The 72,089-nt window shown below is 44.5% G+C and overlaps 1 protein-coding gene across 1 annotated transcript; it reads right to left on the bottom strand.

Annotated features, from left to right (window-relative positions):
• Nucleotides 1-23,531: 23,531 nt before the first annotated feature.
• Nucleotides 23,532-50,443, bottom strand: KLF9 (KLF transcription factor 9). Its single transcript, XM_037061682.1, has 3 exons — nt 49,185-50,443; nt 24,184-27,952; nt 23,532-23,969 (listed from the first exon to the last, which is right to left on the bottom strand). The coding sequence occupies exons 1-2, from the start codon at nt 49,687-49,689 to the stop codon at nt 27,723-27,725; spliced, it is 735 nt and encodes a 244-aa protein (XP_036917577.1). The 5' UTR covers nt 49,690-50,443; the 3' UTR covers nt 23,532-23,969; nt 24,184-27,722.
• Nucleotides 50,444-72,089: the final 21,646 nt, after the last annotated feature.

Below are 72,089 nucleotides of genomic sequence, written 5' to 3'. Positions count from 1 at the left end.
GTGCAAGGTGGAGGGGAATGAAGAGGGGAAATGGTACAACTGTAATAGCATAATCAATAAAATATATTTTTTTAAAAAGGAAACCAGAAGAGCTATGGCAACCAATCCTACAAGTTATCCAATAAAAATCTGAATAATAAAAATAATAATAAATATATTGCCAAGAGAAATAAAGAAGACCTAAATAAATGGAGATATGCCTTGTTTGTAACTGGGAAACTCATTACTGTTATTAGTTCTCACAAACTGATCTCGAGATTCAGCAAAACCCAATCAAAATCCTAGCATGCATTTTTTGAAAATTGACAAGCTGATTCTAAAATTCATATGGAAATTCAAAAGACTTTGAGAATATTCAAAACAACTTTGAAAAACAAAATGGGGGCTAACACTAGCAGATTTCAGAAATTATAAAGTTAATGTGCTATTGGCATAAAAACAGATAAATAAATCAATGGAACAGAATAAAGTGTCCAGAAATAGACATACACATATAAACAAGTAATTTCAACAAGACTGCCAAGACAATTCAGTGGAGAAATGATTGCCATTTCATCTGAAACAACTGGCTATCCATATCCAAATAAAACAAAAAAACTTTAATCCATCTTTTACAACATACCAAAAATTAACTCAAAATGAATCATAGACCTAAATGTAAAACCCCAAACCATAAAACTTCTAGCAGGAAATGGGAAAATTTTGTGACATTGAGCTAGGCAAAGAAATTATTAAATTTAACACTAAATGCACAATTCGTCAAATAACATTGTTCAATTAGACTTCATCAAAATTTTAGACTTCTCCTTGAAAGATACTGGTAAGAAAATATAAAATAAAAATACAAGCCACAGATTGGTAAAACATACTTTCAGAGCATATACCCAATAAAGAACTTGCACTCAGGACAGAGTACTCTCAAAACTCATATGTTAGAAAGTAACCGAATTTTTTAAATAGGCAAAAAATTTCAACAGAAAATTCACCAAACGACATATGTAAATTACAAAAAAGAACAATTTAAGAAGCACTAAATATCCTTAGTCTTTAGGGAAATGCAGATGAAGCCCAGAATGTAATACCACTACATACTAAAATGGCTAAATTTAAAAGGATATTTAGTCCCAAGTGTTGACAAGGACACAAAGGAACTGGAACTCTCCTACAAGGCTGGTGGGAATGTAGAATGATACAACCACTTTGGGAAAACAGTTTGCCAGTTTCTTAAATAGTTAAACATACGCACCACATAATACAGCTATTCTACCCTTACACATTTAGCTAAGAAAACTGAAAGCATATGTTCATGACAAGATTTTTGTTTTATTGCTGTTGGTTTTGACTTATCTTTTCTTAGTAATAGTTTGTAGGAGTCCCCATAAGACTGTTTTGATATAGAGTAAGCAAAACCAATATCTAAAAACCTTCTGGAAAATAACCTCTCTTTTAAAATGAAAAAGGAACCATTTGTCATCATAATAGAAGGAGGAGAACAGTCTCTCAGGTAACCGTAACCCAACTTGTTATGAAGTTCCAGCCAGTCTAGTCTTCCCAGCCTAAAACAGGGAAGTGGAATGCCCATTAAATGAACTGGTTAGCATTGCATCACCTATTATTTTTTGTCTTTTTATTCTAATATGGAAAGGTAACTCTACTCGGTATGAAACTGAATTCCTTTTTAAAAAGTAAGCAGGAAGTCTTCCAAATCCACAGATCCTAGGTGCAGAGATTCTGTTCATTATCTGTTGCCCAGCCTCAGCTACAGCTTCCAAATGGTTGGGGAGCCTGTAGACACCTGGCTGCACAGTGTTTGGATCCTGGTACAAGGAGAACCCAGAGGAGGGGTTTGGAGAGGACTGAGCATCACAGAGGTAAACAAACCACTCAGAGGACAGCACGCAGCACGCTACAGCTTGCTCTCACGGACTTGGCTATTCGCCTGTTCTTTACATTTCTCTAAATTGTGGTACACACTGACTCTTTTCATTTTGAGATATTCTTTTTGTGCTCCTCAATTCCAGTCAATTGTGGCTCTTCAGAAAGTAATTGTTGAGAAATTTAAACTGAGAATATGGAAGCAGCCTATGAGCAACATGGAGTAGTATAAACTGTTGAAAGCTGGGATTGGGCTGAAGGCATAAGTTTTGTACAGGGTGGGGCAAAAGTAGGTTTATGGTTGTGAGTATGCAAAACAGAGTTTAGGCTTGTATTATTTCTTATTAGTTATTGTATTATATTGTCCTTAGGAACAACTGTCAACCTGCTTTCGCCCTGCCCTGCAAATCTCCCCAAAGCACAATGCCGGTCTTTGAGACCATCTTGGAACAGACATTGAAAGTAAAAAGAAACAAAACAAAAAAAAAACAAAAAAAAACAAAAAACAATAAAAAATGGTAATTGAAGTGATTCTGTTAAGTGGGGGCATTTGGATAAATGCATTCTTTCCATTTATTGACCACCTCCCTCTCCTTTATATAAGTCAAAAGATTATGGTCATAAAAACTGCCTTAGTTAGAGCATTATCATTTAACATTTAAAGAACACCTCATTTCTAATGCTGTCTTATTGTTAAGTGCTTTTTATTTTGCCAAAGCAACTTCCTATCTCTTTCTCACAGGTTTTGATTATACAAGCGATCTTAACATTTTACACATGTACATACAATTTCCCCCACCACCTGGCCAAGAGATGCTCCACAAACATTGCGTATTTTAACACTCTGTACATATGGCCGTTATTTCCCCCTCTTCTGTTTTTTTTTATTCTCAAATATATTTCATATTCTGGCTTCATTCTTCTGATTCATACACATTTGTAGACTTCCACACATTTGTATTGTTCCCAAGATCCCTTGTTTTTCCTCTGTCCTCCCCCTTGAAAACACCCATTAATGAGTAGCAGAAGAAAGCACCTTGGTCCAGGACAGCCTGGAGGCTTTGAAGCCTGGACTGGGGATGCTGGCTTCAATGCCTCCATCAGACCAGGGACATAACACCTGTTTCTATTTCAGCCTCTGTCAACCACAGATAGTAATGGTCCCTGCCTTGCAGGTTTGTTGTGGGGATTAAATGAGAAAAAAAAATGCTCCAGAGCCTCCCCCACACTTCCCTTTTTTGCCAAGTAGTCAAAATCTTTTTATATGAGTATGTTAATCCCAACACTGGCTGGCGTGCCAGGCCCTGTGTTCCCTAGGTTGCATGCATCACACAGCATTTCACCGCTACAACTGCTCTCTCAGTCCTGGCATCACCGTCAGCGTGCAGAGCAGACAACTAAGGCTTAGAGGTGCTGCCACCTACTCACTCCAGTCACACACGGAGTACGTGAAGTGAACGCCCACCATCTTGCTTCAGAGCCTGAGCTCCGGAATTCTGTCTTCCTGTGAACCCCTGTATCTGTCCTCCATAGCCTTCTTTTGGAGAGATTACATTTTCCTCCTTGCTCTTTTTTTAGATACATTTTCTAATTTTGATTTTATATTGGTCTTATCACTGCAAACATTTTGTTAAGCAAAATGGATAGGAATAAAAAAAGGGGATATACTAAAAAGGGGATATACTAAAATCCCCTTTTTTGTACAAAACCTTGCCCATAAATTCCTTTTTTTCCTTCAAGTTCAAATTCAGTAGCTACTTTCTGACACTGCAGCCATCTTGCTTGCAAATCCATCAACTCCTTAGGCCACCTTTGGGATTGTCCGACATTCTTAATTCCTTTTGTCATCTTTCTCATGCCTTTTTCACACGGTGTCTGTTGGGTATCTTTTCTCCAGAGTAGTTCTCCCTCCTTACCAATCTTAAAATACAGGGCAGTGGAAATCCAGAATTTTGTTCATGTTTGACTTTTGAGGCTTTTAAGCCTCTTGCCCTCATGCGCCACATCTTGAGCACTCCTGCCTTTGACGGTGGCAGGAGGCGCAAACCTCAGGAGCCCCTGCAAAAGCCCTCTCCCTGGGCTCACCCCAGACCACAGTGAAACCCATAGCAGTCTTCTCTCCTTGCTCCCTGGAACCATTTTGGATTAGCTTGGGAGGCCTGTCCTCATCTCCTCAGAAGAACCTCTTTTATGCAATAACCTCTGCATGCCTTTTGGTGTGGGGGTTGTCAGTAGTCCTGAACATCTGAATCGAATTTGGGGTGAAGGGCCCATCCTGTCCCCGCAGTGTCCACAGCGCCATGTATCAAAGGAAGTCTTGTTTTCCTGGCTCTCGTGAGTTGCTGCCTTATAAAAACTCCACGGCACCTGGAAGTTGCTTGGCCCGCCTCACCACTGTTCCAATGCTGCCTTCTAAATTTCCCTTGAGGTCAGTGTATATCCTGATTTTTTATTTTCCTTGCTTTCTTAGTATAAACCAAAATTCTCACCAGCCCATACCTTGCTTGTACTTCTTTAATATTACTCACATTACTATAGTTCCCCTTTCTTTTGAGTTTATGACTTTCTATTTTTGTTGCCTCTTGCTCTGGTCTCTGCAGTGAACTCTTCATTCAATTCAACAAGCAATCCTGAACACCTGCGGCGTGTTGTAGAGGAGTAGACAGATTTGCTGGGAAATGATGTGTCTCGTCATGGTCTTGCAACTTTTCAGCCAGTAATGACCCTTCTACCTTAACAAACCATGGTGACACATTTGCAGTGAAGGCGACAAGCACGGGCCTGTCTCCGAGATATTGCAGGTTTGGCTGCAGACACCACGATAAAATGAGTCTCACGATAAAGTGAGTTGTAAGGCTTTTGGCTGGTGGAGGGTCTTGGCTTCAATTTGTAAAAAACACAATATCTGTGAAGTGCGATAAAGTGAAACGCAATAAAATGAGGTATGCCTGTACTGCCTGTAATTATTGAAATGTTTGTTTTAATAGCAATGTATCTTCAACTGAAAAGGTGACACGTTTGCAGAACACAGAGTGCAGACAGCAGTGCCTCCCTCCTACCTTGGACCTCCGCCTCCCCCCAGGGGCAGTCATTTTAACACTTTCACATATGTGTGAAACATGTATAAGTATGGATATTTTATATGTATGTACTTATGTGTATATGTATGCACACACATATATACACATAAACATATACTTTAAAATTATATTTTTATATATAATTATATATACATTTTAAAGGAAAAAACCCTCAAAATAGAAATGTTATATGCATGTGAGCATGAGAGTCAGAGACCTCATCTGCCATCAGTTGTGTCTCCAGTGCCCAGGCCAGACCAGGCATTTAGAGGGTGCTCAGGAAACAATTGTTCAATGAATAATATTGTTCTCAAAATATATCTTGGGAGGCATCCCATATCACACGTATGTTCCAGCTCATTCTTCTTAGCAAATTTTATTTATTTATTTAAATATTTTATTTACTTATTTTTACACAGGGGAACAGAGGGAGAGAGGGAAACATCACTGTGTGGTTGCCTCTCAAGTGCCTCCACCAGAGACCTGTCCTGCAACCCAGGCATGCGCCCTGACTGGGAATCGAATCGGCGACCCTTTGGTTCATAGCCCGCACTCAATCCACTGAGCTACACCAGCCAGGGCACCCCAAAAGACTTTTCATTAATGAAAAATTGCAATGCTGTTTAACTTATAATGAGCTAAATCTCACAGTCTAACAAAAAGTATGAAATCAGAGAGTCAGAAAATCTCTTTACTGTGTTATTTGAGAAACAGTTTTTTCTTCAGCTTTGTGATAGAAACTATTACCAGCTCGGTGGCAGAATTCTCAGTTGAATGTTGTGAAAAGATTTCAATCTAGAATGGAGCTGGAGGACATGAACTGGAGAATCTCAGTCGTGCACCCTCAGAACTACGCGTAAAAACTGAGAGGCTCATTTCTGTAAACGCCTGATATGCAGAACATGGAGACTTATCTCCTGACCAGTGAACACCCACCAAGAATTTCTGCCCATCCTGAAGCAAACAAACTTAAGTGCCCAGACTGTGGCTGGACCTCCGCCCTCTTTGCGCTCCCTGCCCACACATACAGCCTGCCCCCAATCCTCAGTGGACTCACCTGCAGCTCGCGATGGCATGTGTACCCAGAATTGCAATTCCTCCACCATTCCCAAATAATCTCAATGTCTGGTCATTTGGGCCTGCCTCAGTTTACCTCTTTGTTTAAGCTGACAGAGTTATAGAGGCCAAATTCAAACTAGCTTTTTTGAAATAGGAAATTCATCAGCACACGTACCTGGGAAGCGTAGGGTACGTGTGTACTCAGGGTTCAGGTACAGCTGTAGTCACAGGTACAGCTGTAATCACAGGGTTCACATACTCCTGGGACTCGCTCTCCTTCCACATCTGAACCTTTCTCCCAGTCTATGCTACCCTTTTCCCCTGTGCACACAGTTCTTTCCTGTAGTCAGGAAGGATGGCCTCTTGCAGTCCCAGACTCACACAGCCCAATTAAGCAAATAGAGCAGACAAAATGCTTCTGTTTCCTAACATCGGTTGGGCCAGTCTGCGTATCTGGGAGAGGCAAGGCAGGGGAGCTCTCGAGGGATGGGGTTGAGGCGCACCACACGAAGATAAGGAACAGTTAAGGAACTCAGAGCCTAGTGGAAAGGCAGGAATAAACAAATCAATATAATTTTACAATGTTGTGTGCTATAGGAGCCCAGAAGAATGAGTGAGCAAATCTTTGCTTTAAAAACTAACTCAGCCTTCCATGGTTAATATCAATGTTGCATCATCTGAATAAATGCATAAAATCCTTCGACCTTTAGATGCCATTTCTCTGAAGTGCAATGTTCATATTTCCTCGTGAAAACCTCACCAGTTCACCAAGCTTCTTACCCCCATTTCCCCTCCCCTTAATCATCCCCTCATGTTGAGAAAATAAAACGTTTGTTCCAACTTTTAAATGAGCAATGTTTTCTAATTAGTCTACTTCCCCAAATGTGTTGAGCTTATTTTTCGTTGTTCCTCCCCACATGATCATCATTAATATTTCATGTAGTATTTTGGCTGGGGGAGGGGGATAAGGCAAAAGCATCCGGGAAATTAAATAAACGCCTGTTTCAAAAGCCAACTTCAGGCAGCCTGGTTCTGAAATGCCCTTTGCAATACCTATAAAATCTCAGATATTTAAATTGGAGGGCACTTAAAAAGTAAATATTTAAATGCTGAGACATTCCTTCACAGGATTCTGAAGAGGAAGAAACTACAAATGAGAAAACTTGATAATAAAAATAAACACAACTGAAACGCGCAGGAAGGTTGGCTCATGTAGGCGCATTCCTTGGAGGCCATTTGGCGTTTCCATGGGTGGTGAGAGCAGAGAAAGATTTTTAAGGATGCCCAAAGCTGATATCCTAATACCAGCACAGAAATATAGCAGGTGATTGGAGGCCTTTAAAAAGTGACTTTGATTTCTATAGAAAAGCATTTTTAGCCATTATCAGAGTTAGTTAGAAACACTAAATTGCACTCCAAATGCCAATCTCAAAACTGAAAGATAAACAAGTCATTTAAAATGTACTTATCAGCGGCTCCTTTAAACATGGGGGAAGTTAGCTGGAATCTTGAAAAGCATAAACAGTGATGAAATTACTAAACTTGTTCTAGAAAATAATAAAAGCTTGGAGAAGCTGTAAACAACACTTCCTCTGTGGGAGAGCCTTGCCTATTGTATTTCTATTTTGGTTTGTCACACGTATTTCAATGTGCAAAAGCGGAAAGCATCTGGCCTGGGCCAGGGTCTCAAATCTGCTGGAGCATCAAGGGAAAGCCCCCGATGGAGACAGATGTTGAGACAGAAGGGGCTGAAGGGGAGTTAGAAGGGCTGGTGCCCTGCTGCTCAGGAAAGCGGGGAAGTTCTGCAAACACTTCATGATTCACAGGTAGTAAGGTTGCAAAGGAGATATAAGACCCCAAGGTTTCTCCTAGGATTACAGAGAGCTAGCAAACTCTAAAACTGGGTAAATATGGTTCTTTGGAGCTACATCAGAAGTGTCACAGGTGGGCACAGGTAACCAGGTGCTTGGTGATTGGGACAAAGAATTGAACCGAACACCCAGAGTTTATAGCAGAGAACATGGGAGCAGGCCAACTCCAAGCAGAGAGTGACCTCATGGGCTGGAGGGATTCTATTCTTATAGGATGATTCTTCCTGGCTAGTTGTGGCAGGCTTTTACTGCACATGTAAAACAGTTGTATTACTTTAAAGCTTCTGCACATGTGGTCTCCCGTGATTTTCCTGACTGGCCACCAGAGAAGGGGTCACACAATGTTACCGAATAGACCCCTCCTTCTCCAGGGGACCCCCTATACTAGGTTCGCCTTGCCCACCACCAGGGAATTATAGCCCTCCATGTCAGAGACTGGTGAAAAGAAAAGGTGTTATTTATTCAAAAGTTATTCAGACTTAAGACTAATGACTTAACGTCTTCATTAAAATCCCAAAGTCCCTTAAAACACCCACAAACACACACAGTCCTTCCTTCCCCCCTTCGCCTGGTCCCAGGTACCGTATCTCAGGAAAAGAAATAGAAGTCCGTGGCTCGGGCAGCTCCGGGTTCTTCCCAGTAATCCGTGCTCGGCTAGTAGGCCTCCTGAAGTTCCCAGCACCATCAACTCTGTCACCAGGGTCTCCAGTTCTTAATCCAAACCCACAAGACACCTTCTCCTGGCCCACCAGCAAGAGTGCTTTCACCCCTTTCCTTCCCGCAGCACCCCTCCTTCATTCTTCCAAACTGCTAAGAGAGAGCTCTGCATCACTGCTACTTCTTGCTCTCCAGCTTCCTAAGCTGTGTGGCAAAGAAAGACCCAAAGCCGTGTGGTTCTTCTTGTCATGGCTGCTTCACCTGGATTTAAATCCCAGAGCCAGTCTTCCTCTGCAGGCCCCATTTCCGACTCCTCCCCCAGTCGGCAACACTTGCTAGCATTCCCATATTTTTCCAGGTTTTCTGGGCTGCCACAGTAAGTCCAGGCAGGCATGGCCCTGAGGTATGGAGCCAATCATCTCCAAGCTCTCATGCAGGCTCTGTAACCAGGGGGAGTTGCCTCCCAGTTATATCATGGGATGAAGTCACTCCCTTCTCCCTGGCTCAGAGCATGATCACAGCTATTTAACATATCTATGAAACCAGTTAAAAGTTATAGATATGTTAAATGACTGTTCTAGAGGTTAGCTGCAAAACAGTTGTTATGCAAAAGAACTCTCAATGGCCTGGCTGCATGTGTCCCATCCCCCAGTTCAGACTTGTGGGTGTGAGGACATCCCATATTTTTAATATTTTCTGGTCACCCTGAGTTCTGGACCCCATTACAAATCCTTCTTTTGGGGGATCCCTGGCTGCACCCGCTTACAGAAGCAAATCTGTGTGCTATGAGTCTCTAGCTGGTATGGTATTTCTGCCTGAGAGCAGAAAATTTTCTCTCAGAATAAGCAACACTAAGTTCAGTTTGGCATGATTATCATCATTCAAACAAAGGACCATGGCCCTTTCAATCCTGCTCTTGTGTGTACTGTTCTACTGTTGTGCGTAAGGAAGACTTTTACTTTTATAGGAAATGTGTAATGAAATGGGCAGTATCCTAGACTCCCCTTCCAATCATTTAGACCCAGTGTAGCCGTAACCCAAACTGGCCGGGTTGCCGGCAGGCAGTCACCATTCTCAGAGAAGAAAGGAGAAAAAGCAGACCCTCCTACAGAGGCTCTACCTGAGACACCCTCTGCCCCTGCTCTAGGGAGTCCCTTTTACAGCATTTAAACAGAAACTTGCCATTGGTGTCTGAACATCTGATCTACTGAGAAATGGAAAGGTGAAAGTGGTCATACTGTCCAAGAGCCCTCACCTCACAGAGGGGCCACAGGGTCCCCTTAAAGTAGCATCTTCTCAGATGCTTGGATAGAAGTCCTTAAAGATTGGGTTGGCCAAAAAATTCATTTAGTTTCTCTATAAAGTAAAAGACACATGTTTCATTTTTTACCAATAACTGTATTGATTTAAATATTTTGAGTACGTCAGCTCTCTCCCACAATTGGCTTTTCATGGATAGGGGCAAGGGTTGCTGCTAAATATCTTCCAATGTGTAAGATAGCCCCACAGGAAAAGATTACTTAGCAAAAAATGTCACTTTTAGGGAGCTATTTCAAGTGTCCTGGAAATGTAGCTCAGCCTCCACATGGAAAACCGGTGGGGAGTGAGTCGGTACACAGGACCACACTCATGGAGAGGTTCTCTTGTGGGGAATCAGGCCTGCATTGTACCTAGACTGCTGTGAGATTTGCTTTTGCTAAAACTCCCTCACCCTGAATTGAGGCAGAAAGTGCTTACTGTAACTTCCTAAAGTCTGTGCTAAACCTCCCAAGTATGGAGTGTAACTGGTTCAACCACTTTTTCCCTTGGTCTGTAACATCCTTCTGCTTGAAGTAATTAGCAACATTCTTTTCTTTGTTATCTGTAAAAGGTATTCCCCTGCAGTGAACCTGTGCATAGTAAATGAGGACTGTCCTCCAGGTAATATACCCAGAGAAGCAATAAATGCCTGTCCAGGAAGGGGCCAGGAGCCCTCACCCTCTTTCTCACTTAGAGAGTGGCCACGCCATTCTTTTTTCACCACAAGACTTCTGTTGTCTGTGTGTATTTGTCTTGCAGCCACAACACCCAGATCCTGCTGGCCTGGACCTGGGTCAGTCAGGAGTACCAAGAAACTTTGCAAACCACTTTTGACACATTTGATCAGTCACAGAGCCTTCTTCATACACTGCACAAATCTTTGTGTGTGTTTCAGTTGAACTTTTACCTTCCTTGAAATAATAAAGCATAATATGCTGAAAGTGTTGCTTATTTTCTTCCATCTTCAATATTAAAATGGCTGCATAAAAATCCACTGAATTTCATAAGTTCACTTTTAAATGCACACTGACCTGACAGCTGTTACAATACAATCTAACAAAATTGTTTCAAATGAACTTAAAGACAACTAAGCACTAGCAGAGCCATTGTACTGAAAGAAACTTAATGAACTTTTTGGCCAACTCAATAACAATGGAGGCCAACGGCAAAGGTAGTGTTCTAATACTGATCAAACATCAGTTGGAACCTATGAAAATGTAACAGAGTGTAGGCTTAATGGGGCATAGGACGGGAGGCTCTAGAATCCCCCACAAGCCTAAGGCCTGGGAAAAGCAGCTGCATGGGGACTGGGAGCTATTTTGCATATCAATAGCAGACTAGCCTCCTAGCCTGTGTGGAGCTAGGAAAATGTGCATGACTTTGACCCAGGATGTAACTGGTGGGCAGCTCCCCCCCCAGTTACGGGGCCTGTGCAAGAGTTTGGAGATGGTTCACTCCACCCCGAGGGGCCATGCCTGCCCAGACTAACTATGGCAGCCAAGGAAGGTAGAAAATATGAGAGTGCTGGCAGGTGTGGCCGATTGTGGGAGGAGTCAAAAATGGGGTTACAGAGGAGGTTCCAGGCTTGGATTTAATCTAAAACGCTGTCTACCATGAGGGATAGGGAACAATGTGAGACCATGCGAGAAGAAGAGGTGAAAGGACTCCTGCTGGCAGGCCATGAGGAGGTGCCACGTGGTATTAGATTAAGAACTGGAAACCCCTGCGACACAGCTGATGGTGCTGGGAACTGCGAAAGGCCTGCCCAGCCAAGCATGGATCCCTGGGAAGAACCGGAAGTCTAGCCAAGCTACACAAACTTGTATTTCTTCTCCTGAGATACAGTACCCTTGACTGGCCTGGTTTCAGGGGAGGCAGGACTGTGTGTGTGTGTGTTTGTGGGTGTTTTAAAGGGACTTTGGAATTTAACAGCAACATTGCACCATTACTCTAAACCTGTATAACTTTTGAATAAATAGTTCCTTTTCTTTTTACCAGAGTGTGGCACGGAGAGCCATAGTCCAAATATGGCAGTGGGCAAAAAGAGCCATTGTGAAAAATAAAAAAAACCCAGGGGAGGGGTCTTGTTTCTCTAACAATAACAACAAATCTAAAATGATTATTGTTTAAAAACAAAGAAGCAACCTAAAAGCTTACACCCACAAGCCAGGCTTGGCCACTAGTCCGGTGGCCCCTGACCCGCAGACAGGCGGCCTTAGCCATGCCAGGTTTGCTGACCTACACCTCTTCTGTACATCACTGAGGTTGAAGAGAAGGTTAGGAATAGAAACTTCCAAAGTTAAGCCTTCAAAAGGTACTTAATTTAATTTTTTAAAATGAGATCCAGTGAGCAACACCTCTCATATTTAAAGCTTGCCTTCTAGAGCTACTTTGATAAGAAACACTTTGGAGCTCCGGGCGCTGCGCTTTCCCCTGAGGAGCCGGAGTGAATATTTTAGGCACTGCAGGCCGTCCAGTGTCTGTCCCAAAGGCTCAGCTCTGTCACCGTGTGACAGCAGCAGCTGTCATAGACAGCAGGTAAGTGAGTGAGTGACAGTGTCCCAATAAAACTTTACTTACGAACATTGAAATTTGAATGTTGCATAAATTTCATATGTCTGGTATAATATTCTTTTTGCCTTCTTCACCCATTTAAGAATGTAGAGACCATTGTTTGCTTGTGGGACCTACAAAGACAGACTGTGGAGTAGGTTTGACCATGGGCCCCAGTTTGCTGACATAGATGCCAACAAGATGCCAACACCTGTGCCCTCCCACCCCCAGCTTCAAGCTCTTCCCATACACCAAGGCTGATGGAGGAAAACTGGACCCATGCACAGGGAGAAACAGGACTGTAACTACTGTTATTAACTGACGGCCCTATTAACACTGCAGGGGTAGGGGGGGTTGGAAAGACCAAATATTTATAAAAAACCTAGACTGTGCTATGTACTCACTGTGCTTAAATCTTACCGATTTACTCCTGATAATGCCATGGGATGTCGCATACACATACACTTTCATAGACAAGGAAACTGAGCAATTGTGTATGTCTTGCCTAGATCTGGTTCCCTGCATGGATTTCAACACAGGTCGGTCTTTTTAGAAAACCCTAATGTGGTATCTTGACCTGGAAAGGACTGAGTTTGACCTGGAAAGGACTGAGTTTGATAGTGATGGGTGGAGCAGAGGCTGCACTTGGAAGAGATGAAACCCCAAGTTCAGTGCCAGGGTGAACAGACATGGCCTTAATGAGGACACAGATAAGAGACGTGAAAATTCACTGCTCTGCTAGGCCCCCAGAGGCCGCCCCAAGTCAACCCAAACTGATTGCAGCATGTGCCCCCCAGGCCGGCCTGCCCTGGTGAGACAGCAGTCCAGAAGCAGATCACTAATAAATCTAACTTAATAAAAGCCAGACCACATAGCAAGTTAACCCTCAGGTGAGATCTAGAGGTTTAATGTTGCTGTTTTAAGGTGTGGTATTCAGATTAACTTCTGACATTTTCATTTTTCCCCTTTTTTAAAAATATTTTTTTCAAGATCTTATTTATTTATTTATTTTTAGGGAGGAAAGGAAGGAGAGAAGGAGAGAAACATCAATGTATGGTTGCCTCTTGTGAGTCCCCTGCTGGGAACTGGCCCGCAACCCAGGCATGTGCCCTGACTGGGACTTGAACCTCAGTCGTGTGGTTCGCAGGCCTGCACTCAATCCACTGAGCCACACCAGCCAGGGCACCCCTTTTCCAAATGTAATGCATATTCACTCTGTAGAAACTTGGGAAAAATATAGATAAGGAATAGAAATTAAAAATTGTCCATCAAAATAATCACGGTTAACATTTCTGAGTAACGGCCTTTAAATCCTTCGAGATTTACACATTTTCCTACACATTTTAAAGTGCGACTAGGCTATTCACACCACTTTTTGCACCAAATATATCATGAACATGTTTCTGTGCAATTTCCCGAAGTCTAATCTGCCACATGTAGCCCCCCAAACAAAGCCAAACCACCAGAGTCAAATAGCGTATGCAGCTCTGCACCGCCAGCCCCCCAGGTGCTGACAATGTAAAGGCCTGTGAGGAGCGCCCGCGGGAAAACCTGGCTCGCCTTGCTGGGGTGACTCGGCCAAACTTAGTCAACTGTGGAGTTTCTCTGTCAGGGGCGTCCAAACTTTTGGCGTCTCTGCACCACGCTGGAAGAAGAAGAGTGGTCTTGGGCCACACATTAAATACATTATGACATGTAATCACAAAAAAAATCTCGTAATATTTTAAGTGACTTTATCGTTTTGTGTTGAGCCATATTTACACCCATCCTGGGCGGCATGCCGCCCGTGGACCTCAGGCTGAACACCCCTGCTCACATAATATTTGGAAAACTAATGTTCTACAGCCTAGTTTTGGTGAAAACTGGTCCACATCATTTGTCATGGTTGCATAATATTCCATTGTTATTTAAACAATCCATTAGAACTGAACATTGGATTGTTTTCAAATTTTCATTATTATAAAAACATACCACCATGTAGATTTTTGCAACTAAATCTTTGCAGACATTCCTGATAATTTCTTGGATGTGCAATTGCTTTGTTAAGGATATGAACATTTTTAAGGTATTTTTTAAAGAAATGAATACAAACTGGTACTTTGAAAAACCATTGGCAGCACCTACTAAAACGCATACATGCAAACTCTATGTATTAGTGTTCTGTTGCTGTATAAAAAGTTACCACAAACTTAAAACCATTTTTAGCTTACAGTTCTGGAGGTCAGAAGTCTGACACAGCATGAGTGGGTCATCGGCTTGGGGTGTCACAAGGTGGAAACCCAAGAAGCAGGGAGTGTTGAGATCCCATTTAAGGTTCAGGGGAGAATCTCCGTCGTAGCTCATCTAGGTTGTTGGCAAAATTCAGGTCCTTGGGCTTCTAGGACAGAGGGCGCCTGTTTCCTTGCAGACTGTGAGCAGAGAGCCATGCCATGCTCAGGTCCTCGAGGCCACTCTCCAGTCCTTGCTGGGTGAGCAGGAGGATGACCACCGTATCACCAAGCCAGCAGCAATGCCGCAAGAGTATCTTACACTTCAGACCTGATTTCCTCTTCTGCTCCGAGCTTTTTTCTCTTGCTTTTAAAGCAGCTGGTGTCATCAGACCAGGCCCACCTGGATATCTCCCTAGCATGAGGGTGTGCAATCTTGGGGGCCATTTTTGGTATTCTTCCCACTTCCCCCTATGACTAAGTTCCAGTTTTAGATATATAACTGAGAGAAATGCGTGTGTGTGTGTGTGTGTGTGTGTGTATACCACAATAACAGGTGAAAGAACATTAATAGAAAAACTACTCATACTAGCCAAAATCTGGAGAAATTATTTAACAATGTTGGTGGTATATTCTTATAATTGAATACAGAAATGAGAATGAGCAAACTGCAACTACTTACGATGACGTGAATGAATCCCGCAACACAATGTGGCATAAGCAGGTAACAGTGTTCCATGGAAGCCAATGGAGGGCTACCTTCCCCGGCCCAGAGAGACCCACAGAGCTTCCTGGGGAAGGCAGAGCTCTCACTCCAAAGAAATGGTGCATAAAGAGGAGGGGAGGAGGAGAGCAGGACTGAATTTTAAATGAAAGTAATAACATGAGCAGAGTAATATATCTGACACAATTTTGAGCAGATGGGTATTATGAACAGATGGCCAAATCATGGGGAAAAGTATGCCTGGAGAATTTGCAGGGGTGCAGATGTGGAGAACCTCGCACACCATGTTACAATTGGCCCTGAAGCTGTAGATGACAGGAACACAGGAAGTCCTTGCAAAATGAAGGATGGGGACATTTTACCTTTGAGATCACTGGCACTGCAAAGTAGAGACAAAATTAAACGAGAAAAGTAAGTGAACTAGTTCAGGTGCTATTCGAGGAGCCCAGGTGAGAGATGGTCGGAGATGGAGTCAGCTGGAATGAAGAGGAGGAGGGAGAATAGAAGAAACGTGGAGGCCTTGTTGCCACCTCCTTCCCAAAATCTCTCCTTAAAGTCCTGAGAACACTTCCATTGTTTGTTTAATCCTTATACCCCAATTGTCTCCTAGAAAACATTGTCTCCATGTGCCAATCTGAATTCCCACTAATAATGTGCCCATCTCTCCTAATTCTTGACAAACTGGGTGCTTCATTTTTTAAAATCTTCACCAATTTCACAGGCAAATAAGTGTACCTCATTATTTTATATTGTGTTTCTGACTGGAAGTGTGGTGAACATTTTCTAAATGTTTATTTTTATAATCTATTTTATTGATTATGCCATTACAGTTGTCCCATTTCTCCCCCTTCATTCTCCTCCACCCTGCACACCCCATCCCACCCACATTCCCCCTCTTTAGTTTATGTCCACGTGTCATACGTTTTTTAGCTTCTACATTTCCCACACTACTCTTGTCCTCCCACTGTCTATTTTCTACCTACTGTCTATGCTACTTTTTCTCTGTACCTTCTTCCCCCTTCTCCTCCTCCCACTCCCCTGTTGCTGACCCTCCCTGTGTTCTCCATTTCTATGGTTCTATTCCTGATCTAGCTGTCCTCTTAGTTTGCTTTTGTTATAGGTGTGGTTGTTAATAACTGTGAGTTTGCTGTCCTTTCACTGTTCATATTTTTTATCTTCTTTTTCTTAGATAAGTCCCTTTAACATTTCATATAATAAGGGCTTGGTGATGATGAACTCCTGGAACTTGACCTTATCTGAGAAGCACTTTATCTGTCCTTCCATTCTAAATGAAAGCTTTGCTGGATAGAGCAATCTTGGCTGTAGGTCTTTGGATTTCATGACTTGGAATACTTCTTTCCAGCCCCTTCTTGCCTGGAAGGTCTCTTTTGAGAAATCCGCTGACAGTCTGATGGGTACTCCTTTGTAGGTGACTGTCCCCTTATCCCTTGCTGCTTCTAGGATTCTCTCCTTCATTTTAGTCTTGGCAAATGTAATTATGATGTGCCTTGGTGTGTTCCTTCTTGGGTCCAACTTCTTTGGCACTCTGTGAGCTTCCTGGATTTCCTGGAAGTCTATTTCCTTTGCCAGACGGGGGAAGTTCTCCTTTATTATTTGTTCAAATACGTTTTCCACTCATGGCTGTTTCTTTCCCCCTTCTGGTACCCCTATAATCTGGATGTTGGAACGTTTAAAGATGTCCTGGAGGTTCCTAAGCCTCTCCTCATTTTTTTGAATTCTCATTTCTTCATTCCATTCTGGTTGGATGTTTCGTTCTTCCTTCTGGTCCATTCCATTGATTTGAGTCCCAGTTTCCTTTCCATCGCTATTGGTTTCCTGGACATCTCCCTTCATTTCAATTAGTTTAGCCTTCATATGTTCCTCTAATTTGTGACTATAATCAACCAGTTCTGTGAGCATCCTGATAAACAGTGTCTTGAACTGTGCTTCTGAGAGGCTGGCAATTTCTCGGTCGCTTAGAGTTATTGGCTCTGGGACTTTGAGTTCTTCTTGCGCCACTTTTGGGCTGTTCGTGCCTGTTATGTAGCAGGATCAGAGCCCTAAGGTGTTCACTAGAGCAGGCAACTCAGTGGCTGGGTTGTGACGTTGTATGTGGGGGCGGGGTCAAAGAGGAACAATGGCATCCCGTCTGCTGCCTGCTGCCGCGGCCCCCACCGGTGCCGCAGCTGCCACTGTCACCGGGCCCACGTGTTTCGTCCCACTGCACGCGAGTGTGCCAACGCTGTCAGCCCTTGCCCCCTGGGGCCTGCATGGTCTGTCTCACTGTGCGCGAATGTGCGACCGCGGTCAGTCTGCCCCACACCCTGACTGGGTCCGGGCCACTTGCGAGTCTAGTCCGGGGGACCTGTCCTGCCCGACCCTGCTCTGCTGCTGGCTCCGCCCCTCTTACCGTCCCCGTAGAACGGTTTGTCGTTGTCAGACTGCCACATAATTCAATTTTCTGTTTTTGGCTGTGGCTTTGTTCTCCAAACCTTTATTGTACTCAAACTCTGATTATAATTTGTATTTTCTCTTTGATCTAATAAAGAGAGTATTTTAACTTCTGGTATTTTTACTATTTTAAAAATTATCCTTTTGTTTTCAACTGCTTACTTTATTGCCTGGTGGTCAGAAAATGTAGTCTATAATGTGTTACTTATAGTCTTATTAGATCCTATATTTTTGTATAGGTTTCATGAATATTTAAAAAGAATATGGGTATTATTAAAATTCAGTATCTTTTTTGAGTAAGACTGTGATTTTCATGAAATTCTCCTGCTGTTGCTGTTTTATTAATTTTTGCTTTATATATTTTGATGGAATGTAGGCACTGTTTTATCTACATCATGAATTGCACCTTCAAGGTAACCACCTTTTTACCCACTTTTTTCTCCCTTAAATTCTGTTTTTTTCTGATATCAATATAACTACTCCTGATATTTTTGTTGGCCTCTGCCTTGTTCATCTTTACCAGTCACTTTATTTAACCTTTGTCATTTCTTTTTTTAAAAAAAATATTTACTTATTTATTTTGTATTTTTGAGAGAGTGGAAGGGAGGGAGAAAGAGAGGAAGACAAACATTCACGTGTTAGAGAAACATCTATCTGTTGCCTCTTGTACGCCTCCAGCTGGGGACCTGGCCCGCAACCCAGGCGTCTGCCTTGCCTGGGACTCTAAACAGCGACCTTCAGTTTTGTGAGGGAGACAATCCACTGAGCCACACCAGTCAGTGCTAACCTTTGCCATTTTGTTTTAGGTGAACCCCTAGAGAACTGTATGCACAAACACACATATGTACCCTCTCGATTTAGTTTTTGATCCAAATTGAAAATCTAACTTTAAATAAGGAGGTTTAGGTGACACATGGATTCTATTTTCCTTCTATTTGTCTATTTTTCTTGTGTCTCTTTTCTTTTTCCTATCTTTCAAGTCTGTATATTGATCAAGGCTACTATTTTTTTCTACAAACTACGCAAGAATGCAAGAATTGACTGTACTTCCTTTTTATGTTTCTTCACTGCCGTGTTACTCCTCCCCCTACAGATGGTTATATCCACCTTTTAAAAAAAATTTAATGGTTGACACTACTACAGATGTCTCCCATTTCTCCACTACCCTTTTCCCCTTTTCCCACTCTTAATGTAATGATGAAATCACCTCAGATTTCTAAATACAGTGGACACTTTTCAGCACTAGGTGTTCTCACACCCCTCAGGCATTCAAAACAATTGACTACTCTGCCTTCCCCACAGCCCCTTACTTTATGACACTAAACTTTTCTACAGCTTTTGTCTTATTATTCCTTCTTATTTTTTCAATTATAGCTGACATACCATATTATATTAGTTTTAATGTATACCCCATATACTGCTTTTCTTTTGCTGCTTTTAAGATTCTCTCTTTGTCTTTAAACTTTGCATTTTTATTATGATGTATGTTGGTGTAGGCCTCTTGTTTTCATCTTGTTTGGGACTCTCTGCATTTCCTGAACTTGTATGCCTACTTTCTTCACCAGCTTAGGAGTGTTCTCTGTCATTATATTTCCAAATAAGTTTCCAATTCCTTTTTCTCTCTCTTCTCCTTCTAGCACCCCTGTGATGTAAATTCTGGAGTGCTTGAAATTGTCCCAAAGGCTCCTTACACTATCCTCACATTTTTTTTCTTTACTATTCTGATTGGGCATTTTTGCTTCCATATACTCCAAATCACTGTTTTGATTCTCAGCTTCACCTACTCTACTGTTGATTCCCTGTAAATTATTCATTTCAGTTAGTGTGTTTTTCATTTCTGACTGGTTCTTTTTTACGGTTTCCATGTCCCTTTCTTTGCTGATGAAGTCCTAAATTCATCTATTCTTCACCTAAGTTCATTAAGCAACCCTAATAACCAATGTTTTGAACTCCACATCTAGTAGATTGCTTGTCTCCATTTTGTTTAGTTCTTTTTCTGGAGTTTCATTCTGTTCTTTCATGTTTCTTTGTCTCTTCATTTTGGCAGCCTCCCTGTGCTTGGTTCTATGCATTAGGTAGAGATTCTACATCTTCTATGCTTGATAGAGTAGTCTAATATAGCAGGTGTCCTGTAGGGTCCAGTGGCACAGCCTCCTCTTTCACCTCAGCTGGACACTCCAGGTGTGCCCCCCACCCCATGTAGGCTGTGTACGCCTCCTGTTGTGGTTGAGGCTTGATTACTATTGCCATGTCAGTGGGAGGAAATTACCCCTAGGCCAATCAGCAGCAAGAGAATCATCACAGAGGATCAACTATGCGAGGGCCCACTCCATGAATCAGGACTTACTTCACTGGGGGTCTGGTGCCCACTGAGCCCACCCCTTGAGGGTATAACTTGTGGAGGTAATTGGGTGGTGCTTCCACATGGGCTGAAGCCATCCACTGGGTGCGCTAGCTCTGGGGCCTCCCAGAAGATGCCAAGGTCAGTCATCACCTTTGTTCTGCCCAGGGCCACCCAGCATGACCTATAAAGTAACCTGCAATAACCAGTAAAGTAAAGTAAAGTAAAGTAAAGTAAAGTAAAGTAAAGTAAAGTAAAGTAAAGTAACCAGCCAACCTGCAGATGGCTGCTACTTGTATTAGGCCTGGGGCCAGCTAGCAAGAGGTAATGGGGCCTGCGGATACCAGATGCTTCTTTTTTAGGGATTCAGGGAAGTCTAAAACATGAGCCAAGACAGGCCATTAAGATGGAAAAGCCACTGGAAAGAACTTGGATGAGCCCACAAGTTGTGGTGGGGTCTCAGGGAATCACCAGGGCAGGTGGAACAATGATAGCTAGGTTGATGGAGACTCAGATAAGGTGCCTGCCTGCCAGCTGTGTTGGCAAGGAGGTGGTGCTCAACAAAGGAACAATGGCTTCTGCCAACACTTCTGCCTGAAAGCTGTCCCTCCAGCTCTCCCCCTCACATGATAGTTTAGTTCCTCCTCATATGTCACTGGTGCTTTTCAAGCTGCTGCCCCAGTGCTGGAACTCAGAGGGAGGGAGTCCAAGTTCACGCATAGGCCCTTTAAGTGAAATGGCTGGGTCTCGAGAAGCCCTCTGTCACACCCAGCTACACTCCCTACTGGTTTTCACAACCAGTATTGGGAACCTCTCTTCCTGGCACTGGAACCCTGGGTTGGGGGTCCTGATGTAGGGCTGTGATGCCTCACTCATCAAGGACAACCCCCACAGCCGATATTCCTCCTGATTTTTATTCTCCAAATGTGGGTGTGGGATCAGCCCATTCTGCATCCCCTCCCCTCCCACCAGGAGGTTTCTTTATATCTTTAGTTGGGAGTCTTCCATTCAGCTCAATATCAGGTGGTTCTGAATGATGGTTGTGATGTAGCTTAGTTGTAACTTTAATGTGGACGTGGGAGGATGAGTACCATACTTACATACTGACCATCTTGACTGGAAGACTTCTCTTATTTCTTCAGCTACATTTCTGTCTCTTCCTCCTCTTTTCTCCCTTCCTCTCCTCTCCCCCTCCTCCTCTTCTCTATATTCTAACCCTGGTGATACCCACTTCTGTGGCTTCAGTTACTACCAGATACAACTGGACTTCCAAATCGCTAGTCCAGACCAGTTTTTTTCTGCTCAAAATTAACATACACAATTGTTTTCTTGACATTTTCCTGTGACATCTGACAGGCACGTCAACCTCAACACACTCGAAATGAGTCCATGATTTTCCTTCACGCCAGCCCTCTCCTATCCTGCACAGCAAACTGTAGTAACAAAGACGTGTTTTCTGCTCTTGCCCCTGATGTCTTTACATCAACACATCCACACAATTCTGTCTTCAATGTAGTTTTGGAACTATTTGCTCCTTTCTACCTCCACTGCTAACAACTTGGTCCAAGTGACCACCATCTTTTGCCTGGGAAAACACAGCCATTTCCCTGCTAGTCTCCCAACTTCTGCTCTTGCTCTTCTACAATCTATTTTACACCCAGCACCCAGAGCTTGCTGAAATATACAAGTAGGTGAGGTCTGTCCAGAAAGTACCCAGCCATGTGCTATGAACAACAGAAACCTTTACTGAAGAGGATACAAGAGACATTGTACATAGGACAAGGATGCCTCAGTCCGCTTCAAAGTAGGCACCTTGGTACCTCACACAGTTCTCCCAGTGTCTCTACCACTGTTCAAAACACTCTACAAAATCCTTTGTTGGAATCACCATCAGTTGCCCTGTTATATTTCTCTGAATCTCATCGACAGTCTGAAATCTCTTCCCTTTCAAAGGTGATTTAGTTTTGGGAAAATCCAGAATTTGCAGGGTGCCAAATCTGGGCTGAGATTTGGGGTGCTGAGTTACCTGGGTAATGTGATGTTTCACCCAAAACTCTGCACAAGATGTGATGCACGAGCGGGTACATTGTCATAGGAAGCTGCCAATCACCAATTGCCTCATAGCTGCAGCTGTTTTTGTTGTACGGCATCTGTTACCTGACAAAGAACATTGCAATAGCACTCCTTATTAATTGTTTGGCCTGGAGGGGCATACAAGTGATGGACGACACCTTTCCAATAAAAAAAACCAGTTAACATGGTATTAGTCTGGCTGCAGCTTTGCTTTATCTTCTTCAGGCATGGAGAACCAGGTGACTTTCACTGGGACGACTTGGCCTTCGTTTCCAGGTCACAACCATAGACTCACCATTCATCTCATTATGACCTTCTTGAGGAAATGTGGTTCCTTGGTAGTGGTTTAAATCAAGTCATCTACAATTACAGCACAATGTTCCTTCTGCTCTGGGAGGAGAAGCTGCAGAATGAATTTTGCCACTACATGTTTCACGCCAAGATCCTGCATCAAAATCTTGGACACACTAGTTTTTAGAGTCTCCAGATCAGCTTCTAGTTCTCACATAGTCAGTCACTGATCTTTGTTGATTGCAGCCCATACATGTCCAGCATTCCCAGGTGTTCTCCTTGTTGCAGGCCTTCCAAAACATGGATCACTTTGAACAAATTCTGGACACTCTTTGAAAGTGTTTGTGCCACACTTCCATTTGCACCGCACTCATTGCATCGTCCCTGAAAGCTTTTTGAATCATCTAAATAGTTTCTAAGGTGGAATGTTCAATGTTTGTAACACAAAATTTGATGCAGATTCATAGCTCTATTCACTCAGTCACCTTCAATGTGATGGCCACACAGTACACATGCTCACTCAACAGCATCTACTGCCCTCACTGACTAGTACAGTAAAGTCATCATTGTTCTCAAATGTGCATTCCAGGCCACTCTCCTTGGCTGCCAGGTTACAGTGGTGTCATGAAAACTGTCGTCGTTATATTAACAATGGTTGGACTTTTTCTGGACAGACCATGTATGATACCAGGTCCTTGGGGTCTGGCCTGTGCCAACCACCCCAGCTTTCCCACCCTTCCTGTCCTGTTTATATTCCAGCTACCACGCTTTCCTTCAGTCCCTCTGAAACCCTGGCTAAATTCCTGCCAAACTCCTCATACTGACTCTCCTCGCTTCCTCCATGTCTTTGCAGGCCTGCTTCCTTCGTTTCCCAGATCAGAGGTTCAAGTCCCACCAGGGGAACTCAATCTAAAGTCCCCTTTTCCCAGTACCCTAGACACCTGACTCCATTTTCATCATAATGCTCATCCCTATAATTATATAATTTACTTATGTGTTTCTACCCACTAATATATAAACTTGACTGCAGACAGCTGGTCCTTTTTTTCCCACTTTCGTGTCCTCAGTGACAATGCCTGGCACTCACAGGTGCTCAATAAAATGGGTCAAATGAAAATGATGTTCAGCTAATCCAACACTGCTCTGATGCAGGCATAGAAAGATGGAGGTTTGGAGTCAGCAGATCCAGATTTAAATACTGTGTATGCCACTTAATAGATGTGTCTTTCAGCAAGTTGGGTAACCCTCAAGTTTTTCATCTGAAATATATGAGAAGCGACAGTGTCTACTCTACAAGCCGAACGGAGTTGCTGTAAAGATTAAATGAGAGAAAAGCCCTAAGTACTTGGCACCAGGAAGAGCATACAGTAAGAATTTAATAAGCAACAGGTAGCGAGTATATATCTATATAAATCACACACACACAAACTTTGGTGTTCATCTTTGCTTGGCTTAATGGTTCCACTGCCCTGCCTTTGACCTCACAACCTGGGTGTTTTTTTTTTAATTTTTTAAATTTATTTTTAGAGGGGAAGGGAAAGAGAGAAGGAGAGAAATATCAATGTATGGTTGCCTCTTGTGAGTCCCCTGCTGGGAACTGGCCTGCAACCCAAGCATGTGCCCTGACTGGGAATCGAACCACGATCATGTGGTTCGCAGGCCTGCGCTCAATCCACTGAGCTACACCAGCCAGGGCCACAACCTGGGTGTTCTTAACAATATCATGTCTCAGAAGCACAGTCTGAGTCTCTAGCATTTTCTGATCAGTTCCTACCACACCCCAGCATTAATATGAGCTTTAGAAACCTCTTTCAGTGATTTACCTGAAAATACGAATATTCCTCTGCAGTATAATACAGTGGTTTCAAGCAGCCTCCATTCCACCTACTACTTCAGAGGTCTGTGAATAGTAAATACACACAGATCTATACAAATAGCACACATGTTGAAAACATAAAGTAATAAAATCAGCTTTGTACTCATCATAAAATCCTGTGAGCACAGGTTAAAGTAGTAGCCCCTATTATGGCAAAACAGGCCCTCTTTAAAACACAGTGGCAGGAACAATGAAATCTTTATCATTTTTATTATTTTTATTTGAACATATATACATATGTACAAAATACCTACGGTCAGAATCCTCTATTATAATTTCATTTGATTTACAAAAACAGGACAGCAAAATAACTTAGGTCACTAATACTGTACAAAAATAAAACTGATTAAACAGTTGTAAAGATCAGTCTCTTACAGTGTTACAGATCATTCACCTGTTGTGAAAGAACATATCAATCTATCCAGAGTGATGAGTACTGTGCTAAATCTGCAAACTTACAACTAATCAGTTTCTGTAATTATAACTACCGAATATAAGTCTCAAAAGAAGCATGATGTAGAGACAGACCTTAAAGCCAGGGCATCATTCCACAGTGGTGAAGGGCTTTCTTCTTCCCTAACCAAGGAGAGGAGTTATCTTAACTCTAAAACTATTAAATTTTCCAGAATATGACAACTACTTACAGTATTAAACAACTTTTCTTTCTTTTTAAACACCTGCAACAGTCTTTCGAAAAATTCAGTTTGGTTAAAAAAGTAAACAAAAATTACTATCCTGCAGTGGATTTTTGTAAGTTAAATCCATGGTCTTTTTAATATAAAAAGTGTTTCATAGTTTTCGTGTTCAATGAACTCTAGTAGTCCTAGTTGAACCGTATGTTGATGTAGTAATCTAATCAGAATGCTCGTCCCTGTTTTATGACATTTTAAAACAGGGTTTATCACAAAGAATAAAAAGCCTCGAGTTTATACGTCACATTACTATAATATATAATAGAATATCAAATGTGTGTTCGTCAACAACTTGAAAAGGCAAGGAGCAACTTTTGGGGGAGTGAATTGTGCATTATTTTTTAAAACAAGTTGCTGCATTTACATCCATCTACGTGCTGGACAAAAGCCACAAACAGATTTACTCCTGAAACTACGAAGATTGTCTTTCACTGACTTTGCCTGGTTTTCCTTCGTTTCTTTCTGGGAGGGAAAGATGAGTTTGTGCAAGTTAGTGGGTTGCTAGGCAACCCCAAACTCCTCGCTCACTCAAAGGCCGCGTGCAGAGGATCACAAGCAGAACCATTCCATGAGTTCAGCAAGAAATAGGCAGCCTAACCTATTTCATATGGAAGAACAGATGTCCTTAGAACTTATTTTGGACACAGAAATTAAAATTTGGTTTAAAATAAGTGTTTCAAAAATCTGAAACAGAGGTAGAAAGTGTTCTTTATTTTTCCTGACATGTTTTCCCATGAGAAAACACTTTCCTTTTCATCCCATGGACTGCTCCCAGTCCCTAATTGTTAAAAGCAGTTCCCTTTACAGAACTACTAATGCAACTACGTTGGTTCAACAAAACAAAAAGAAGAAAAGAAAAAACCAAAAAACCCCACACCGTGCTAGTGATGGCCGTCGTACTGGAAGGAGTCGTCAGCTGTGACCCACCGGCGGCAGGAGCCCACACGGGTTCTGAACTGGAAAGGAGCAGGTATCAGGTGAAGTATCGACTCACTGCTAGGGAGGTGCCTTGGTTGACACATCTTACAGCACATGTGCAAACCAGGGTGCACCGGAGCTCCCTGTCTTAGATACCAGATACAACTGTCAGAAAACGCTGTTTCTGAAGAAAAAAAATGTAAACATTTCCCCACAATCACTGCTGACTCCCCTGCATGAGGTTTCTTCTCCACTGTGAAACCTCAGCTCATTTTTTTCTGACCACATAAAGGCCAAAACGAAGTTTTCAGGTAAATGGCATGTCACGGATGTAGTGGTTTGGGCCATTGTAGACACCTGGATACGAGACATGTAGTGGTGAGGCTTCTGATGTAAAAGATACAGTGACAGGTTTTCATCTGTATGTCTGCCATGTGCCTTTGTGTTCCAAAGGGATGACTTTGTAGTCTCCTCTGAAGTCATCGTGGTATTTTCCCTTGGCACTCACTGCTTTTAGGGGCATATTTTTCTTTTCACAGTTCAGCTCCCTTTTCATTTTACATAAATCTTGCACCTGTTAGTGGGAGTTTGGTAGGAACGTGGGAAGGAGACCAACAAACCTTTCTCTGGCCCCAAATAGGTATTTCCAGAGCTCGCTACTGTTACGCACCCATTCGATTAAAACCCAACAGAGTCAAAGCCCTCTCTCCCTTCATGGCATTATGGTACAATAAGGGGATATTAACTAAAAGAATAGGAAAATTTGGAAAGTTAATAGAGTCAAAATTCTGTTTGTTCTTTTTAAATTAAAAAAAAAAAACTATCCTCCTCCTCCTTCAGCATCTGTTGCATATATTCTGCCCTCACATCTGCTGACTTCTTAGGGACACGTGTATACTGTAAAATAAGCAGATTATAACATGGTTCCAAAAAGAATATCTGCTTCTATCCTTAAAGCATGAACTTAACTTATTCATCCTCTGCATTACAAATTAAAGTGCAGCTTATGTTCGAAAAGTACAATTCATACAAAGCAAGGTTTAAAAGTTCTGTACTTAGTGTAACCTTTCCAAGGTTTGTCTTGATTAGTATGAACTCCGACTGCTTACCCATTTGACTATAAGTAACTTTTTTTGTTTTCAAGTCTTTAGTTGACAGGTCATGCTGGAGGAGATGTGCTCTTGCATAAAGACAGCTGTGCTATGGCGTTATTTGTTTTTTAATCTCCAAAGGTAACGTGATTCAAGAGAGTGGTTTTGCTAAAAGAAACTGAAGCACACTCGTCATTACAATAAAAGGAACGAAAACAATTCTGAGAGACGGCAAGCAGGACGGGCCCAGAATCACCGTGTGATGCCACAGTCAACTCACCCAGTCAGACTATGTACACCAGTGTTTAATCTTTAAACTGCTACCCCAGTCTTGGCCTTATTATCCCCCCCCCACCCATCGTGTCCCACCCACCCCCAAAAAATAAAGGAGGAAAAAAAAAAAAAGCATGTGTCTTCTCTCTGGAAGTCAGAGAGGGTTCAGAGTTGCCTCTGAAAAGGGACCAAGTGTGGACTTTGACCTTGGGCTACAATGTGCTTTTTAAAAACAATGCAGGGAGAGGAAAAATTCGAATATTGACCAAAGAACAGGCCTTCCTGTGCTGGCAGGTCTCTTCTGGGGCTTGGTTTGCACACGTCTGTCTGTTTGCGGGGAGTAGTTCTGTCTTTCCGGGGCCGTCCCTCCCTGGCTTCGGCGGGTAGCACCTCACAAAGGGTTGGCCAGCGCCTTTTTGGATCGCTTGATCATACTGGGGTGGAACTCGGTGTGACGCCGGGCGTGCTTTGTGAGGTGGTCACTCCTCATGAAGCGCTTCTCACAGAGCGGACAGCGGAACTGCTTTTCCCCAGTGTGGGTCCGGTAGTGGCGGGTCAGCTCGTCGGAGCGCGAGAACTTTTTAAGGCAGTCTGGCCACGTGCAGGGAAAGGGCCGTTCACCTAAGAGAAGGAAATCAAGACAGGACACCGTTTAAAGAGCACGCAACGCAATTCCCGAAGGCCGGTCTCGGCCAACCGGCCGGCTGACTCAAAGCATAAGCCCTTGGTACGTGAGTGCGTGGCGCTGAATTATGTGCCGCACCAACGGCCCCTGCATCCGTATGATGTGGGAGCCCCAACCCCCAGTTCCCGAGAATGGGGCTGCACGTGGAGATACAGTCTTTGAAGAGACGGTCATTGTTTCGTGAGGTAACGAGGCTGGGCCCTAATCCATGCCTGGTGGCCTGATAAGAAGAGATTAGGACACAGGCCCAGAGAGGAAAGGCCATGGGAAGAGGCTGGGAGAAGGCGGCCATCTCCCAGCCAAGGAGAGAAGCCGCTGAAGGAATCATCTCTGTCAAACATCTTAATCTTGAACTTCTAGCTTCCAACACGGAGGGAAATACATTTCTGTCGTTTAAGCCACTCAGTCTGAGGTCCTTTGTCATGGCAGCCCTAGAAAACTAACACCATGAAGAAATGGCTGAGAATCATCCTCTCTACGCGAATGAGCTTGCTATTTGGTACCCAGTGGATCCCCAAGAGCCTTGGAAATGATTTGTTCTGGGTTTATTCTACACGGCTGCCGGTTTCGTGAGTTCTCCCAGAGGAGTGAAAAAACTCAGGCCTTGGCTGAACTTCCTGGGGGCGAAGAGGTGGAGAAGACCTGAGGAATGTGGCCCAGCTAACCTCCCACCCACAACAGGCAGTCCCCTCGAGCCCCGGGTGCTGCAGAAACCTGTCTGAGCAAGTCTGGTGCCTGGGAGCCCCGAACCCAAAGAGAGCGCCTGCTTGCTCCTCAGCACCTCTGTTACATACACTCGCTGACGCGATATCGACCTTCCTGGGAAGCCCATGTCTTAAGTCATCCTGTCTTCACTCCAAAGACCAGCCTGTTCCCTCTGCCACATACTAATCCTTTAAATATCTCAAGACAGCTGACCTGTGTTCCTCTAATCCTTCCTTGTCTAGACTAAACAGTCTTTCTTTCATTTTTCTCATAACAGAAGGACCAGCATTTCTAAAATAATAACCTAAGTGCAGGCACAGAGTTAAAAGCATTATCTCATTGAAGTCTCACAAGACACCCCAGGGAGGCAGCCCATTTTACAGATGAGGAAACAGAGGGGGTAACAGTCGACAGTTGTTCCACATCCTTCCCTGTTCCGGTTACTTTCCTCAAATTCACATTGTCTGTGTCCCATTTAAATTGCAGCTAAATCCTGCCTTCCAGACGTCATCAGGCCAGCATCGGGGGGCTCCTTACCCCCAGAACGGCAGGGGAGGGACTATGTCCATTTTGGGGTGACACATACAAGCAGAAAGGAAGAATGAGCTGTTTGAGGCGAGAGTCTGGCTGGCACCTCTGGGGAGTGCCTGCCACCCCCCAGCTCCATCCTGCTCTTCACACCTTCCCAGCACAGCCCGAAACGGCTGCTCCAGACCCAGGGCACACGAACTGCTGGCTTCCACAGAGCTCCCCAGACACTCCTTTGGTAGCCGTGAGGCCTGCATATTTTCTCACTCCTGCCCCCACCTTCCTGGAACCCAGAGAAAGACTCCAAAGGCTAAGAGTTGTCCAATGCGGTACATCTGAATCACCCAAAAGTTACGCTCTCTTTCTCCAGGCTCCTCTAAATCTGTGCCAGAGATGTGAAAATAATGATAACAACAAAAAAACAAAGCCTCTGTCACCTGCATGTCAACCTATGAAAACAAAGGTTTACTCTGCTGTTCTCCATGCAGAGCAATGGTGACCACAACCTTTTCAACCTAACTGTTCCTGTGGGAAACCCAAAGTGGGCAAATCGAATCTGTATACAGTAGTCCCCCCTTATCATAACACTGGGACATGTGCCTGAAGCCACAGAGTGCCAAACCCGAGACACAATGTTGTTTTTTCCTATACATACACATTATGGCTTCTTTTCAGCATATCCGAATTGCCAGCATCACCATTCTTGTCCTTCAGGGCAATTATTAAGTAAAATAAGGGTTATTTGAAAGCCCTCGGTGATACTGCGACAGCCTTTGATAACCGAGACAGTCACAAGACACGAGCAGGCGTGGGGCGCGCACAGCGTGCGAGCGCTGCACAAAGGGATGACGCACAGCCTAGGCGGAATGGTGTAATCAGCAGAACGGTCAGCGCACTACCCAGAATGGCACACAATTTACAATGTATGAACTCTTTCTTTCTGCAATTTTCCGTTTAATGTTGCCAGACTGCTGTTGGCTGTGGGTAACTAAAACAGCAGAGAGCAAAACTGCGAAAGGGGGAAGACTATAGGCGAGTTCGCTCCACGGGGGCCTGGGTATAAATTCTCACTGTGCTGTGCGCTGAAAAGCCACAGTGGCAAGAAGCCACAGCAGACCCATAAACGCGAGCCTGGCCTGACGTGGACGAGTGCTGGGGTTAATAACATATGGGCATGCTCACTGCCTCTGGCAGGGACAAAAAGAAAAAAAAAAGCTTCAGACTGAACTCTCTGAAAAACCCAATGACACGGAGTGGAAAACTACACTTTGCCGCTTTAGTTGGATCACACAGCTTTTTAACGCAGTTCAGCAGAATTCTGAGCAAAAGCAGAAAAGCAGGTTGTCACAACCCAACAAGGTTGAGCTTCCTGGGGCCGAGACAATGTCACATCTGACTTTTGTGCTACTTGTGCTTCCAAGCATTTTAGCAAATGCTCTGTGTGTGTTGAACCTGCTCATCCTCCAGGTTGGTCACATGACCAAAGCCTGCTCAGAAGTTCCCGGATCACTGGGCAAGACTTCTGGGCTATTCCAGAATTGGACTGCAGCAAAGTCCTCTCTAACCCCAATGATGTGTCTATAGGAGAAACGTTCTTTTGAACAGGCTATGTTTAAAAAAATGTAAATATATAATAAAGGGTCAGAATTCATAGAGTGGTAATTTGTAAAAATAAAAACAAAAGAAACCACCACCAAAAGAAACCACCACCACCACCACCCTGCTTTCTGATTCGGTGGTGAGGAAAGGGATAGAAAGGAAAAGCAGTGTTTTCTCAGTGCTTGTTAGGACAAAAAGTCATCGGATGTGGTTTTTTTGGAGCAGTGGTAACATGGCTTAGCTTACTCACTGGCACATGTTTCTTTCAAGTGAGTCATGAGAGGAGGTTAATTTATTTCAATGGATCTGTCTCCACTGTGGGAAAAGAGGGGGTCAGAAGACCACTGCGCTGTGTGCAAGGATCAGAAAGGAAATAAGCCTGTAGTAGGAAGATGGTTCTATGGACGTGACAGTGACTGGAAAACAGCCATGAAGCCTGAATCAGCTGTAGGCACAGGAGAACTATCAAGTATGGATGCTCACAACTTATATATAGTTCAAGTGTAATCAGGGTCCATTCCCACTGTATTCACTTGCGATTGAGCTAGCTTATGGCTACAGTCTCTTCATTACCCTGCAGAGTTGTCCTCATGTGACTGTTCTCGTTTTGTCTAACCCAGATGCTGTTACTGACGTAGCGTCCTCATCCCTGAGTGTTCCAGAGAAGACAGGGCCACCCACAGAGCCCAGCACAAACCAGAGTCTGTAGCGGTCTTTGTTCAACTCACATAACTTGTATAATTCAAGTTTACAGTTTCCAAGTGTTTTAAAAAATGCTTGGAAGTGAGCTGCTCTTGTAAAAGCTCCAGGATCATTTTGATTCTTCTCGGATCCTTTGGAAAATCATGAGAAGCTTTTGAACAATGCACTTAATCAAGGGTTGGCAAACTATAGCCCACAGCCAAATGTGATCTGCTGCCTGTTTCTGTCAAGTCCATGAGCTGAGAATGGTTTAAACACCATTCTTAGATTTGCTTTTTACGAAATGGTTGGGAAAAATATCAAGACAAGAAGAATATTGTGTGACAAGAGAAAGCTAGACGAGGCTCAGATGTTTTCACGTCCACACAAAAAGCCGTCCTGGGACTGGGCCACACTCCTTCGCTCACACATTGTCCACGGCTACGTTTCTGCCACCACAGCAGGGCCAAGAAGTGGTGACAGAGATCGCGTGGCCCACAACGTCTAGAATATATACCATCTAGACCTTTATAGAAAGTGTCCGACCCCCGATCTCAATCTGAAGATCTGAACCTGTACCTGGTGTAAATCCAAAGTGTCTTCAGAGGCCAGACATGGAATAGAAATGGGTGAAATGCCAGGTGTATAAGATCATGGGGTGTGCTTTTCCCTCTGAGAGGCCTTCAAATTCAGCACTTTGTAAACACTGAGCCAGCCGGGCAGTGTCTCTGATGCTGGGTTATTCTTGGGACTTACCATTTGCCCTTTAATATCACCCACCTCTCTGACCCAGTGGAGAGTTTGTGTACAACCTACTATGCATGCTAGTTAATGAAAGACATATGTTAAGGTTAACACCTAGAAAATGATACACATTTTCATCTAAGAAAGTACGGAATGGGGAGATCCTACGAGGAGGAGGAAGAGAACTGCAGGCTGAACGGGACCGGAGATGATGTGCAGAGGAGGAAGGAGGCTGCAGACAGGCCCGGACCAGCCCTGCGTCCTGCGGCTGGTGGGAGATCAAGTCAGGTCGTTCCCTTCGGCTCAGTGCTAAAGCCCCCCAAAGGATCCTTCTTCATACCGAACAAAGCTGTGGCAAACCAGCTATCAACTAAAGAATATTTAAACTTGTCTTTAGTATTAATGAGAGAGTTGCCATCCTCTTCGGGGAGAAAAAAGGAACAGACATGTACCAGTGCTTTATTTCTGGCCTTCACAGGAAAACACACCCAGAGGCAGTGACACAATAAACTCTGCTTTACTGGAGCAGAGCTGTTCACAGCACAAGTTTCTCTGCGTTTTCATTATTTATATAACACTCCCCTCCCCTTTCAGCAACAAGCTAAGCACCTCTCGCTGACAGACTCAGCTCAGGGTATAAAATAAACTCGATCAAAAGTGCCCCCGAACACTGCACCAAATGTGCAAATGACTCTCTTTGCAGAGACAGGTCGGGCCTCCACAAGTCTCCTGAGCCTCTCTGGTGGGTTCAAGAGAAGTGGAGTGGGGCCCGCTGGCTGTGCGCTTGCCTATTTGGCACAAACGACGGCTCACTGCTTTAAAGGAGCCTGCACTCCACCTGGTGATCAGTACGGCTATGCCAAGAGAAGCTTATTCTTCTTAGTAAAGTCTTGAACAGTGTCGAATTCTCTATATACAGGGGAAAGGGGCAAGTGCAGAGATTGCCAATTGGATGGATACTCCCAACCCTGGGTTCAGAGAGGCAGCCATGAGGTCCCGGCCGGGGGCTATGCGCTCAGTATTGCCCCTTCCCCGCCTGATTCTTCTCACCCTTCCTTTCCCAGCTCCATGGAAGGTGCCTAAAATGGGCTAACCTTAATTGAAGGTTAAAAATACAAACTGTAGCCCTGGACAGGTAGCTCAGATGGTTAAAGCGTTATCCTGATGGCCAAGGTTGTGGGTTTAACTCCCAGTCAGGGCACATTACAAGCATCAACCAATGAATGCACAAATACGTGAAACAACAAATCGATGTTTCTCTCTAAAAATCAATAAATAAAAATATTTAAAAATACAAACTCTGGAGCTTTCATTGCTTCTAGCAAAAGTAACACAATCTAGTAAAACAAATCTGAGGGAACTAGACCTCCTTTTCAGAACAGAACTCTAAAAATGCCAATTAAGTATGATAGCTTCTCACAGATATACAAAATCAAGGCTGCCTCTTGAGGAAAAGTAGTGGTTTTTTATTGTAAAAAAAAAAAGCAAGTGGAATTCCAGATATAAAAGGATAATTTGATATTAGAAAATCACATTGATATTATTCCCCATTTTAACAGGCCAATACCCCCCATTCCTCCCACCGCCCCCCATCCACGTCTTACCTTGACAAATGCAAAACAGTATTGAGGGAATTTAACATCCATCCCTAAAAACAACTTTTATGAAAATAGACAAATACAGATCTGAAACCTTGCCCCTGCAAGGTCAACAGCAAAATAAAGACTGAGTTCCCACTGAAGCCAAGCTCAAGGCATGATGCACACCCGCCCACCCCCACCGTCACTGCTATTTAAGGTTGCTCAGGGAGTGCAGCTGGGTAAAATAAGAGGCAACTAGTGGAAGGAGGAAGTGAAGTGGAAACTTTACAGCGGATACAACTTTCTATTGGGAGAGTCTAAGATAAGTAACTGAAAAACTAATATAAATTAAAAATGCATTCATAGGTATAAGTATACAAAAGACGAATGGTTTTCTTATATGCTAACCACAGCCAGTCAGGATTAGCCTTATAACACAAGTTCAAGACCTGAATGAAGCAAACTATAAGACCCTCATATAAAAGAAAATAGATAAATGGAACATTTCCCATGCTCTTGGATGGTAAGACTCGATGGTCAGAATGTGGCAATTCTGCACAAATCCATGTGTGAAATTAACACACCCATAGAAATTCTTTTTTCTTGAACTTGACAAAATTATTCTAAAGTTCATCTGCAAGAATAAGTATGCTCAACTTGCCAGAGAACTTTAGCATCAGCACAATAATAAGTGAACAATTGTAATACCAGTTATTAAAATGCATGATTAAAGCTGCAATAATTAAGATGGTGTGATACCAGCACAGGAAGAGACAAATCAGGGGAGCAGACTCAAGTCTGAAAATAAACTCAAGACTCCACAGGGCTGGGATACTGCACATCCGTGAATCAAAGGATGTCGAATTTGATAAATGGCATAGACATCTGGTTTAAAAAAAATTCAACCGGACCCCTACCCTATACCTTTCACTCCAGTAAATTCCCAATGGGCTATGTATGTAAATGTGAAAAACGATAAACATAAAAGAAAATATAGGTGAGTAGTTTTAGAATACTGGAATGGGGAGAAACTTTCTAAACATGAGAGCAAAGGCAGAATCCTACTTGAAGAATAGTTTTGAAATATATAAAAATGTATTTCAAAGAAATTGAAGAATCAAAAGAGTGAACTAATTAAGGAGATTGTAATGTATGACCAAAGATTAAAATCTATAATGTGAAAAGGACACCTGCAAATCAAAATACATAGCCCAATTTAATAAAATTGATCAAGGATGCAGGTAAGCTGTACGATAAGAAATACCAGGGGCTAATAAATAAATATATAAAAATATATCCAACCTCACAAGTAATCAAAACATACTAGTTAAGAACCCGATGAAATACTTATCGGGCTGGTGACACGCCACTGGGGAAGGGACGAGGACATGGGCCCCCTCCTGCTCAAACGGGACTCAGCTGGGCCAGGGCCACCTGGCAAAATCTTCATCTGGGAATTATTTTTGGTAATAATTAGACAGGAACACAAAAATACACAGGGATACCAGCATTGCTTATAAAAGATAACACTTGAGGCCCTGGCTGGTATAGCTCAGTGGATTGAGTGCAGGCCTGTGAACCAAAGGATCGAGGTTCAATTCCCAGTCAGGGCACATGCCTGGGTTGCAGGCCGGTTCCCAGCAGGGGACGCATGAGAGGCAACCATACATTGATATTTCTCTCCCTCTCTCCTTCCCTTCCTCTCTAAAGATAAATAAATAAAATCTTTTTAAAAAAGATAACACTTGATAACAATTTAAATGTGTAATAATAAAGAACTGGCTTAACAGAAGAGTAAACACACAGTGGCGTAATATATACCTGTTTAAAAGGTACAAGACTGTTACATAATGAAACCCAAAGATGTTAGCAATATACACTACGTACGTGAACAGAGCAGTGTGTGATCTGCCGTGTGTGTGTGTATGTGGACATGTACGAAGGGAAAAAAATCCTGGAAGTATACAAAAGTGAACACTAGTTATCTACACGTGAGGGGTTAAACAGTAACTTCTATACTTCTTTCTGTAATTTCCCCCGTATTTTCTAATTTGTCAAAAATGGTTAAGAACAGATTTCTTTTATAATGAGAGAAAAGTCAGAAAAAAATTCTTACAGGAAACAACAGCACCTCTGAGTTTAAATTTTTCCATGAATGGATTATATAATTACAGGGACTGGAGTGGGGAGGATTTACTTCCTACTGAGAAATTACTGAAACCCTTCAGTGTCCAAGACCAAAGAAAGGAGAGAAACCATCCTGTTTCTTTCTCAATAAATTGTTAGAAAGTGAGGAACTTGCAGAACCAACTACATCTGTTTTCTCACTCCTCCTCCTCCTTTTCCTGTAAGTGAAGGAAAAACGGCCCCCCAAGGACACACAGGAAGCTCCCTTCAGCTGTGCAGTCACAGACAGTGCTGGGGCTGCAGGGCTGCCCTGCCAAGGAGTGTCCTCCTTAGGAACTGACAAGGACATTCCTACAAGGACTGAGCGTGCACAAACCTGGGAAGCCAAGACCAACACAATGTTCCTCACGGACGAGGCTGGCGGGCGCCTATCCACATGTACCTGCCCCCGCCCCCGGGCCTTTGGTGCCCCTGGTCCATGATCATCTGTCCTCAGTGCCTGCGGCAAAGGGACGTGCACCTGCAGGCACAGAACGTGTATTTGCTTTATTTTTTCATTCCATTGCCCTCAAGTGCACACGCACCCGTGCACTTGACAGAGGAGGTATGTAGGCCATCTCTGAGGACAGACAACTACGTTTCCCTACAGAAATCATTCCAATTCATACTGGACTCAAAAATCAAGAAATGGAAATCCTTCTGTGTGTCCAAAATATTGCTACCTACACATGCAGACGTTTTGGAAAAATGAAAACCCTTGACAGGCTTTGGAAGAGTAACTCTGCCTGAATGCCGTCCACCCTACTGCCATTTGCTCGTGGCCCCTCTCTGAATTCCTCCTGTGATTTGCCTCCTTTTCTGTTTCATGTGTCGATACAACAGCCACTACAGAGTTTGGATGGGTGACTGCACTCCCGGGCCCGTGTTTATCTGTGAAAGGCCGCTGGCCCCATACTGCAGGTACTGAGCCGGGAAGTGGGTGCGTGTCGGTAACGCCTGTCACCCAGCACTTCCTCACCACGGCACGAGGAGGCAAGCCTGTCCCCACACTGCCAGCGTGTCCCCCACCTCCTCTGTGAGGCAGCTCATGTGTTGCAGCCTCAGAAAAGATGGCAGACAATAGATCTTCACGGGGCTCTCAACCCAGCTGGAGACATGTCTCAATGTCTCAGTTATGTGGCCCCCGTCTCAGCAACTCTGAATCAGCCGAGATGAAGTGACCTCTCCACAACCACCCAACCAGGACCGGGCCTAGATCAGCTGCTCCCCAAACCCGCATTCTTCCTGCCATCCTAGACTACGATGCTCTTCCCAGGCGTTTGTGGGAGACAGAAATAAGAAAGAAGCCTACTAGGCACTAAACAGTGAAAGGGATATAGATGTCTGATGGCAAAACTATCCTGAAAATATAGATCCTTTGAGTCTTTGCATTTTGGATTACTTTTATGACCATCAAACTCAAGTCTGTCCTGTTCCAAATGAAACTGACTCAGAGAGCAGGTCATAGGCACAAGGACACCCTTAGACTGGAAACAGTTTTCAAATTCTTCCTTCAGTTTCGAGCACAAAGCAAGATTTGTTGTGAAAGGAGCAAAGGCGCCCCCTACCTGGGTGTAGGGAAAGCCTTTTACCGCATGTTTTTCTACTTCTCTTGTTTCCCTGTTGCGTTGCTTTGGGGAGGGCAGAGACCGTTTATAATAAATAGGCCGTTGTTGAGATTTAAATTTCACAACAGAGTTTTAAAAAGGTAAGGCAGGCTCTAAAGTCTTTAAACTGAAACTCACTTGATTTGCCAGAGTTTCCTACCAAGAACTGAGCTGTAGAGAAAGAGAGCGATTAGAGGGGCTGTGTGCGAAGATCAGACGCAGAGGTCTCCAAGAAGTGGTTGGCACTCTCTCCTCTCCTTTCAGAAAGAGCCTTGGGCAGTCCCAGGAGCAGCCACTGTCTCCTGCCCAAAGCATGCCCAGCACAAGCCTCTCGAGGAAGTCCCCACAACGGCTCAGGTTAGCAGAGTTGGGTAGCCCCGCCGAGAACAGGGTCTCAGCGCACGCCTCGCAGCTCTGCACCCTTCCACATGCAGGATGGGGAAAGGGACTGCGTGTTCCTGAGCCTAAGACCAAGCACTTGGGGAAAGGCCACAGAAGTCCTGAGTCACGGGGTGCTAGGTTCTGACACCTGGAGCCGCTTCAGCAGAGGGGGCCGGCACACCAGGACCCAGACCCGAGTGGTGCGTGGCGGCCCAGGGGAGACTGCCTGGTCGAAGGACTGCATGTAACATGGACAACCCTCCCAGGATGCCAAAATCAGAGGTGAGCCCCCTGCCCCACAAATAACAGATCACTTCCAGGAGAAACAAAGGTAAAGGGAGAGAACTGATTCTGTGAACTTTTACCCAAAGAAGGATACAGTTTAACAAAGAATTGACCCAGCGATCCTGAACTGCCAAGGTGAAGTCCTCGCATTAACAGCAGAAACGGGTGGGAGTAACGGGACTGAAGAACCGTCTAGTTACGGACAGTTCCTCTTTGCTCACCAGGTTTGTGATGGGGAGGTTCTTACCCGATACGCGTAGCTACCCCACAAGGGCCGCTGAGACTTTCGGCTTCATTAGTGAAAACAAGGATAACCTCCCCATTTGTTCACTTGTCACTCACAGCTTCCAGTCTGGGACAACTGCTATCCAGAAGCCTGAAGCCTTTGGTTCAACAAAAGACAATGAGCAAAAGAGGAAAACACCAGAGAGGAGACTGGTGTCTGGTTAGTAAGCGCCACCTCCACCTGCCAGCCAGGCTGCGGCACCCAGAGCCACTAGTGATGCTACTCCAGTATGTGCTTCCAGCTTTCTCTCTCTGGGCTCAACCTCCAGACCTGCTGGCACCAGAGTGGGGCTGTGATGACCACAGGTCCTCCTCACACATGCCACAGGGGCTACTGTCCAAGTTTTCAAGCCTTAACGGAGTGAGCCACTAACTAGTACTGCCTGGCCCCTGTCACCCAAGACCACAAAGAACGGCAGGTCTGAGCATCCAACCTGTATCAAACAGCCCCTGCCTGACGGCCCTAGCCCTCCTTGGGCAGGCTCTCCTGGGCAAGTGTTTCAAAATTTCTGGGCGAGCAGGACATTGAGAAGAAATGACTCAGCGTGGAGGAGCGCAGCCCACGTTCCTTTCATGCTGGGAACCCCCGCCCCAGTGGGCGAATGCTCACCAGAGAAGCACGTGTGGCCAGCCAGGGGTGCAAATGCACCACGAGAGAGGGAGAGCCAGCTGTCTGGTTGTCACGCTGCTTATTTTCCTTAAAACGGCAACAGTACAAAACTACTGTAGAATTACGGCAGCACAGGGATGTAAATCATTTTGATGTGTTTTTGTAAATTATTTTGAAGATCTAATTTTTGCCTCATGATTTGTCACAGGGTTTTTCTTGGGCATTACCCACAGCAAACAGCCTTCTGAACCCCAATGGGCTTCAGCCAATGAACAGCTCACTTCTGTAAAGACAAGGCTTCTACCTGTTAGCACACAGGGCGACAACCATTCTGGGCGTTAAAATGGACAGACGACTGGAATTAAGTGAATGGTGCTACTGACCACATGGCTGCAGTTACACTTGCCCCCGGTGAGGCTTTCAGTACTGGTTTCTAGAACACCCACCCAGGCAGGCAGAGATACATGTTGAAATTATCTGTGCTCACACAGACCACTTAACGTATGGCTGGTGACCTGTCTTCAGGTTGAACTCCAGAGATAGTTCAGAGCCCTTTATCTTCAAAGGGAAGAAAAATATAGAGAAAAAAAAAGTCATACTGACGTGTCTCTCATTTTGTCAAAAATCTGCTCTTTGGAACATCCTGTTTATCAGCCTAAATGGGTGGATGGCGTGAATGCCTGTTGGTTTTCTCTGGCATCCATTGCCTCTTTCAGGTAATAAAAATAACACACATGGAATTTCCAGTTAGAAACCACCCCTTCCTCACTCTGAGTCTCCACAGAAATTCCAGAGGTAACCCCACAACCCCAGAGGTTGCGTGTAACCCATCCAAGCCGTGGTGACTGAGGGCAGGGGGACTGTCTCTCCCAGGGCTGACTGGAGGGGAGCTTCACACTGCTGTGGGCCACCTGACCACCGTTCAGGGACAGCCTGCCTGTGAATTAAGCCAAAGCAAAACACAGCAAAGTAAGACCTAGGGGGCAAGGTAGACACTGAGTACCTGGATCTAGAGGTACCTGTAACTAGAGCCCCGCCCCCCTCAGATGCGTTGACTGTTTTTCATTCAGGCAGTCCAAGACTGGATCCTGCTGCTTGCAACCAGGAGTCCTAACTAGTACAGTTATGTACCCCAAACTAGGGTCTTTTTCATTTGGCAGGAAGCAGGTTCTGGATAAACTATTGGAAAAGTTGATCCGAATCCAAGTCCAAGACTTCTACAGATATTCCTAAGCTTCATAAAAATCAGCCACAAGGCAGAGTCAGAATACAAGAGTAGAGAGCTAAAGATTAGTAGCTTTAGGGCCAAACCCAAGAGAGCCGTGCAAAACGACGGGGCTCCTCCCGACTCCTCCCACTGGCAGAAACCTAGGAGTCCAGCTCGACAACCACACACGCCCAACTCCAAGCACCCAGAAACACACTAGGCAAGTTCCAGAGGAACCCTGGATGAAGTCATGTAACTCCAAGCCCAATTCCTCCTAAAAAATGAGAGAAAGAGACCCTTTTAATCTTCATAGGACTTCTGTAAGTTTAAATGTGACAACATATGTCAACCATGTGGCTTGGAACTTGACATGTAACAAATGGTGGATGTTACTGTTATTAGTTCTATTATTATTGATGTCAATATGATTACTACTACTAATGATTTACGCTACTACTGTTTTTACTATTATTCGCAACACTCACAGCACCTGACGTCTACGTCTCACACAGCTCTTTGCATGTAACAGTCACTCAAACAATATTTAAATGAATGAGCTGCTGCTGGATTAATCTGGAATTGTACACAAAAATTCTAGGAACGAGGGCTTTCTGGGCAACATGTGTTATTTAAAAGTGTAATACTCAGTATTTGGGGATACTGTTCTAAATGCTTTAATTAATTCATCCAAATTAAATCTCATAACAAATCCATGAGAATGAAATGACTGAACTCCATTTCATAGATGGGAAGACTGAGGCTCAGAAAGTTCTTATAATCGGAGTGGTAGAGACAGGATTCAAATGCAAGGTCTGAGGGGTCAGAGGCCCTGCTCAGACTGCTCCCCCTTGCTGCAGGTAAAGGCCTCTCCCAGAGAGGCCTCACATTCAGGTCCTCCCAGGGCACTGGTCTCTTCCTCACAGGCTTCACTCTTCATCTCTGACTGCCTCTCTTATCAGAGCTGGCTCCTTGGAAGGCACAGAGGGTGAATCCTCTCTCCCCCTCTCTCTAACGAAGATAACCTGTAAGATTTCTTCCAAGTCTGAAATGTCCGTAACGCTCAGGAGGCGGCATTTCGGTACTTCTGTCTGCCCCACTGGTCCCCACTTCAGTCCCAGTCCAGCCCAGCAGGAGGCACCCCCTTCCAGAATAAGAGGGACGTGCCTTGGACAATCATTCGAAGTTGAATACAAATACTACTACCTGCATTTCAAATCCCCGTCGTTTATCTTGTGTGGCTTAAGCTCCTATCTCTTTATTTTAATCTAGTTGAATAATGTCCTTACTTTTTAAAAAGGCTCAATCAAGGATGAATCCCATTCTCCTGTTCAAATTTGTGATTGTTCTCAATTTCATTAAAAAGAAAAAAAATTCAGCCCTGGCTGGTATGGCTCAGTGGACTGACCACTGGCCTTTGAACCAAAGGGTCGCAGGTTTGGTTCTCAGTTAGGGCACATGCCTGGGCTTCGGGGCAGGTCCCAGGTTGGGATATGTGAGAGGCAACCACACATTGGTGTTTCCCTCTCCCTCTTTCTCCCTCCCTCCCCATCTCTAAAATAAATAAACTCTTTAAAAAAAAAAGTCAAAGGCCTAGTGGCCCTGGGTTTGGACGGTGAACTCACTGGTTCTTGCAGCTCTGGACTCTTTAGGGTTCAGATCCAGATGATCAATTTCCATCTCAGGATTCCAAAAGCTAACATACGTCATGATAAACTGAGATTAAACGGGAAGCCTGCGGGTACACCATCATAAACGTGAGCTTTAAGCACAAAAGGAAATAAATGCTTGGAATATCTCACGCATTAAAAAAAAAATGGAGGCATCTCACTCCTTTAGTGGGGAAGGCATTCTCTATGAAAAATAATGTTAGTCCTATTGTCTACTGAGGGGACTGCTTGAGGCCTGGCTAAGACAAATGTTTACTCTTGGCCTTAATGCACCAAGAAGGTATTAAAGTTTCAGGATGGCCCCAGGAAGGGAGGAGTAGGAACTCTCCCAGGCACTGGGTCTCGGGCTGTTTCGCGGAGTCTGCGGTACATAATACAAGGGCAGCAGTCCAGGGCTGACTCCACTTCGGCCCTTCTACTCGGTTAATTTGGTTAATTTGAAGCAGATCTTTAAATCAAGGTTAAATTAAAGGAAAAAAGTCGACCACAAATTGAAATTTGCAGGAGACCATGGGAGGAAAACCTTCGAATCAAAGAGCTACAAAGAATTCACAACTCAGGGCCATCTCACCACATGGGCCAAGCTGGGGCCTTTAGCACTTCATCTTCTTAACAGCCCTTCAGAGCGGCTGCACGTGCTGCTGGGAAACGTGAGGCTCCAGGAGAGTCCAGGCTGTGCTCAAAGTCACACGCTTGTCAAGGCAGGGAGCCAGGTTTTAAACTCTGGCCGTGCACTTCCAAACCATCCAATGCCCTCAAAATGCTTACACAGAACAATCCCCGTCTATCTGAAATTGTGGACATATGCTATTTTAGAGACAAAATGATGGATGTGATGACCTCTCAAGGTCACTTCCAACCTCCAAATTCTATTCTTTTGATACCGACAACTGCTGCCACCAAGTGCTCCGAGTTAGGCCCAGGGCTGTGACTAACTTCCCAACAAAACGCGGGGTGGAGCTAGAGGCAAATTGCTCAAAGACCACTGCAGAGAATCCCATTTCTTTGCCTTTTAAACTGTCTGTGGGGTTTTTTTCTTCTTCCTCTGGCCCCTCCTTTTTGCGTGTGTTGCATGGAAACAGAAAGTGCCTTTGTACCAATTACTAGGCACTAATTTACACTCTTCAGTGGGAGCTGGGACTGCTGGAGAAACATTAGGAAAAGGTGGGAGGGTCGGATGCGGGGGAGGAATTGAGCAGGAGAGGCCTGGAATGCGGCAAGCGTTTTCCTCCAAGCCTGAGAACAGACAAGGGCGGGGGGTGGAACGTCGGAAAATTTGGAAGTCAAGACTAGGGAAAATGACAATGCTGAGGTCTTTTTTCTTTTTAAATCAAGAACGCTAATTATCATCAGGCATTCAGAAATCAGATCGGTGGGCTAGAAAGCCGACTCTAACCAGGGCATGTCAAGTTGTTTTAGGGGCTACTGGATGTAAGTATGGGGAATATATCCACCCACTCTTCTCTCTGAACTTGCTAAGGAATACCATTTTCAGCCACTTTCCCAATGTCATAGGATGTTTCTCCCTGGGAAGTTCAATCTGGGAATTTCCTACAGATGTTGCAGAATGACAAATTCAAGGGATAAGCATCAACAATTGAGACAGGAACAGGAACATAAATCTGACCCTTGTGTTCAGAGTCCAAGAATTCATTTGCCTCAGTTTACCTCTTTGCCTCTGAAAGTAGGCAAAGAGGGGTGTTACCATCAAAACATCAAAAAATATTTACCCTGGGCCCCATTTGCACCCCTCCTCTCTCTCTTCTCACCATTCACAGATTTGAGAGGAAAACCAAGGGAAACGATGTTTTGACTCTGTAATTCTACTCCACTTGTGTTTTCTGCTGTGAAACAGCAGTCCTAACAGCAGCTGAAGCCTTCCTAGGACAACCCCACTTGGCCTTCGCTAGGACCCCTGGCTGGAAGGTGATGGACAAGTGGAAAGTGAGGGAGAAGAGCCACTGGTCCTTCCCACCACTGGGACTAGGCACAAAGAGCTGTTGGGGTCCCCATCGGCCCTTCACCCCGGGTGAGATTCCAGCAGCGACTGGGCCATCTTTCCTTGGAGTCAAGGGAATGGTAACCTCTTGTGGGACACCCGAATTAATCCCCGCAGGACGTCCTTGCAATCCTCAGTACCTATCATCCCGCACAGCATGAGGCCCTGTGCAGTCCTTTGCTGTCTTCTCAAATGGAGATTATTTTTCCTCACAGGACCCATGAGACTGTGTCTATAGTCTCACTGGGGGAAGGGGAGCGATACTGCCCCGAAGGGGGCAAAAACCAGGTCTTGGCTATTACAATGGTTTGTGGCCGTCTATACTGCTGCTTCTAAATATATTTGTGGTACTAAAGTGTCATGGCGGTGGGGGGGAGGACAGTTATGGAAAAAATTTCTAAAGTTTCCCAAAGAATGAGAAAATTAAAAGAAAAAGAAAAAAGGGTAAAAAACTGTGTAAGTAAGCTCCACCCAGGCTTAGTTGTAAATCTATCTTATATTTACATAAGAAGTATGTCAGGTTACGAAATCCATTTCATGTCACTTTAGGAAGTCCTCTGTAAAGAGGAGTGGGCAGAGAAAGTCTCTACTCATGACGAGAGGAGGTGGTGGTAAAGATTGGGCAGGGGCTAGTTTGGGGGTTGCCTGTAGCCCACTTCGGAGCTAAGGCTCCTGGCCTAGAGCTGCGGCCAAAGTAAGACCTTGACCTGTCCCTGAACCCCAGCCTCCCAAGTAGTGGAAGTGGATCCTTCTCACACCTTTAATAGCTCTGGATTCTCCTGAACCAAATCATTGACTCTAAAGGTTTTTCTAGTAATCAAGAGAAAAGAATATAAGAAGCACAGAGCAAGCCTGACATCTATATAAGCAAAATTTTAAAACTGTAGTCTCAGGGAAGAAACATCCACCTGAGTTAGAATGGGACATATTCCTAGTGAGGCCAGAACGTCTCCTTTCCCTACTGGAAGATAACTTTCAGGGTGGGGGCTACCCAGGTCCCTTCAGCCAGATAGTCTTGGCGGCGAAATGTTCAAACAGCACAAGGAGAAATGGAGTAGCTACTCTTGGGGTGTTTGCGCTCTTGTCTCTTCTTGTTTTACATAAACTTCCTTCTGCCCTATATTTTTTTAATTGTTAAAAAAATTTTTTCCCTATAGAACTAGAGTGCGATGCTTGGGATTTAAGGGTTTCTAATGTTCAGAATCCTGCCACCAGTTATCAACTTCAACCCATTGTCACCATCTGAGGACAGGTAACTTAAGTCCCTCCAAAGAGAGTAAAATTGCATCTGGTATGGAAAAAAGGCCTAAGGTTTCTATCACCGGGGTGTCAACCTAGTACGACCCCACATCAGGCCCTTCTGATGATTTTTGTCTGGAATGTGGATATAGTTGTTTCCTTCCTCCAAAGACACTCCTCACCCCCAACATACCTATACTGTATGTACAGGGTGACCCCAACGTCAAGAAATTTGGAATACATTTTTTAAGTGCTTGTGGAAGGGCTGAGGGGTACAAGAGGGGGGTCTAGGGAGTCGGTGGGTCTGAGTGGGTGTTTGTGGATGCTAGTGTGGGCTGTATGCTGGGTGTGGGGACTGTAAGGGACTCTGGAGGATGTGTGTGTGCGCACGTGCATGCAGAGGCAGGGGCTGTGACACGGGTTCGGGTCTGCGGTGTTGGGCCAGGATAAACTTCAAGTTGGTTGCATTTCAGGTAATATGTGCAATATGCTTTCAGGCAAAGTACTCCAACGTATCTAACTGTTAACATGAAACATAAATCCACTCTAAAGTGTCCAAAATGTCTGGAAACAGAAAACAGTGCATTTGCTGTACTTTTTTTCAGATTAACCATGGATTGATCCACTGCTTAAACTTTAGAGGTACATCACCTGAGAAGATATCTGATCTAGAGGCTGAAAAAAAAAAACAAATTGAGCATGGTATTAGAAAATATAGCCCTGGCTGGCGTAGCTCAGTGGATTGAGCGCGGGCCTGCAAACCAGATGATCGCGGTTCGATTCCCAGTCAGGGCATATGCCTGGGTTGCAGGCCGGTTCCTTGCAGGCTAACTACCAGCAGGGGACGCACAAAAGGCAACCGTACATTGATGTTTCTCTCCCTCTCTCCTTCCCCTCTGAAGATAAATAAATAAATAAAATCTTTAAAAAAAAAAAAAAGAAAATATAAACTAACGTACAACTTAAAAATAACTTTATCCCATGCTTCTCAGTTTGAAGGCCTCTATCACACAAACTGTAAGATCCGACATTTTTTGAGTCTACTGTGTATGGAATCCTATTAAGTGTTTCATAAATATTATCTTATCTTTGCACAAGAACCTTTGAGTTCAGTGACACTACACTATTTTCTGGATTAAAAAAGTGAGGCTCAAATAAAACAGAGGTTGCAAACTTAAATGCCCACAGAGACAATGAAAATTATTAAAATAAGGGGCACTGCCCCATATAAAGAAATACCAGTTCAAGCTCATTGTTGCTAAGCAGGAATTCAGGCCCAGTATTGCTAGGTCGTTCGATTTTTCCAGAGAAGCTAGAAGCCTGGATTTGTGCCAAAATCCTCCGATTTTTAGATATTGGTAACTAATTAAATTTTTAAACTGTGTGTTGGCCAAGCCAAACAGATGTGCAAAGCAAATTCAGCAGCAGGCCTTGTGAACTCTGAATTCAAATAACTTGGTTCAGATCTCACAACTGGGAAACAGCAGGACAAATCAGAACTCAGCTCAGCCACCTCAAAAGCATCTTTCTCTTAGGACACTATAGATACAGCTGTACTGAATTAAGTGGAATTTTGTTTAAATGACTCAACTTCTAACGCCACTGGTTCCATAGAAGTGGCACCTCCAGGAGGCTCCCGAGGAGGTAAGCAAGTGGCCTGAGGCATTCTGTTGGGCCACACGGAGCAGGGGGCGTGGCTAGAATTTTAGCTCTTAAAATCTTCACAGAATGCAGACATTCTAACTGCTATCTCCTGCCCACCTTCTGGATTTAATACAAACAAAAGGAAAATCAGGAAGCTTCTTACCCCACCCCAAAGGCAGTCTAACTGGAAGCTGTACCTGTAACTTTCAAATGTACCAAATCTCCTCTAAGTCTCTTATTCAGAGTAGCCTTTATACACCCTTTTCAGAAGGATAGGAGTACCCTTCTGAAGATATTTACAGAGGCTAAGAGGTTTGGTTCAACCATGTCCCAGAATTACAGAGCACCAAAACATATATAAAACACCTACAATCACTATATCTCCAGTTTCCAAAGACTGACTATGGTATTTAAAACAGAAATAACATTTCACTTCATTTTCCACTCTTGTCTGTGGAAAAGGTTCTCCTGAAACAGCTGAGCCGACTTGCCTTATGGAGAATTAAAGAGCACCACGCATGCATGCACACATAAGCAGCCATTTCTATAAATGCCTAAGAAAAATCACTCAGCTGCATGGCTCAGAATGTTGGGAATCGCTTTTCTGCGTCGGGTGGACCCAGGTAGCTCGCACTAAAACACTGCAGGCTTCCCCAGCTGCACAACTGGGCAGCTCCCCGAAGGAGAAAGTGCCTTTGCTCAAGGTGGCAGTGGGTGTCCAAGTGAACAACCGAACTCCGGGAACATGGCTGACGCAGCCAGGCCCGCCTAGCAGCTGTTGGTAACACCCTTGGTTTAATACACCCCTATTTCACCCCTGGCAAGCCACGCTAAAGGTCACATCCCCCAATTCAGACACGTTTCTTTTAACAACCTTAGAGATACAAACTTTAAAATGTGCTGTCTTATGGCAACCCGGGTGACAACCCCAAATAGAACCTGATTTTGCAGGAACCAACAGAGGAAACTGTTTTATTCCTGTGCCGGCAACCTCTACAAGAAGCACCTTCCAAAGGAAATAAAATATGAGGTGCAATTACGTGGCCTTTTAAAAAGCAACACAAAACAAAATCAACCAATTATCATTTGAAAACCACAGGCCCAGGGCTCCATCTTTAAAGTGCCAAAAATTACGCAAAATAACAATACTTTTCCAAGTAACTCCAGCAGCAACCTTTTAAACATGGTGTCAGAGGACAGAGGGGAAAGGAGCTGCAAGGGAGGAGCAAGCCCCATGCTTCCTTGTCGGAACAGCCATTGTATAGAAACCTGACTAAAGATGGTGAGGCAAGGCCAAGGGTCAACACTTTCCAACTTTTTCTGAGTATGCTAAACAGAACCAACAGAATTGGCTGACCGTGGTCCCAGGAAGTCTCCAAAGCCCATTTTATCCTGCAAATGTCTTTCCAGCCACATTCATCTGACCATCCCTGCCTTTTCCTCTTTTGGGGAGAGACCATTCCTTGGGGCCTCCAGAACATTTCAACAGTCATTACCCTACCTTGACCTCCAGCAAGGACCAAACCCCCTCCTCCCTAACTGCTCTATTCAAGGTGGAGGGAGAACCTGAGTCACGTGGAAAAAAATAACTGAAATATCACCTTAAAGCGGTCGTGAAGTTTACCCACCAACCATCACTTGATCAAACTCCTCTGCTGCCCGAAGCAGTGTTATTTTAAACCTCTCTGGGGACTCTTGGCCAAATTTAAAACCACCTTGGCAAGCCCTGAAAAGTAGCAAGCATACAGCTAAATGAGTCCTTAGTCATCCTTAAAAGGTTCCATGTAAAGTGTGCCGCATCTACCCAGGCTCTGGCCACATCTCTGCAATCCCACACGAGAACCAAATAAAAGGTACGTCACTTAACTCCCCCACCCCAACCGCAGCCACCCTCTGCCCAGGTCCGGTAGCCCGGTAGTCGCAGAGTGCGGGAGTCCTGGGGGGCGGGGCGGGAGAGGGGAGGGGCAGTGCCACTCCCCACGAAGCCACGCACCAGGGCTAGCACTTAGCACTCACTCGGTCCGCCAGTTTAAAGCACTCCGCGGCTTCCAGAGGCTGGGGACGATTAGGAGAGTGAGCTTTCAGTCTCTACACGGTTAAATATTTAAATAGTTAAACAGCATCTTATCCAAAATGTTTGCGCCCTTTAGGCCAAGTGTGGTGTCCTTAACGCCCAGGAACTCTGCCAAGCCAAAGGTTAACTAACCCCAGAGGTCAGTGGGAGAGGGAGACGACGCTAACCTGTATGCACTCTGTAATGGGCTTTGAGATGGGAGGATTTTCCATAGACTTTCCCACAGCCACTGTAGGGGCACTTGTGCCTCTTTTCGGAGGCGTGTTTCCCCTTCGCAGCCACTCCAGGGTGGAGGAGGGAGAGCGGGCTGGGCGCGCTGCCAGGATCCTGTCTCTCCTCCGGGCTGTGGGAAGGACTCGACCCAGATTCGGTGGTCACGTCGCTGTCGGATCCCATATCCTCATCCGGACTCTCCAGACTGTCGCTGCACACCGAGGGGGTCTGGATGGGTCGGTACTTGTTCAGGTCCAACAAGCTCTTGGCAATGGTGACCAGTGTGCAGTAATCCTTCCAGGTGTCCCCCGGGTCACCATGCTCCTTGGTCATCTCGCGCTCAGGTAATCGCAGCCGCTCGGCGTCCGGAGCTCCCCCATGTTCCGGAACCGCGGCGCGGTTCGAAATGGAAACCAGACACTGGGCAGCCACGAAGTCCATGTAGGCGGCCGCGGACATGGTGCGGGCGACAGCAGCCCCGGCAGCGCGGTCAAACTTGGTGGTAGCTGCAGAGGTTCGGCTTACCCTGCCCTGGCCTCGGACGCCGAAAGCTGTGCGACGGCCAAGGGGGCGGGGGCGCGGGGCGCTTCCGACTCTCAGGAGCGCCAAGGCGACCTCAGCCCCTCATCTTTACGTAACCCGCAGCGCCTCCGCACGCAGCCGCCACGGTGCTGAGCCACGGTGCTGAACTCGCTGCGCTGCCGCCTCTCTTTGCCGCGGTGTCCTGCGCCCGGCGCAATCCCCCCGACGGGCGCGCCCACCGCTCCCAGCCGGCTTCCTTGGAAAGACGCCACACGTGGCGGTAGCAAGTTTATTCGACTGAATACGCCCCCGAGGTGCTGGGAGAGGAAACTGCAAGAGAGGTACACGCCCTCCGCCGCCTCTCAGTGGAGCTAAAGACCCAGGACACTCACCCCACCACCCCGACGCAGGTGGCAAGGGTGGGACCAAGAGTCACGTCTAAGAGACACTTTTCCCCCAGTCCACTGACGGTTTCTGAGCCCCTGCTCTTGCCCGTCCGCACCGTTCCGGCATTCTCTAGCTCAGTAACAATTTCGCAGAATCCCATCACGTCACAATTCAAACCCCCTCCAATTGGCCAGTGGGGAGGGTGATTCAACTCTGTTTACTTTCTCCCCCTGCCAGTCAGAACGGCCTTTCGGTGGAGAGGTGCGTCTAGAGCTGAGGCGTGCGACCAATCCGACCGTTCCGTTTCGATGCCTCGTGCTACCCCTACAGCCAGGAACGCTGACATTTAAAAGGGTAACAGCCCGGAGGCTGGAAAGGAGCAGCCGCTCCTCATTTGGAGTGCCTCCAGCTCTGGTAGCCAGTCCAGGCTTCCTGGCTGGCGTTCCAGCTTGCGGAGCTGTGTGACACACCTTCCCTAGTCGGTTGCGCTTGTTCTTTTAATAAAAGAGAACTTCTGGTTAGGTTTTCCAGCTCCCAAACAGTTAAGTGACTTCCTGCAAACGCTACAGTCCCAGCAACCAGCCTTCCAATCAAAAGTAAGTTGGTTGATGTCACTGACATTGGCTCAGCCAATCAGAAGGGCATTCCGAAAGCGAGCGCTCAACACTTGTAAATGCTTAGAGCTGAAGTGAAACTGGACACATCCTTGTGTTTTTCGTGTTGTTGGTAGTAAATTTGAGAAATGTACGGGGAGGGCAGGGCGGGGGTGATGATAAATGCAGTGTGAGTCTATAATTAAATTTTTTAATTGAATGTCAGGCCAAGTTGCCCAAAGATAGACACAAATGAAAACGCAGCAATTCATTTCCCCCCTCTAGTTTTGGGATGCGTCATTCTTTAGAAAAGATTTTTAATAGTCCCTCCATCCAATACATAAATATGACTGTTTTATCTTAAAAATGCAAAGCTGACAAAGTTCTGTTTTAAAGCACAGTCCTATTTTTGGCTATTTTTTTACATTGAAACAGCCCATCATTGCTTTTATGATATCTCCAAATTCCTCTTCTTCCCTAATGTAATTTATTCTAAGTCTTTTGAAGCTATTGTAACCCGCCTTCAAATAAATAGAGACAAAAATCCCTCATCTGTATAATTTTAAAAAACACAAAACATCATTCTTAGCTCATATTCTTCTCCAGCTCCCTGCATGACTGTTAGAACATGTTTCCTTCCTTCTTACAGATGTGGAGACAGGAAACACAGAGAAGCGGCATGTCTACCTTATCAGGTAGACAGTGACAGGCTTCAACTGAAATAATAGATATCCTGATTTCTAGCTCTCTGAGCTTTATAATAACTGAGCTCTTTGGTTTTGTGCAATATTAACTATGTTAAACAGATTTTTAACTGTAACCAGCAAGAGATCCTTAGTCATTGAATACAATGGCATTACTTGATCAACAATTAGTGTGAGACTTGGAGTCTGATTAACTCAGTTTGCTTCTCCCGTTTAATGAATGATGGGGTTGTTTTCCATCTTGATAGCTGAAAAAAGAATCGAGGGCTAATTTCCCTTGCAGAAGGCTTACGGTCAGCACAATTCACTTCCCTAATTGTGTGGGAGAGGTTCCTGCTTCTATGTGATGCAGATCCAGTGAGTCCAACCATAACCTCCATTGTAACACCAGGTTCTTGGTCTCTAAAGGATCTCAAATTGACCCTCCAAGTCAGAAGGCTAATGTAGTTTATTTTGATTTTGTTTTTGAAGTTGACAGGAAAATATTACAGTAGGTGACTACATGGGTGACTATAAGAGGGATGCTGGTCAATCAAGAATCTCATCATCGCCATCACATCATAGTGAGATATGTACATACATCATAGCATGTAAAAGTAAAGCCATCTTAGGTTTCTTGTATACCAATCCCCCTAATTTTAGAAAAAAATTTCACTAACCCCCAGGAGAATTGGCCTACTTCATGATTTTTCTGGGACAAACTCTGTCCCCAAGGAATATGATCACTTAGTAATTGCACCTTTGCTTGCCTCTTTAAGGTCCAGCACAGACACCAGAGGGATCTCTCCAGACTCCCTATAATCACTGCTTGCACAGTCTCTCGGACTTGCCTTGCAGCTGCCATTGCACTGGACACCTCCCAACAGCCCTAGAGTTGATACTGGTGATATTTCAGAAAAGAAGGAAAATCTGTATCTTCCTTTGAAAATAGTAATCCCAGGAACTGGGATCCTGGAATAAATCCATCATCATAATTGTTGTTTTTTACTATAAACTTTCTTCTCCCTGTTTCTTGCCTCTTCTCCTTAATTACCTTTAATTTAATTTTGTTTGGATTGGACATAAACACTGAACTCTTCCAACTCATTCATTTCAGAGGTATAAAAGAAAACTGAGATTTCATACATGTGAATTTCTCACACATTTACAAACATTGCTATTACTTAATTTAAAATATCTTTTTAAACTCAGCAATTCTAAAATTGTAGACTTTCTTGTTTTTCTCCTTTTCCACTCATTCACTCCCCAGATATTTGTTTCTGTCGATGAGCTAGACATGTAGAAATACAGAAATAAGACACTCTGTCCTCAATTAGGCTTATAAGTGTGTATCTGTGTGTGTGTATCTTACAAAAAAGTAGTAATTCCTACATTAAGACTTTTTTCTTGTATTTGCAACAACAGGTTTCTGTGCTGTATTGGGATGCATATTACAAGTTTTATGATTAAAGCCAGCTTATGCTGTTTCGCCAGCATGTAGTTATTGTAATTAAAATTCTGGCAGAATAAATTATCCCAAATTAATATGAATCATTCCTAATTACAATGAATAATTTGCCACTAAAGTATATATTACAACACATAAATATGAGGTCTGTTTCCCCCCAAGTTAGTCTTTATAAATACACATTTCAAATCCACACAAACCAACTGGGAGGAGTAGAATTCAAAGACTGTAACAGCGTTTCTAGTTTCTTTTTTTCATTTTCCTCTCTAAATTCTGCCTAAACCTTGGCTTTACTATCCAAATTCTCAAGAATAATGGCCTCCTGGGCCTGAGATGAGCTGTCTTCCTTTAGACAACTTCTTAGAGCTATTTCCTTACTTGTTAATTGGTGGGATACGATTAATGCATCACCACAGTCCCTTTCGAGCTCCAAATATTCCAGGGATTCCTCCTCCCCTCCCCCGCACCAAAAAAAAAAAAAATCCTATGGAAACAATTGGGCAAGAGTTGAGTTCTTTCAACACCACTTCTTTGCTTCACTGAAGGTCAGAATACTTTAATATCCTACCTATATTTAATGGGATAGCAGGCACAAATATAAATTGTTCAAAAATCCCTTAAAAACCTTCTTCCTTAAATTCATGATCTCGCTTCTTCTTTCTCCAAGCTAGTCTGTGGGAAGTGGCCTGGAGGGCTCAAAGAGAATCCCATTGTTTTTCCCCAGATAAATTTTCCACCCTAGCGTTAAATGAGGTATTTCTAGGCCGAATATAGCCTATTCCCAAGCCCCTCCCCTGGAGATTTTTATTCAACCTGAGCCTAAGGCAGAGTTTCACCGACTAGCCAGGATAGAGCTAATCCCCTGGCGGGAAGCGTCGGTTAAAATCACACTGGAGGCACTGGGATGCACCAGTTCGGGCTTTTTTCATTCTTTCCTACTGGGAGGCGTGGACGGTGCTGGGCAGAGCTTCCAGCCCCTAGGCGGGAAGGAAAGAGAACAGATGGCCCGCTGAGGGTAGAGGATCACGTGTTAGACCTTACTCTGGGCTGGATCCAGACTTCTTTCTGGACCTAGGCTCACAGGGCAAATTTGGGGAAAAGCAGCTCATTTTAGCGTAAACAGAGGAATTAGGAGGAGAGTTTGGGGAGGAGGGAGGCGGGGTTGGAGGGATCGGGCTTCCTACAATGGCGGAGTTCCTGGATTTGAAATACAATCAGGTAAAGCCCTATGTGGCGAAACCCCCGGGGCCAGCAGGACAGTTAACACCCAGGGGCCTGAGAGGGGCGGCTCCAGCCTGCGCGAAAACTTGCACGACGCCCTACTTTGCTTTCGCTCCACTTAGCAGCCTTCCGCAAATCTCCAGGCCTCTCCTTTGCCAAGCAGAAAGGCCACCCGTTCATACATATGCAGGAGGATAAGTTTAGCTCACAGCCCCCCAAGCTCCGAGAAGCCCCGCGCCGCGCACGGTGAATCACCCACGCTCGGAGGCGGGCGCAAGGCTCGGACCACAGACTGGCGGGCGGCTCAGCCACTTGCAAGCTGCGCGCCCCGGCCCTGGCATCGCCCTTTTAAAAAGTCTTCTGCAGGCGGCCACCGCAGCAGCAGCCTGAGGAGAGTTCATCTGAGGACAGTCCCAGTTCTCAGAAATCCCTTCCCTGCTGGAACATCAAGCTCCGTTAGCTGCAGTTGAACAAACTGCCCTAGATTGGGGGATGAGGAACCCCCGCCCCTCAAAGTCGTGCGACGAGCGAGCTCCGGGCGCCCGCGCCCACGTGCGCTAACCTTGACATTAGCCCCCACATGGGGGCGGGAGGTGGAGGGGGCGGGAGTGGGCGGGGGCGGGTCGTCGGTCCCCCGTGGCCCAACCCCTTGGGTTAGCTCCCGCTGCGTGTGAGTACCGCCCCCACCACTGTTTCATAACTCTAGAAGCACTGAGTTGTTTTTTTTTTAACTGTTGGGGGTAAAATAGGGGGAAGGCGTGTGGGTGTTGAGGAGGTGGGAGTGGGTAGCGAGGCATCTTCCGCGTGCCCCACGCCCGCGAGAAAAAGGCAAACCTGCCCTGCGGTACCCCCAGGAACACTGCGGAGTAGGGTGTCGGGATGACATCAGCTTCTAAACATAGTCCGTACCGCACCCCAACTCTGAGCGCCGTGAGCAGGGTTGGGGTGGCGGAGTGGGTGGGAAAGCGGGGGAGGCGGATGCTGCTGTCCGCGGGCGGGGCGGCCCGGCCGGCCTGGCTGAGCGGGAGATGACTTTGCAGGAATCGTGCTCGCAGAGTTTGCAGGCAAGTCTTTCCCGCGATGGTTGGGCCACCGGGTTAGGAAACATTCCTGCCATTCTGTGCTGTCTCCTGCTCCCCAAAAGTCAAACACACATCCACACGCAGCCCTTACAGCTAAGGTGCCTTTATTTACATAAATCAATCTATCCCACAATCATAGTGCCCAGGTGTGGTCTATTCGGGGATCACCCTCTCCCTCCAGGCCAAGCCTGCGAGGGGGTCGGCTCGGCCCTCCCGGTGAGTAAGATGGGCTGTTTCCTGTGGTTGTTATGGAACAGTTTGTCCTTTTTACCAGCCCCCACCCCTCGCCCGGTCTCCACCCCCTTGGTAAATATAGCGCTCACGTTTCATCATCTCTTTGTCCAACTAGCGCCAGACACCGCGGCCCCCGCGGCCTCCCTCCTCCTCCACCTCCACCTCCTCCTCCCTATCTCGGCTACCTCAGTTAACCCCGCGCGGGCAGGCAACGGGTAGCAGCCTGCCCCACGGTCCACTCAGCTCTGCACCCCATTGCTTCGCGCCGAAGTACATTCCCACACATCTACCTCCTCTCCTGCTTCCACTTCCCCTTTATGTTGTGTCCCCATGCCCTGGTCCCACCCCCACTACCCGGGGGTTTTGGGGAACGGGTCGAGATGTGTGTAGGTGTTTGGAGGTAGACAGCCATTCTTTCCTGTCCCTGGCGTCACCCCACATCCAAGCCAATACTAGATCCTCCACTTACCGCCCCCTGTTCCCCTCTGGAGCTCAGGTGACAAGCTGCTGAGACAGTGTCTGATTCACTGACAGCTGAACCAGCTATGTGTACTTGGGGGTGGGCGCTTCGTGACCGTCTCCTTCCCAACCTCCTCACCCCTGAGGGGAGCAGACTGGAGGGCCGGGAAAGGAGAAGTAGGTGGATAACAGCCTAGAAGTGCGTGCTTACTCTTCCCTCTCTCCCTTCCCCTCCCAGTTTCATTTCCACACGTACAGCCACCCACTGGGGACTGGAGGCGGCGGGTGTTCTCTGAACGCAGGGAACTGGCTCTCTCTTTGGTCTCCTGTTTACTTCCCTCCTCTTTCTCCTCCCTCCTCCTCGCCCCCACTACCCCAGGCTGCCTCCCGCCCTGAGCAGCTGGGAAACCTGCAGCAAAACACTGCAGTCATGAGACTTCCCAGGACATGAGCTGTGGCCCGGATTTGCCCTGCTCTGCCCTGCCTTGCCCTGCTGTGTGTCCACTCGGGGCACTTTGTCCTGGAAAGAAAGGCTCTTGGGGCTCCCCATCTCAGAATGTGCAGGAGGTGACCATCTCCCTCCTTCTTTTCCCACCTTGGCACCAGATACTATCCTGTAGGGGCCTTGCCTGGCTGACTTGGCCAGGGCTCTGGGCCACCCCCTTGAGTGGCCACCTGTCCAGGGAGGGGCAGTGTGAGAATGGACAGTGTGTAAGAACTCGGGATCCAGGATGCCGCAGAGCTGGCTTACTTGCTGTCACAGGTTGTCCTGTTAGTGACATGGTGCCCAAAGCTCCCTACTGACCAAGGTTTTTAGGCAGAGCAGGGAAACCTGCTCCCAAGGACAGACACACCTTCTCCTTATGGAGTCTGGCAAAAGCTTTCTCTTTCAAAGCTTGTTTCCCAGCAGGGAAGAATTCAGCCTCCCTCAGTAAGCTGAATGAACAAAGAACTCTGAGGAGGCCATGAGGCTTGACCTCTGGGTGCCGCCTGCATGAAGTTCATTTAAAATCCACCTCTTCACCACCACTCTGGGCTCCACTCCCATGGTTACCAGCTCCCTGTCCTTCAGAAGCATAAATGCCGCACAGAGGCAGAAACAAACGAGGGTGTTTTAAGTATCCCAAAGAGTGTCTCGGTTTTTTTGGTAGCAGAGGAGGGGGAATGAAAAGTCCCAACTGTTCTCTGGTTTCCTTCTGACCCCAGGACAATGAATGAGTCCCTCACCCTGGGTAGCCTCTAAGCTGCCAAAGGAGCGAAGGAAGCTTATTGAGGTAGGCGAGAGAGTGGGATTCAGAACCGAGCAGGTCCACCCAGGGCAGATTAATTATTACCCCAGCAAGGCTGTTCCTTCCCTCCCTGCTCCAGCCTTTAACCCCCCAGCTGCTCAGTAGCACCTGCCTGGACACGGTACCACTCCCCCCGCTGTTGCTGTCTTCTGTAGGCTCTTGTGCACTCTCCCTCTGTCCCAGGAGATGCTACTACCTGGTAAAACCCTGCTTTTGTTCGAACATGCTGGACAAAACCAACAGTGTTAACTGTCGTCACTAAATTTATGATCATAAATCTCAAGTGGGCCCTCAACACTGCCTTTCTACAGCATTTCCCTAGTTGGGTTTCTTTCCACACTCTGAAATAACTACATTGCACCTTCTATCCTCAGACATCCAGCACCCCTTTCCTTCCTCACTCTGGGCTGAAAACCCTGCTTCTTATTTCACTGAGAAAATAAAAGCAATTTGACAAGAACAGCCTCATCTTTTCACCACCAGAGCTTCCATCCTACCTACCTCTCTGTCAGGACTCTGCTTTTCCTCCTGTCACATGGATGTGGTGTCCCCCCCACCCCCACACTTGGCACCATGGTTCCTTCCCCTCTTGACTATTTAATGACTGCTCCTGAAATTATCCCCCATCTCCTGCTCATCAATTGTCTCAGTTTCCTAAATCACATTAGCACAACATATGATGTCTTCCCTGTATACACATATGTATATACCCATGACCCTTTGATCCCCTCCAATATTACTCCACCCACTTTTTTTTTTTTTGGCTGCAAACATCACAAAGTTGCTTGTACTCGCTGCATATCTGTTCACAATTCCTATTCTCTCTTGCTCTCACACCAGTCACACTTCCACCCCGGTGTGCTACCAAAACCACTCTGGTCAAGGTCACAAATGACCTCCATCCTGCCAAGGCTATTAGATATTTATTTCATTTCATCTACCTTGAAGCAAAGAAGACTAAGAAGGAGTGGGTGGTGAAGGGGAAAATGGGAGAATATGGTGTTCTAGAAGCCAAGAGAAGACAAAATTTTAAGGAAGGAAGTTTAATGCCTTCTTTGCTGATTTTGGTTCTCCAAAAGGTGGGGTGCCTCAGGGCCCTGTTCTTGACCCTTTTCCACATTTTATGCTCACTCTGTTGGTGACTTAATCCTGCCTCCAGGCTTTAATACCTTCTAAATCACAACTCCCAAATTTTTATCGTCAATCCAGGCCCCTCTTTTGAACTCCACACTTGACTACCCACCCATCTATTCTTCATCTCCACTTAAATATCTAACAGGTACCTCAAACTTAACATACTGTAACTGAACTACTAATTATTTCCCCTCAAAATTGCTCTATTATAAGCCTTCCCCGTCTTAGATAAAGGGATTCCTGTTTATCTCATTGCTCAGGCCATAGACCAAGGAGTTATCCTTGATTCCTCTCTTTAATTTATACCCTGCAGCTAATTTCAGCAGGAACTCCTGTTAGCTGTATTTTCCAAATCTATTCAGAATCTAGCAATTCTCGTCACCTTTGCTGCTTCCATGGTTATCCCCAGCATTAAATGCTGTGGCCTTCTAGCTGGTTTCCCTGCTTCCACCCTTGCCCTGACTTCTTTTCTCAACGCAACTGTGAGAGTGCTCTTCTTAAAACATGTCAGCTCATGCCCTGGCTTGTGTGGCTCAGTTGGTTGGAGCATTGTCCCATACACCAAAATGTTGGGGGTTCAATTCCCGGTTAGGGCACATACCTAGGTTGCAGGTTCAGTCACTGGTTGGGGTGCATAATGGGAAACAACCAGTCCATGTTTCTCTTTCACATCGATATTTTTCTGTCTCTCTCTCTCTCCTTCCTTTCTCTGCAAAATAAAAGTATTCTTTAAAATTTTTTGTAAATAAAACATGTCCGGTTACATCATTCCTTTGCTCAAAACTCCCCAGTGAGCCTGTCTTGGAGTAACTGCTCAAGTCTGCACAAGGGGGCAAGGTTCATACTACTTGAACCCCATTCCTCACTCCACTTCAGCCATTCTGCCCACTGTAAAGCATTTGCAGTGGCTCTTCCTCCTCCATGGAACCCAATTTTCCAAGATCTCTGCATGGCTCACTCATTCACTTTCTCCAAGCCTTTGCTCAAATGTCCCTTCTCGGAGAGAGATCTGCCCTGGCATCCTATTTGCAGCTGCAGCTCAGGCAGTTGCTCCTTCTCTACATTTTCTTTCTTCATGGCACTAAGCAGATTCCAACAGGCTTCGTAGTCAGCCTGTTTCTTGGTTATTGGCTGTCTCCTGCTAACAACAAGCTGTTCCGCTCACAGCTGCGATGTATTCTTAGTGCCTAGCACAGTGCCTGGCAAGTGATAAACTCTCAGTGAACTTTGCTGAATATTAAGTAAATGAGAGAAACAGCTGTAATTGTTTTTAGTCCTTGCCATGTGCTATGCATTCCCAAATACATTCTGTATAGTCTTAACACCCTTGGTTTCTAGATGAGGAAATTAAGGTACACAGAGGGTAAATGAGAAATCCACAGTCACGTGATGGCAAAGCTAGGATTTGAACTCAGGACTCTGAGTACAGCGCTCACATTGTTAAGCACTCTGGTATCGTGTCCCTGTATATGAGTAAGCTGTAAGGGCTAAACTGAGTTCTTTCTGCTGTGGATATAGTCACCTGTGGTGAAACAAGTTGTGACATCTCCAAAAGTCACTTGAGTATCTTTGTGGGAACAGGATGGGCCACACGGGCTCTTTCCCCTACTGCAGACACTAATGCTAAAGGGTAAGGGTGATGGGCAAGTCTATGGCTGTTGGGAACCACCCTGCCTGGTTTCAGAAGCTGTAATTCCCTGTGGCTAAGGCTGACTAAAGGATCTTGGGACCATAAGCCATTTAGGAGACAAAGCTTATCTTCCTGGTAGGGGCACCACCTCTGCCTGCTTTCTCTTCACCCTGCTTCACCCCAGGCAGATGACTGGTTAGCCAATGATGGGTAAGATTCCTCAAAAGAGGGATGACTGAAGACAAGCATGGTCATGAAGGATCCCTCAGGGAAGGACTTGGGGGGCTACAGAAAAAGGAAGTGATGGACCCTCACCCCTCAGCTTTGACATAGCCTGAGTCCTCATTCTGTCTGCAAGAAGTCTCCTAATCTCTTGGCTGCCTTACTTCCCCTGCCTGACTTAAGCCTGAAACAATGCCTTAAGCCTGAAACAATATTGGAGGTGGGTGTGGCCCTGTGCTGGAAAGGGTGGGTTCCCTAGGGTGAGGCCTAAGAAAGAATGCATAAAATCCTATGAAACCTACTTTGCTAATAGCTTCAATTTAAATGTTAAGGGTCCAAGCAGGAATAGAGTTTTATGGCACTTAGCTATCTGACCCCGACTGAGAATAAGCCCTCAGAGTTCTTTGAATGTTATGTATTATTTAATCATTTCTGCCTGACAGTGATTGTTTAGCTTTACCTATACACCCTGTATTCCTGTGCAAATTGAACCCAATAAAAGCTTATCAAGGCAAGGGTGGAGGTACTCTCCTCTTGAGAGGGTGGCTGAAGTGCTCTGAGACTTCTTCTCCTCTTGAGAGGGAAGCTGTGCTGTCCCTTTTCTTCCACAGGACTCGCTGGTCCATGTGAATTTGTTTCATTCCATCCATAATGTCACGGACCCCAGGAGCCGGGATCCGCATCACTCGGCCATGTATATGCCTTGCATCGGGGTATTTTGGCTATTATGAAGATGTTGATCATACTTGTATAAGAGAGGCAGCTTTGGGCAGATTTGTTTCTTGTTCACAATTAAACAAGGATTGGCTGGGATCTTTATTAATTCAGGACCCAGGTTGATGGAATAGCCACCATTTGGGACATTCAAATCACAGTTTCTACTTACATCTCATATATTACCATCCCATCTACAAGGGGAACAGAAAGCACAATCCTTCCATGTGTCCTGAAGGCAGAGAGCTAAAAATATTTGTTGGGTTTATGTCTAATATGACCAGTAAACTCATGTTGGACAAACCTTTTTATAAATAACAACTGTAAACTCTGGATAACATATTTTAAAAGTTATCTGAGAGGCCCTGGCTGGTGTAGCTCAGTGGATTGAACGTGGGCCTGCAAACCACACGATCGCGGTTCGATTCCCAGTCAGGGCACATGCCTGGGTTGCAGGCCAGTTCCCAGCAGGGGACTCACAAGAGGCAACCATATATTGATATTTCTCTCCTTCCCTTCCCCTCTAAAGATAAATAAATAAATTTTTTTAAAAAAGTTCTCTGATAGTCCTGGAGAGTGAACAAAAGCAGGCAGGTAGTGGAAGGGAGTTGGCATTTGGAAGATGAGAATGATACAAGGAGAATTTGTTTATTATAGCTTTTGGCCTGAGGTTAGGTCCTAACTTGTACCATTTACAGTGGTTAAAATACAGATAGAAAGCCAACAGTCTCACTGGCTTGAAGAGCCAGAGGGTAAGTTTTGGGGAATCCACAAGTGCTGAAAAGGAAATAAATTCCAGAAAAGAAAAATCTAGAGTGGAGGAACCCCAACTTCTGGCTATAGACTCTGCTTAAAGTTCTGGCTGATTGCTGAATCACATATGCATGTGGCTGATTCCAAGCAGCCCAGGTTTGTCTATACGAGTGAACTGAAATTTGACCAGTTGCTCACTGTACAGGAAATGCAGTTTTGCAGTTTGAGTTCAGCCAAGTCTACTTAAACCAAAAAAAAAAAAAAGTAATTCTCTTTGAAGGAATATAACAGAATCCACAGTCTCTACAACCTGTTATGCATAATATCCAGTTTATATCTAAAACTTATTTGACATATAAGTTTCCGTAAACAAACCGGAAAATATGACCCAGTCACATTAAAAAAGACAGTCAATGGAGATCAACCGCAAGATGACTTCAGATGTTCGAGAGTGCAGATATGGGTTTTAAAGTAGCTGTTATAATTATGCTCATGGAATGAGAGACAAATACACTTGTGCCCTGATTGGCATGACTCAGGTGGTTGGGCATTGTCCCACAAAGAGACAGGTTGCTGGTTCAATTCCCAATCAGACCAAATGCTTGGGTTGCGGGTTTAGTCCCTGGCTGGGGCATTTGTGCAAGGCAGCTGATCAATGTTTCACACATCGATGTTTCTCTCTTTCTCTCTCTCTCCTTTCCCCTCTCTCTCTAAAAATTTAAATAACTAAAAAGTTTTTTTTTAAATGCTTGCAATGAATGGATAGAAAGTCTCGGTAGAGAAATAGAAAAAAAATAATCAAATGGAAATCTAAAGAATTTAGAAACATCTGAAATAAAGTGTTCAGGAGATAGGCTTGACAAAAAATGGAAATGAAAAAGGAGAGTCAGGAGCCTGATGATATCAATAGAAATTACCCACTCAGAAGAGCAGCAAGAAAAAAATAATAGAAAAGAGAAAGAGCCCTCTGGGACAATGGCAGAATATGTAACACGTGTGTAGTTGGAGTTTCAGGAGATGAGTGAGAGAATGGGGCAGGCAATATATATTTGAAGAAATAATAGTGAGACAAATTAACAGATTTTAAAAGTTCAGTGAACTCTAGTTAGGCAGGAGTAATCCAAAAAAGAGCATAGCTAAACACATCCTAGTCACACTCCTGAAACCTAAAGACAGAGGAAATTGTACAATCTGACAGAACAGCAAAAAATTAAATTATATCTGGCAGAATAATGATTTGCATACCACTGACTTTTCATCAGAAGCAATAGAGACCAGAAGACAATGGATGAAATAAAGTGCTGAAAGAAAAAGCTATCTAACCAGATTTCTATATCTGGTGAAAATATCCTTCAAGAATGAAAGTGGAATTAAAGTACTTTCAGATAAAGGAAAACCAAGAGCATTTGCCACCAGCAGGTCTGCACTACAAAAAATGCTAAAGAAATTTCTTCAGGATAAAGGAAAAGGAAACCTGTTGGAGACTTGTATCTTTCGGAAGGAATGAAGAGAATCAGAAATGGCAAATACGTGAGTAACTATAAAAGAAAATTTCTTGCCCTGGCTAGTGTGGCTCAGTGGATTGAGCACTGGCCTTAAAACAAAGGGTCACCAGTTCGATTCCCAGTCAGGGCACGCACCTGAGTTGCAGGTCAGGTCCCCAGTAGGGGGTGTGTGAGAGACAACCACACATTGATGCTTCTTTCCTTCTCTGGCTCCCTCCCTTCTCCTATGTCTAAAAATAAAATAAATAAAATCTAAAAAAAGAAAATGTCTTTAAAGTACATATTAACTAAGTAAAGCAAAAATTATAATATTGTCTCTTGCAGTTCATAATATTATACATGTACTACATATGATAAGTATAGCATAAAAGATAAAGGGAGAGTAAGTGGACCTATACTGTTAGAAGTTTAAACTTCTAGATTTTATGTGAAGTGGTATAATATTAACTCTTAGAACAAATATTTAATGTACAGCAAATTAATGACTACTATGCTATACTTTCCCAAAGAGTTCACAGTTTGGTGGAAGAAGACATATGTCTAAATAATTACAACATAATGTGGGATGTGCAAACAATAAAAATTATACAAAGAGCTCTGGGTTCCAGGCAATCAGTAATTAGCTGTCCTTGATAGTACATAAGTAAAGGCTCAACAGAGAAGTCATATTTTGAGCTGGGCTGTGAAAGGTGATTTGAAGATGAACAGGAGGAAAAATGGTAGCTTGCACAGAGCAAACAGTAAAAGCACAGATGAGAGGGCATTCACAGATTCGGTACAAATGTGTTTAGGGCACCAGGAGTCATCTGATGCTGCCTCAGGGAATAGCAGGAACTGTGAACCTATCAAGAAAGGCTTCATGTAGAAAGATCACTGTGGGATATAATAAGGAAGGTAAACTGAGACAGAGAGAGCAAGGAGGCGAAAAACAAATTGGGAGGTGAGTACAGAAATTCTTATAAAAGATGATGAGAGCCTGAACAAAGGCTATGGCGGTGGGGCTGGGGGTGAGGAAATAGCAAGAGAGGTGGTTGGAAAGCAGCATTAGCAGGACTTAGTGAAGGGGCTGAATGTTGGGAGTAAGCCTCAGGTTTATGCATGTGGAGACTGATGCCACTTTCTATGACAGAAGAAAAAACCCCTGGAGGAACAAATCTGGGACCCAGGGCAAGAGCTGAAGTAATTACAAAACTAAAATAGAAAGGTAGGAAGTAATAAGGAGTATCAACAAAGCCCGAAATTGATTTTTTGAAGAATTTAACAAAATAGATTTCTGGCTAGATTAATCAAGGCATAGTATAAATAAACAATACTGCAGTTATAACCAGAGATACCTAGATATTTTTTAAATTCTCAGATGGCAAATATGAACAAGTTTATTATACTAAATTTTAAAATGTCAACAAACTGGACAATGTTCTGGAAAAATATAACACACCACAAAGTGAATCAAGAAGAATGATTGGTAAGTGTTTAAAATATTGGCTTGGTAATTTTAAAAATCTTCACTTTACTGGCACCAAACCCAGGTAATTTTCCAGATAAGTTTCACCAAATCTTTAAGAAACAGATCATTCCTCCTGTACAAACTGTTTATAGAACAGCACAAGACAGAAAAATGACTAGTTCATTTTATAAAACTAGAAAAACCTTTAAAAATCTAATTGCAGAGGTGACATACTATCTATGGGCACGAGGTCCAGTCCACTGATGGGAGGTGATTACGCAGAGGTGTGAATACCAGGAGGTGGGGATTACAGGGGATCATCTTGAGGCTGGCTACCACAATCAGAATAAAGGGGAAAAAAGACATGAATATCCTAAATGGTGAAGTTTGAAAAAACATCAATTAAAATTTAAAGTTTATTCAGAATTTTTAAAAAAAACACTTAAACTAGGAATAGAAGGAGACGTTTTTACATTAATATATAGTACATTCCAAAGCTGTATAGGAAACATGGTACNGGGCATCCCTTGATCACGAGTACTAACTACCAATCAAGATGCTGATCACGCGCCCACCTACCAATCATCGCCAGGAGCATGCAGTGAGCATGCACAGGACAACCTATCAGGACCACTTCCCCTTTTCCCTTGCCCCCTATATAACAGCCCCGCCCAAAATAAAATTCGCAGCTTGATCAGAATCCTTTGTCTTGCTGCCTTTCTACGCGCCTCTTGCTCCCATCCCTATTCATCCGTTTCAGGTAGACTCGGGACCCCCGTTGACTGTTCCGCGGGACAGAACAGACATGAGTATCCCAAATGGTGAAGTTTGAAAAAACATCAATTAAAATTTAAAGTTTATTCAGAATTTAAAAAAAAACCACTTAAACTAGGAATAGAAGGAGACGTTTTTACATTAATATATAGTACATTCCAAAGCTGTATAGGAAACATGGTACATTATGGTGAAATTTAGAAGCTTTCCCATTGAAGTCAGAAACAAGACCATAATGCCTCCGTCATTACTACTACTCAAGACTGTAGAGGAAGTTCTGGGTCATTTAGTAAGATAAAGAGAAGAAACGAAAGGCATAGATTTGGGGAGAAAGAGACAAAATTTTCAACATTTGTATTCTACGGATTTGTCTAAATAGAAAAATCTAACCACACAAATTGTTAGAACTAATATTGTTCTTCACAGGTGGGGACTGACCTTGGTCTGTACCACCCAGGAAACCCCAGAGCCTGCACACCCGGAGGACAGCTACAGACCACACGGGCACCACTACCCGGCCCTTGCATGGCTGGTCCTCCGCAGAGGGCGGAGATTGGTGATCAGCGGTAGCAGCCGGTCCTTGCAGCTGACTGGCCTGGGTAAATCCCTCTCATTGACCTGCCAACAACAATCAAGGCTCAACTATGACAGGAGGGTGTGCTCAGCCCATGTGAAGAGCGTACCTTGAGTACCAAGCTGGGGTGATGGGAGAGGCAAACAAGAATTTGGAAACCTATTTGAAAAGATAATGAAAGAAAAGTTTCCTAATTTGGTGAAATAAATAGACATGCAAGTTCAGAAAGCACGGAGTTCCAAACAAGATGGATGCAAAGAGGCCTCACTCCAAGACACATCATAATTAAAATGCCAAAGGTTAAAGAGAAAATCTTAAAAGCAGCAAGAGAAAAGCAGTGAGTTAGCTAAAGGGGAGTTCCCATAACACTATCAACTAGTTTCTCAAAAGAAACTTTGCAGGCTAGAAGGAATTGGCAAGAAATATTCAAAGTCATGAAAAGCAGGCACCTGCAGCCAAGATTCCTTTACTCAGCAAAGCTATCACTTAGAATTGAAGGGCAGATAAAGAGCTCCCCAGACAAGAAAAAACTAAAGGAGTTCATCATCACCAAATTATTATTACATGAAATGTTAAAGGAACTTATTTAAGAAAAAGAAGATCAAAATTATGAGCAATAAAATGGCAATAAATATATATCTGTCAACAATTGAATCTAAAAAACAAACTAAGCAAACAAGAAGAGCAGAGACAGAATCATGGATATGGAGAACATTTAGTTGATTACCAGGTGAGAGGCAGTGTGGGAGAATGGGTGAAGCGATGAGGGGACTAAGAAATACAAATAGGTAGTAACAGAGTAGCCATGGGGATGTACAGTACAGTGTAGGAAATGGAGTAGCCAAAGAAATTACACTCATGACCCATGGACATGAATGACGGTGTGGGATTGCCTGAGGGAGTAAGAAGTGCTGGGTGGAGGGGAGCAAAGAGAGAAAATTTGGGAAAACTAATAGCATAATAGTAAAATATAGTTAAAAATAAAACTAGCCATTTCAAAAAAAAGGAACTAATATTGTTCTGAGGAATAGCAAGTACACTTTCCAGAGATTTACAGAAATCAAAATCTTTGCTATAAATCATTTGCAATCAATTAAAGTATGTAATTTTAAAAGACTCCATTCAAGATAAACAAAAATGTAAGGTAGTTGAGGTTAAAATAGGTGCAAGATTATTGTAGAAAAGCTTTAAAAACATTTCAAGAGACATAAAGGAAGATCAAATAAAAAGAGAGATGAATTAGTTTCATGGGTGGAATGACTCAGTATTTTAAAGATGTCAATTAGTCTAAATTAATCTATAATTTTAAGGTATTCCAAATAAAATCCCCAAGGTAGCTATGAATAGTATCAATTTAGCTAAGTATAAACTTTGTTACCCAGACTTCCCTTCATTGAATGGTCCAGGGTTAGGAGGGGCCATAAGACGAATTTGTTGACTGACAACTGTTGTGTTGGAGGGCTACAGGAAACAGGTGAAAGGATTATGCAAGACAAATAAACAAAAACAAAACTTACAGACATAGAGAACAGTGTGGTGATTACCAGAGGGAAAGGGGGTAGGTACAGGTAGAAGAGGGTAAATTGGGGATAAATGGTGATGGAGGGAGACTTGACTTGGGGCGATGATCATACAACACAATATATAGATGATGTCTTATAGAATTGTACACGTGAAACCTGTATAATTTTATTAACCCCTGATGTCACCCCTGATAAATTCAATGAAAAATATATATAATATACAAAAATTATAGGGGGGACCCCCAAAATGGAATTATCTTCTGGAGGGCAAGCCCCTTGTAGTACAGGCTTCCCTCACTGGGTGAGAGTTCTAGGAACCCATCTGTATCAGCTGGTATTGTTGTGAGAGGCTGTGTTTGGCTTCAGTAATATTTTTTGAGGACTCTTTAAATGTATCTGTTGATTTCATGATGGTGGTGATTTATGTGGGGCTGTTCAGAAATTTTTTACCAAAAATGGCATAACCTCTGTGCCTCTCGCTCCCTATTCACCTTATCTTGCCCCAAGCGACTTTTTGTTTTGGTTCCCCTGGATGAAAAAAGTCCTCTAAGGGAAACATTCTGCTGATATGGAAGAGGTGAAACAAAAACAGCAGAAGCACTAACAAGCATCAAAATCAATGACTTAAAAAAACTGTTTTGAGCAGTGGAAAAAACATCTCGATAGGTATATTGTATCAAAAGGAGAGTACTTTGAAGGTAGTTGAAGTTTAAAATACTGAGTAACAATACACAATTTTTTGTAAATAAATTCTATTTTGGGGGGGTCCTCTCCTTATACATATATATGAGGTTTGTCCAGAAGGTATTCAGCCATGTAATATGAAAAATAGAGACACTGAAGAAGATACAAGAACCATTGTACAGAAGACAGTGATGCCTCAGTCCCCTTCAAAGTAGGCACCTTGGGACCTCACACAGTTCTCCCAATCACAATCAGCTGCCCCACTGTGTTTTCCTGAATCTCATCAGTGGTCTGAAATCTCTTGCCTTTCAAAGGTGATTTTAGTTTTGGGAAAAGCTAGAAGTTTCAGGGTGCAAAATCTGGCTGCAGCAGGGCTGAGTCACCTGGCAGATTTGATGTTTTGCCAAAAAATTCTGTAGGAGATGTGATAGGTGAGTGGGTGTGTTGTCACGATGAAGCTGCCAATCACCAGTTGCCCATAGCTGTGGCCTGGTGAATCATCTGAATAGTATCTGTGGAGGAACGTTCAAGCTTAACACAAAACTAGATGCAGATTCGTCACTATTTGCTAAGTGATTTTGAATACAATAGCCACACAGTAGGCATGCTTACTCAACAGCATCTACCACCTACCCTGAGTAGTACAATGAAATTGTCACTGTTCATGCATGCACATTCCAGTCCACTCTCCTTGGCTGACAGGTTACATCCATGTTGCCTTAAACATTCTTAGTATATTAACAATGGCTGGACTTTCTCCGGACAGACCCTGCCCTGTGTGTGTGTGTGCGTGCGTGTGTGCGTGTGTGTGTGTGTGAATTTGGTTAAGGATTGGAAGGTGGAGGTGACACAGTAGTCATTTTTTATGCTCAGGTCAGTCTAGGACCAGGCTCTGTTGCAACACCTGCAGTAGCAGCTGGACTAGCTCTGTGTGACAGTTCTATGACAACAGGTGCCACCTTTCAATGCTTTCTAAAGCATTCTGCTGAACAGGTCATAGATTAGTGGGAGTTGGAGTAAGGAGGACGTAGAAGGCTGACATAGATGTTCCCCAGGGATCTGCAGTGCTTATGGGAACCTTCTTTGGATCACTGAGCAAAGGTCTCTGCCAGCTCTCAGCTTCCAGCTCCTTGAGTCCGGTGTTTGTTGTTGAAAAGGTTTATGACTCTTGCCATGGAGACGCACTTCCATATTGCAAGGTCTATCATGGGGATTTGGATCTGACTGGAAACAAAGAGAATCAACTGACCTGAGAAAGTTGTTTCTTGGTGTTAGGTGATGTCTGTGCATTAGAAATTGAAGTCGCAATGTGAGTGAGGCCACCATTCAGCCCCAGTTATGTGAACAGTGGTTTAGGATATCAGTGCTCTCATAGTTCATATTACGATGCTGCATCTAAATGGAAATTTTACTCAACGTAGCCACTTAAGGGAGAATATCATGTCCAAGCTATTTAAAAAAAGAAAGCCTGTCTTCTCCTGAACACTTTTATACGTTATGTTTTATAAGCGCCTCTGTATCCTAAGATGGAGATGAGCATTACCACTCTCACACTGTGGATGAGAAGTTGGGGCACACACTCACTGCCTTTCACCTTGCAGGGAAGTGGCTGAGTCATTCAGGGTCACAGTTATCCTTTCTGCTGCTTATTCCACGGGACAGATCATCTTGTGGTCAGTGAGTTAAAACTCTTGAGTTCTATGACTGATGAGAGAAGTCTGCTGGTGACCTTGGGCGACTTGCTTATTCTCTCTGAATGTTTGTTTTCTTGCTGAAAGTCTGGATGACAAACCATACTTCTGACTGTATCTTTTTTAAAGAAAAAATTAGGAATGATGGATTGCCATTAAATCAGAGGTGAGGGATTCCATATTCTGTAAAAGCACAGAATCTCCGGGGCAACAGACAGGGTGGTCCTGCAATTTTGCCTCACAGGATAATTAGTGACGGAATTAAAAAATACAGAATATTGAGTCTTATCCTACTGAAATGAAAAATACCAACGTGAGGACAGGATTCTGTATTTTTAAAAAACTGCTTGCTCCAGGGGGTCTGGTGCAGCTTTAGAAACCATGACTGAAGTGGCACCACTGTAAATGCGTGGGAGCAGGGACATGTTCTGCAACTGCTGAGGGGGCAGGTATGCACTTTGAGTAAACAGGCCGTGAGGTCAGACATGCAATTCCCTTAGCGGCAATTGAGCAGATGGGAGATGGACCGAGCAGAGGTGTTGGGAAACCCTGGACTCTGTTTTCGCCAATAAGTCCTCCGGCTTAAGTATGGAAGCTGGAAAGAGCCCTGAATTGAGCAAGGCTCAGCATCGGCCTGCTGTGTGATCTTAGGCAAACCACTATGCCTCTGTGGGCCTCAGTTTCCTATCTGTAAAATGGGAGGATAGATTTGTTGATCTTTAATTTGCTTCTATAACACTTTGAGATTTACCTCATGTCCTTTTTTGATGCAAACATGCTATAAATGCTAAATGCTGTCATGACCTTAATTTTATAATACAATGCTTTATGGACCACTGCTTGTCCCACTGAACCTGTTTGCAGGCATGGGTGTCTCTGAGCAGCATGAATGCTGTGCCCAGCCACTGAGTCCATGCAACTGCCCACAGCAATCAAAGCATTCCGAGATGATTCTCTGCTATCTGAGGCTGGAAAAGCAGCTTCCAAGAAGGCAAGTTTCAGGGAAGGGAGGCAGAAGTCTTTATTGCAGAGGCATTTCGAAGAAAAGGTGGTTTAGTTTAGAGTGAGGTCAGGCATCTCTGCCCCAGGTGAAGGTAATTCTATCTGCTGCCTGTCGCTTCAGAAAGTGACCAGAGAAGGCTCCATCGACTGGCAAAGACTGAATGCTTTCCAGTCCATGCTCAGCTCACCCCTGGGTCACAGCTGCTGTTGGCAGGAGAAACGTGTAATGGCTACAGTTGCTGGCACCGGTGTTGGCCGCTCAGGCCCAACAGCGGCCAATGAGAGGAGGCTTAGTAAAGAAAGACTGTATTGGTAGCGGCATCTTTGTTGGCCAGAAATGATCAAGTGTTCACCACGAGTGGAAAGGAACCAGAAGAGAACTGTTTAGGTGAGAGAGCCCAAGGCCGAGGAGCTAAGTAATATCAGCTTTCTGACTTCGGTAATGGGCCCCAGAGACATCCCTTTTCTCCCTCCTCTCTCCCCTGCTCCAAGTCACTTACCAGCTGGGCTGGGTGGACTCTCGCTCCCTCCTCTTATAACTGTCTCGGAAGCAGTTGATCGAGGGACAAACTTTAAGGATTGTGAAGTTCTTGAAGGCACCCGTAAGAAAAAAGTACCTAATACTAAACATGTGCAAAACCTTTTTTAGGGGTTGTGTATTATTTAAGGACTATTACAATCTTGAAAAAAACGCATAAATATAATGGTGAAACATTACCCACATGCTGAAAAACTTACAAAATAGGAAAGTACAGCTCTGTGATGGATCACAAAGCAAGCCTCAGTGTGACTGCGACAGGGGGCTGGATCCAGGGGTGCCATGGCCAGCCCCCCAGAAGCCCCTTTCAGGCCTTTGCCCAGACACTGTGGTCTTCTTTTGCCACCTTCCCTCCTCCAGGAAAATCGCCACCCTCATGCAAGTATTTCAGAAAAAAAAAACACACACATTTGCATGCTAATACAAAACAAAAGGAAATCTGCCTTAGTTTCCCTCTTTCACTGTAGGTTAACTTCTCCTCATCTTAGCCTGATTGACTTTCCGGGGCCCCCAAATAGTCATTCGGTTCAATACACACAGTAGTAACAGAGCTGTGATCTGGGCTGCCCTCTGTTCTGTGTCTGCATAAACTGAGCTCTAGTCTTCATCAATTAATCAGCTCTGTAACTTTTTGTAGCTTATACAGCTGTGAGTTTACAGAAAGTCCATTTATCGTGAGAGAGGTATTTGCTTTTGTGTAAACAGTGGTGAGTACATTCTGAACCATTTA

Source organism: Sturnira hondurensis, unplaced genomic scaffold (genome assembly GCF_014824575.4).
Source record: "Sturnira hondurensis isolate 20B ecotype Veracruz unplaced genomic scaffold, ASM1482457v3 Scaffold0013515, whole genome shotgun sequence".
NCBI lineage: Eukaryota > Metazoa > Chordata > Mammalia > Chiroptera > Phyllostomidae > Sturnira > Sturnira hondurensis.
Note: the sequence above shows the minus strand (reverse complement) of the source record. Positions and strands in the feature narration are given on the sequence as shown.

Bases quoted from the DNA above. Each gene is read 5' to 3' on its own strand.
- KLF9 (XM_037061682.1), bottom strand. From the start codon at position 49,689: ATGTCCGCGGCCGCCTACATGGACTTCGTGGCTGCCCAGTGTCTGGTT. The intron at 27,953-49,184 runs GTTAGCGTCGTC...TCCTTCTCTTAG, and splicing joins CCATTACAGAGTGCATACAG to GTGAACGGCCCTTTCCCTGC.